The sequence below is a fragment of the Salmo trutta genome, chromosome 15, assembly GCF_901001165.1.
Source record: "Salmo trutta chromosome 15, fSalTru1.1, whole genome shotgun sequence".
Lineage (NCBI taxonomy): Eukaryota > Metazoa > Chordata > Actinopteri > Salmoniformes > Salmonidae > Salmo > Salmo trutta.
Genome location: NC_042971.1, coordinates 28914648 through 28966508, shown reverse-complemented (window position 1 = coordinate 28966508; position 51861 = coordinate 28914648). Strand labels below are relative to the sequence as shown.

Below are 51861 nucleotides of genomic sequence, written 5' to 3'. Positions count from 1 at the left end.
TGTACCTGCAGAACAATATATTTATTTAAGCATTGTAATACACGTTGGAGGCATGCATGATCATGCAATCCATACATACCAGGCCTGAAGGACAAAAGGAAATTAAAAAAGATACACATGCCAAGCATTTTAAATGACAGGATTATTCATCCTTCTGCAAGGTAAATAACTACTTTTTGTTAGGGGCCCATGTAGAGAACTTTCTCATGACGCCACACTCAATAACTTGGTTAATAGCGACATCTAGTGCTGCGCATTGATCTAAGAATTCTGTGGCTAGGCTTCACAAACGTTGCATGCCATTTTATTTATTGATGACTAACTGTAATGATGTGTGATCTCACCTTTATATGGTGGACTGAACAATGATCCTAGCTCAAAATAAGCCTCTATATAGGCTGTATTGAGTGTGCACAATAACCGTGAATAAAGCCAATAAACAAGGATCCGAAAAATGTCATTTATTCTCTCCTTAAAGGCCCAGTACAGTCAAAAACGTGATTTTCCAGTGTTTTATATAGATTGCCCTTTTAGTGTAAGAGCTGAAAATATCGCCTGACAATCCTGTTAAAAAGACACCATGAACAACAAAAGATCAGAGAACAAGATCTTCATTTTGAATATATCCAAGTGGAGACGCAGTTCTATGCAGATCAACACCTTTTTCCTTTTGAGATTGCCATTCATAATCAACTAACCCAGCACAGTTCCATTTAACTCAAAATAGTATTTTAGGGGATGAAACAACACTAGGCAAGAGAACACGGTCCAACTGACTCAGTTATTTTTAAACTAACCTTGCAAATAAGTGCGAGAGTCACATTGCGGTGCTATGGTGAGTAGGGGTTACTGTGGTGGAAGAGGGCTCGCAGTGTTGGCACGCAGGATGCCTCTGAGGACCTTGTAGCTGGCCAGGGGCTGGTTCTCTTTAGGTGGGTAGCATGGGCCACGGTCTGTGACATAGGAATAGGGGAAACGTAGGACCCACAGGCCATCGGGGGGCAGCACCAGCTCTGTCTGCTCGGGATGGAATACTGGACATGGAGGGGGGCCGGGTTGGACCTAAGAACAAAAAGAAGAGGGGCAGCGTTTTATAGTCAACATTAATCAAGCATTACACCTCTCATTAATCAACAAAGGGACTATTTGACAACACAAAACGCATCTCTACACAGCATATTGCTACACTAAGAACTCACAATGAGTTCAGTTGTAATTGTAATAACAGTTTAGCATAATAGCTTGTCTATCAAGATAGGTAAGTCAATTCCTCTCATGTTTTCCTGGTGACAAACACCAGTTGATAGGGAAATGTATGCCAGGCAAGTGTACCTGTGGGTTGAGTGTTATCTCCAGGGGGGCGTCAGGGACCACAATGTAGAGGCGCGCCAGCTGGGCGTAGTGGGTCTTTAGGCCACGCCCCTGGGCTGGAGAGGGAATGTACAGGGGCATGTCTGTGTTCAGGGCCCTGGTGGCCGGCTCTTTGGCCCCTCCAGGCCCCAGCACTTTCACCACTTTATCAGGTCCTGAGCTGAGGAAACGCCGGCCCCTACTGTCCTCATACTCAAAGCCCACGAAGGCCCGGGCCACGTCATCCCGCCTGCGTCCCCGGCCAAGGCCCCCTGCACTCCCCCGCTTCCCCGCCACGGTTTTGTTGGGGGCCGGCCAGGAGGAGGGTCCCCCATCCAAGGGCTCAGTTAAGCCCACCTCCTCTTCAGAGCGGGAGCGAATCACCACGTCCCAGGGCAGGAGGAAGGAGGAGCCAGGCAGGAAGCCTGGCTGCTCCAGGCCAGTGTGGGGGTTGTAGGTCTTAGCAGGGCCAAGCTTGACCAGCGACCAGCTGGAGAACTTGGGCAGCAGACCTTTGGAGCAGCCTGAGTGGAGCATGCCTGGAAGGTACTCCACAGTGGAGGCCTGGCGATCCACCAGGCTGGGCCTCTTCTCCTGGCCCTCACCGCCCCCTCCGTCTCCATAAGGCCCTAGGCTGTCAGTGGACTGACCCAGGCTGAGGGCCAGGCTGAGGCTGGTGCTCTCTCCGGGGGTGTGGGACACTGGGTGGGACGCTGGGATGCTCTCCTTTAGCCTCTCCCCCTCTGATGGCCCTGACCCAGGCTCTGACCCTGACGGTGGGACTGGAACTGGGGCAGCCACCTCAGTGGGTCTGGGTGCTTCTTCACAGGCCGGGGCTGGGTCTGGGGTGCTTGGCTGGAAAACAGGAAAGTCGATCCTCTCCAGCTTCCCGCAGCATTTCTCCTCAAACATCTACAAGGCAACAGAGTGAGACAAAGTGTAAACAAGACTGAAGTAAAAATTGAATAGATTTTTAAAAAGAGATCATGGGGTTATGCTGGTGTCCTCTGCAGAGATCTGTTAAAGTGGATACTAACTTGGTAGAAGTCGTAGTTGGCAGCTTGGATGTCAAAGGGGTCCTCACGGGGGGCTTGCTTCCGGCCACAGTTACACGAGCTAGTGGAACGCCCCCTGCTGTTGTGGTTGAGGATGGGCGGGTTGCGGTCCATCTCTGGCTTCTCATCTGCAGATGACAATGGCTTTTTATCAATTGATTTGCTCACCTCCTGCATCCTCTCTCGCCTCTTTTTGAAAAAGGTCAGTGTTAATCGAGGAGTGAACGTGGATGGAAATGTGCTTGCTTGAAATGAGACGGTCCTTCTCCACTCGTGAGTCATTAGGCAAATGACGTTTGCAAGGTGGAACCCAAAATAAATGTGTAACGTCATCAAAACAAATTAAGTTGTGCAAGATATTATATAGATAAAAAAAAACAATATGCTACTTATTGTTATGTGTGCATGTTTTTCTCCTGACAAAATAAAAGCTGATTCAAAGGGGGTGTGCAGATTTCAAAACCCTTCAGCGGTAAGATACATGACTATCCCCGATGAAAGGTGGATAGAGAGGACGACACTTCCGTTGACACACTCCTCGACCACCAATCAGTTTCCGTTACAGAGGACAGCCTTTTTTCCCCAAACGAGAAAACCTCATAGAAGACAGTTTGCCATAATAAACACCACAATTTAACATTGATATTCTGAGGTACACTGACCACCAACTCTGTTGATACCTGTTATGATACCTTTCATTTGTGTAATAAATAAGACATTTCTTTTTTTTGTTGAAATGATAGTAACAGTAGTATGTTCTGTACAGTGATTGAGGCTTTACCTGGCTGAGGCAGTAGGTGAAACTTGTGCACACAGTGTTGGTCTGTTAGACTGCGCTCTTCACACAACTGATGCCCATTACTCCAGAACTTGTAGCAGTCCTCGTGCAACTGCAAGGCGTAGCGCTGAAAAGCTACGCCGCGTGCATGCTGGCTGTAGACCCGAAGTGCTTGTGTCAGTTGGTTTTTGTGCACCGTGGTGGTATAGTTATGGGGAAGGTTAGACTGGTAGGCGCTATGTGCCAGTGGCAGGGCTTTCTGGCAGCGGTTCTCTGAGAACTTGGCATCTGCGTCCAAGAAACCTTCCAAAAACTTAAGCTGACTCTGCACTTTGACGGCCAGCTCTGCAGTTTCCTCCTCTGTGTTGGCTATCATGACCTGATGCAGCCTGTAGGCCACTTGTGCCCATTTGGAGTAGGTTGGCAGCTCAAAATGAGAAGGCTGCGGATTGCGACCAACGCTGTCGTCAAAGCCTTTCTTGGTCAACACCAGTTCGACATGCTGCCAAAGGAACTCCTTCAGACTACAGTCTACTAGTTGCCCCCCTGAGAGGCTGCTGCTTTCTACATTGAAGGATGGTTGTCTTGCAGAGTGACGCATTTGTTGATAGCGCCTGGGTCCAGGCACCGAGGTGCTGGTGTCATTTTCCCTCAGGGCACAGTTGGAGCGCAGCTGCCCCAGCACGGCTGCCACTGGGTCCTCCTCTGGCCCAGGCACCACGTAAACAAACGCTTGGTTAGCAGGGACAGTGAATAAGCAATTACTGCTCTGGTTGGTGAGGACCCGACTTTTCCGGAAAATGCGATATATCTGGTCTTCCAATGCATGCTGGAGGCGTCTCCTTGGCGAGTGTTTCTTGGGCTTATCAGCATTTCCCCCAGAAGGGTCTGAACCATTTCCACCATAGCTTCGCAGGGCTCCATTCATCTGGAATACGAATAGCAGGCGAGGGGGACAGGGGCGGCAGTTCACCTTCCATTCTTTGGATATGATGGAATCTTTGATTGCAGCACGTAGTAGTGGCAGAACTTTCTGGCGAAGTGCATCCAGAGCACGGAACAATCTGTCATAGGTGACATCAAAACAGCATGTTGGATGGACCAGTAGCAGGACATGGCACAACGAGAATAGGTAAAGCAATGCTAAGCAATGCTGTTTATCCGCTCCTTTCCAGAATTCGTGCGCCTCCGAGTGTCCGACGCCCGTACTCAAAGACTCGCACGCCCACAAAAGCTGTCGGTTATCACAAACAGAAGTAAGCACCAGATACAATACGCGGTTTTCTTGGCTGTAGTACGCCTGAATCAAACTTCCACTGTTATGATTGTCTGTCTCGTCCAGTCCAAATAGTGGATAGATGTGCTTGTCCGCGAGCGTGTTGATTAGAAACTCTTTCGGTGATCCGGGTAGCATTGCAGTCTTACCGAATATACCAAGTACACAGAGACCTTCATCTTTGTATAATGGATCCTCTATTACTTCTGATTCTAGAAGCGCTCCCACACTCACGGGCAACGCCATTTTTTCCAACCATATCACGGGGAAGATAAACGGCTGCGCACAAGTCCACTTTCCGTGAACACAAGTAAAATGTTCCGTGTAGAAACCTTATACTTCTGTGGTAGAAACAAGATACATTTGTGTCACTTTTTACCGTTCCAGCAACCAAAACAGGTACATTTTGTTTTGTTTTTATTTATTTGGTGTTTCCTAAACATGTCTAGGAAATCACAAATGAAATTGTATTCTTAGAAACACAAATGGTTAAAATACGTTTAAAAACAGTGTGTTCAAAATGTTAACATTTTTGGAAAATCAAAAGATAATACAATAAGCTTTTTGGAAAAAGTAACAAATAACGTGAAATAGCTCAAACATAGGGTCCCCAGTCAATGTGCAATTTCCAAACATAGACCCTCAGATACATTTAGAACAGTTAAAATTGACTTCCTCGTAGAAACGATTCAACTGAAACCACATTCAAACCAAGTGATGCTTCTCACTCATTCCAAGTAACATATCATCGATTGTTATCGCTCACTTAACATCCTCCTTGGTGTCACTGTTCCAAGAAGCATGCAGTTTTGAGGCAGTGTTGGGATTGACCAATCCTATGTTTGATACAGTGGGGCGGTCAGGCTTTTACAGAAACTGCTTGCCTTTAGAACTTTTATGTCCGTTTTAAAATTGTGGTCCAAGACAAGTGTTTCCTCTTTTCATCCTCAATCTACCTAGCACTTAGTAACTCATTAAGCAATGGAAAGCAGAAAGTGCTAGAGAATGTGCATTGGGCCAATAGTTACATCTATAGCTTGCATACCGTCCTCATACAACACTGGAACTTTTTATCATGGCAGCTGCCTTTCCGTTACATTTGAACTAGTCTCGATCGACATCTGTGTATACATCAACAAATGTCTCAGTTTTAATCAAAGCTTTCGTTGAGATTCTTTGCCTTTGGAGACAGTCCTCGTGGTAAGGCACTCTGAGGGGATAAAGAACAATATAAGTAGTGACAAAGGGGAGACACCTTTAAACCACACATGCAATAGCCACACAGGCTCTGTAAAGAGTGACCTACCTGGAACTTGCGTCGCAGGGCCTGAGTTATGATGGGGGTGAGGCCAGAGTGACCTACCTGGAACTTGCGTCGCAGGGCCTGAGTTATGATGGGGGTGAGGCCAGAGTGACCTACCTGGAACTTGCGTCGCAGGGCCTGAGTTATGATGGGGGTGAGGCCAGAGTGACCTTCCTGGAACTTGCGTCGCAGGGCCTGAGTTATGATGGGGGTGAGGCCAGTGTGACCTACCTGGAACTTGCGTCGCAGGGCCTGAGTTATGATGGGGGTGAGGCCAGAGTGACCTACCTGGAACTTGCGTCGCAGGGCCTGAGTTATGATGGGGGTGAGGCCAGTGTGACCTACCTGGAACTTGCGTCGCAGGGCCTGAGTTATGATGGGGGTGAGGCCAGTGCCTGTCTCCATATTCTCCTTATCAAACAGAGGAGTACCACCAGGACTCCTAAAGAGTAGAGAGAAACACTTATAGTCAGACTCAGCTCTCACTTGATGATAGTCCTTTGACTTCCTGTTTTCAGGTAACACAAGAACCCCAGAATAAAGCACTTGTGTTGAAATGCATTACCTATTGATTTGAACCCTTTTCAGCTGTGTACGCAGATTCATAGGGCTTTTGGTAGGTGTTCTAGAGTGGGAAATAACATTTGATAATCTCCACAATAACACAACATAAATCCAATTGAGAAAACACATGTTTTGAAAAACTGTCCTTCAATCCTGGTGTGCAGGGTTTTGTTCCAGGCCTGATAAACATTATTAAATTATTATCTTAACTGGCCTGAGAAAAAAGCCTGGACAACATGTGGTGGGTCCCCAGGACCATGATGGAGAACACTGTGATATCTCCTGGTCACAAAACAAATGGCAGCCGATTAAGAAATATGGGATAGGTTTACCTGCCAAAGCTAAGGCGTTTGAGAAGTTTAGGGGGCAGTTGGCAGTGGGATCGTTTCAGATGGACATTCTGCAGGTCTGCCACAGTGACCAGAGGGACATGCATCTTCTCTGGAGTCCTCTAAAATAAAAGACAGACCCATTTTTCAGACAATGGCCTTGTTGTACATTCTTATGCTGGAAATGCAAGAAAGAGTCAGGCACATTACTGCATGCTATGTGGGAGTGTCCTGTGGAGCCTCCATTTTGGACAGGTGGAAGCAGAAATGACTTTGAGTATGCATTGCTTACCTTTGACTTCACACTGCTGACAATAACCTTTCTCAGTTTAACAGCCTGTAAATCCCTGAGGGTCACGGCCACCAGTATGTCCTGCTTCTCCTTAGTGACAGAGGTCAGATCATAGGAGAGAATACATTTTACATTTGAGTAATTTAGGAGACACTCTTATATAGAACGACTTACGGTAGTGAGTGCCTACAGTACATTTTCGTACTCGTCCACCGTGGGAATTGAACCCAGAACCCTGGGGATGCAAGCACCATGGTCTACCAACTGAACCACACGGGACAGAAATCGATCTATGACCACCAAATAAAAAATAATGAAAGATGAGTTATTACATTCTTACCTGTTGAGTATTGGAAGCCACTCTTTTTTTAGGGATGTAGGGTTGCAGGAAAGTGGTGGATGGAGGAGGAAGAGGAGGTGGTGGTGGTGGTGTGAGAGCAGGGAGAGGGTCCACACTGGAGCCACAGCCTAATGGAAGAAGGGTAGGAGGAAACATTGGACAGACTGAACTACCAGCCACAGTCCCATTGCAGTGGCATCCAGTCGTACCACCCTGCTGAAACAAGATAGGCTTTGGTGACGTAGTACTGCATGTGGCTTTTTGTCACATGATCATACCATGAGGTATGTTCAGATGAGTGTCTCACCTGAAGAGTGTCTCACCTGAAGAGCAGAATGCAAGGCACCCATCTCACTCTGCATCTCAGCCATTTGATTCTTGAGGGTCTCTATTTGTTTGGCATACCCCCGCCAGACGGAAAATGTTTTCAAAAATCCAGCAAATGACTGCAATAGACAGATGGAAGTAGAAATTGGGTCAATGTAACTGACATAGAGCGAATCATATAGGCAAATGTTTGGGAATTAAATCTAACATAACATTTTCCCTCAACCAAAACAGCCCTGTTAGAAACATAGCCTTGCTGTAGAAATTTACCTGGCTCAGGCTGTTCCTCCAGATTTGGCATATCTTGCCAAATGCCAGCAGCAACACTCTGACACCCAGTAAAGGAACCCATTTCTTCACATTCTTTACAGTGGGGTCTTCTAGTTGCGCTGGACTGGTTTGGGTGATTGGGTCACCATTTCCAAGTCTAAAGAAAATCCACACAAAATGGTAAGGGTTGATAGGGCTGTCCACCCTCTTGTGCATGATCATTCAGCCAGCCATAGATTCATGTTGACATTGTAGATAACCAGTGTTTCCCCCAGGATTTTTTTCCAGCAGTGGTGGGGTAGCGGGGGTGCTTTGCTACTAGTGTAAGCACAATGACATGCTAGCTGTTCCCACAGACTTCCAGTCATTGAGTTAACAACTATCTATTTAAAAGCATGTGTCTGCAGGAATACATTATATATATACAGTACCAGTCAAACATTTGGACTCCTACTCATTCAAGGGTTTTTCTTTTTTTTAACTGTTTTCTACATTGTACAATAATAGTTTAGACATCAACTATGAAATAATACATATGGTATCATGTAGTAACCACCAAAAAAAAACATGTTACACATTCTTCGGAGTAGTCACCCTTTGCCTTGACAGCTTTGCACACTCTTAGCATTCTCTCAACCAGCGTCATGAGGTAGTTACCTGGAATGCATTTCAATTAATATGTGTGCCTTGTTAAAAGTTAAACACGAGCAATGGACATTAGACAGGTGGAAATCTGTCTTTTCATCTGATGAGTCCAAATTTAAGATTTTTGGTTCCAACCGCTGTGTCTTTGTGAGACACAGAGTAGGTAAACGGATGATCTCCGCGTGTGTGGTTCCCACCGTGACGCATAGAGGAGGTGGTGTGATGGTGCTTTACTGGTGACACTGTCTGTGATTTATTTTGAATTCAAAGCACGCAACCAGCATAGCTACTACAGCATTCTGCAGCTATACGCCATCCCATCTGGTTTGCGCTTAGTGTGATTATCATTTGTTTTTCAACAGGACAATGACCCAACCTACTTCCAAGCTGTGAAGGGCTATTTGACCAAGAAGGAGAGAGTGATGGAATGCTGCATCAGATGACCTGGCCTCCACAATCACCAGACCTCAATCCAATTGAGATGGTTTGGGATGAGTTGGACCGCAGAGTGAAGGAAAAGCAGCCAACAATTGCTCAGTAGATGAGGGAACTCCTTCAAGACTGTTGGAAAAGCATTCCAGGTGAAGCTGACTGAGAGAATGCCAAGAGTGTACAAAGCTGTCATCAAGGCAAAGGGTGGCTACTTTGAAGAATCTCAAATATATTGATTTGTTTAACACTTTTTTGGTAACTACATGATTCCATGTGTGTTATTTCATAGTTTTGATGTCTTCACTATTATTGTGCAATGTAGAAAATAGTAAAAATAAAGAAACTCTGGAATGAGTAGGTACAGTTGAAGTCAGAAGTTTACATACACCTTAGCCAACTACATTTAAACTCAGTTTTTCACAATTCCTGACATGTAATCCTAGTAAAAATTCCCTGTCTTAGGTCAGTCAGGATCACCACTTTATTTTAAGAATGTGAAATGTCAGAATAATAGTAGAGAGAATGATTTATTTCAGCTTTTATTTCATCACATTCCCAGTGGGTCAGAAGTGTACATACACTCAATAAGTATTTGGTAGCATTGCCTTTAAATTGTTTAACTTGGGCCAAACATTTTGGGTAGCTTTCCACAAGCTTTCCACAATAAGTTGGGTGAATTTTGGCCCATTCCTCCTGACAGAGCTGGTGTAACTGAGTCAGGTTTGTAGGCCTCCTTGCTCGCACACACTTTTTCAGTTCTGCCCACAAATTTTCTATAGGATTGAGATCAGGGCTTTGTGATGGCTACTCCAATACCTTGACTTTGTTGTCCTTAGGCCATTTTGCCACAACTTTGGAAGTATGCTTGGGGTCACTGTCTATTTGGAAGACCCATTTGCGACCAAGCTTTAACTTCCTGACTGATGTCTTGAGATGTTGATTCAATATATCCACATAATTTTCCTTCCTCATAATGCCAACTATTTCCTGAAGTGCACCAGTCCCTCCTGCAGCAAAGCACCCCCACAACATGATGCTGCCACCCCCGTGATTCACGGTTGGGATGGTGTTCTTCGGCTTGCAAGCATCCCCTTTTTCCTCCAAACATAACGGTGGTCATTATGGCCAAACAGTTCCATTTTTGTTTCATCAGACAAGACATTTCTCCAAAAAGTACGATCTTTGTCCCCATGTGCAGTTGCAAACCGTAGTCTGGATTTTTATGGCGGTTTTGGAGCAGTGGCTTCTTCCTTGCCGAGCGGCCTTTCAGGTTACGTCGATATAGGACTCGTTTTACTGTGTCGATATAGGACTTGTTTTACTGCACCAAAGTACGTTCATCTCTAGAAGACAGAACGCGTCTCCTTCCTGAGCGGTATGATGACTGTGTGGTCCCATGGTGTTTATACTTGCGTACTATTGTTTGCACAGATGAACGTTGTACTTTCAGGCGTTTGGAAATTGCTCCCAAGGATGAACCAGACTTGTGGAGGTCTTGGCTGATTTCTTTTGATTTTCCCATGATGTCAAGCAAAGAGGCACTGAGTTTGAAGGTAAGCCTTGAAATACAGCCACAGGTACACCTCCAATTGACTCAAATGATGTCAATTAGCCTATCAGAAGCTTCTAAAGCCATGACAATTTTCTGGAATTTTCCAAGCTGTTTAAAGGCACAGTCAACTTAGTGTATGTAAACTTCTGACCCACTGGAATTGTGATACAGTGAATTATAAGTGAAATAATCTGTCTGTAAACAATTGATGGAAAAATAACTTGTGTCATGCACAAAGTAGATGTTCTAACCGACTTGCCAAAACTATTGTTTGTTAACAAGAAATGTATTGAGTGGTTGAAAAACAAGTTTTAAATTACTCCAACCTAAGTGTATGTAAACTTCAACTGTATGTATGTATGTATGTATGTATGTATGTATGTATGTATGTATGTATGTATGTATGTATGTATGTATATATAAACATAATTTATGTATGAACTAAAATGTTGCAGTGATGACAGCCATAGATTGACTCACTGTGTCGTTACAGGTGTGATGATGGGCTCTTCTGTTTCCTGAAGCCTCTTACTCATAACAGCCCAGCGTCTGCTGCTAGCCCTCTTCTTTCTTCGTCGTAGGAAGGCTTTGCTTGGTCCCTAAAGGCACAGTGAAGAGAGTCAGATTCAGTTACATTTCAAAATATGTATGGGTTAGTGCACAAGTTACTTATTTATACTGAACATAAATATAAATGCAACATGTAAGTGTTGGTCCCATGTTTCATGAGCTGAAAAAACATGATCATTATGTAAGTTTTACTTCCGTCCCTCTCCTCGCCCCTACCTGAGCTTGAACCAGGGACCCTCTGCACACACCCTCGAAGCATCTTTACTCATCGCTCCATAAAAGCCGTGGCCCTTGCAGAACAAGGGAAACAACTACTTCAAGGTCTCAGAGCAAGTGACATCACCGACTTGAAACGCTATTAGTGCGCACCCCGCTAACTGGCTAACCATTTCACACCGGTTACACTTACATATGTGCACTTTGTGCTGGGGACAATAGAAGGCCACTCAAATGTGCAGTTTTGTCACAACACAATGCCACAGATGTCTAAAGTTTTGAAAGAGCGTGCAAATGGCATGCTGACTGCAGGAATGTCCACCAGAGCTGTTGCCAGAGAATTTAATGTTAATTTCTCTACCATAAGCCACCAACATCGTTTTAGAGAACTTGACAGTACGTCCAACCGGCCTCACAACTGCAGACCACGTGTGACCACCCAGCCGAGGACCTCCACATCCGACTTCTTCAGGACCAACGGTATCATCTGAAACCAGCCACCCGGACAGCTGATGAAACTGAGGAGTATTTATGTCTGTAATAAAGCCCTTTTGTGGGGGGAAAAACGAATTCTGATTGGCTGGGCCTGGCTCCCAAGTGGGTGGGCCTATGCCCTCCAGGCCTACCCATGGCTGTGCCCCTGCCCAGTCATGTGAAATCCATAGATTAGGGCCTAATGAATTAACTTAAATTGACAGATTTCCTTATATGAACTGTAACTCGGTAAAATCGTTAATTGTTGCATTTATATTTTGTTCAGTATATTTTACACACCAAAGTTAAATTCATACACACTTGTAATGTGAGTGCAACACACACACTTAATGTTTTGGCTGCCATGATATTTGGGCAAGATCCAATTTTACAAACTAACGTTAGCCAGCCATGTTTTCTTTAGGCAGCCTATAATCTAGGTCCAATAATTGAGTATCTTAATTGTAACCATAACTCACTAACCTAACTACAAACTGACTTGCCTAGTTAAATGAAAGGGTTAAACACATACATATACACACATATACATATAAACAGGCTAGCCGGTTAAACTCAACTCCACGATTTGCGATGCAGTTGATTGGCGACTAGTGTGGACAGACTATAGCTCCGACGTCACATACAATTCCGTTTTTATTAAAAACTACATGGTTCAGCACCCAAAGAATAGCCCGCAATTACACACAACATTGTTGATTTTATGTGACGTCGCGGTCCAGTGCGCCCACACTAGTCACAGCTCAACTCCATCGTAAATCGTGGAGTTTAGTCGGTTACAAGCAGGCTGGACTTACTGCTTTTTTTATACCTACATCTACAAACTGTTTTAAATAATCAATATAAGCTGTCAACACATTCTGCTTCATCAGCCAAACGAATGCATAGCTATACAAATTCATTGTTGCTGCCAGCAACGCTTTTGCAACACATCATGCTAGCTAGCTAACGTTATTCGTGGCGGTAGTTTAATCCAGATGTCTCTTATTTTTTGCCTATTCACGCAAGTTAACGTTAGTGAAATGTATAACTGACGTTACATACCCATGATCCAGCCATAAAGCCGTATTCAAACTAGAGAATACAAAATATATTTGTACAATCTTTGCTCATAAACAACAAGCAAAGATTTTCAAAATGTAGTAATAAATTCGCTTAAACAAATCAGGAAACGTTTTACAAACAGCTGGATGAAGACGTACGTGGATAGGCTACTGAATACGGGTGCGTTCGTAAATTCACTCCGATTTCAGAGCACTCTCGTCTGAGTGTGCCAGAGCGCAGAATTGAATAACTGATGAATTTACGAACGCTCAACACCCGTTGAATACGGCCGGTCAGCAAATAGGGTAATTAAATTGTTGCCAACAGCATGGTTACAGCCACCAACGCTCTGGATAACATGAAAACACCCTAACCAGCTCTGCTATGGCGAGTAAAACGGTCATAGTGAGATTTTTCTGAAATAGTAAAGATAGCCAGAGGGAATTTACGAACGCACCCAAACACAACCGAAGAAAGTAGATAGCATGTCCAATCACAGATTAGTATTGTACAGCCAACCGCAATGCCCGTTATTGTGTTACCGAGCAACAAAACCTAAACAAACCTTTCCTTCATATTAAGTGTGTTTTGCTCAGATATGTTTCAGAAATGTTGTAGCTAAGCGCCTTTGGTTAGTTACCTTGAGTGGAAAAAGTCATTTTGTCATTTTCATTTTAACCAGGTAAGATTTTGCCCTAACCCTAACCACCTGCAGGTTTTTACTAGCAACATCAGTTAGCCAAGCATGTGCTGTTAGCAGAAACCATACGATATCCTATGAAATTACTAGATGGGCTATGTCATAAACCCTCAAATTTCCAGAATGGGGTACAAATGGGAGTCATATTGCGATGGTCAGGAAAAATCCCAAAGTTGTCTTTTGGAATGCTTGGCAGTAGAGACATAATCCTGATTATACTTATACAGGAAAATAAAAGTAAGGTATGTGATACATCATAAATTGTCAACCTAAAATATTGTCATATAACTATAAATACAGTTTATAGGGCTTTATACCAATTTTATTTATAAATAGCATCTAAAATATATGTAAACATACCATAAATGTCTACACTTTTGTTTTCTTGGAAATCTGTGAGTTCATTGTCATGGGTTGCATGTTTAGTCACAATATTGTTTCGAACGTTCGTTTTGAAAAAATATGTATTGGAAAGCTGCGAGTGCTATTTTTTGATACAATATCAGTACTTGTTGCATATACAACTTGTCTCAAAGTCCTATCATCAACTGATTTCAGCCAGTGAATGGCTGTGTGGCTGCATTGTTTGATTGGAATGTTGGCATATTGGCAGTTCATTTGAAAAATGTATTGAATCATTAACCCCTCTGAAACTGTCTGGCTAGCTAGCTAGCTAACAAACATACAGTGCAGATCAATCATTCAAATTCATTATTTTACACAATATCTTATCACAGCACTAGTTGACCAACTCCCTGACCAAAATGGAAGACCTTCATCCTGTCAAAGATGGTTCATGGCCATTCTAGTATTCTAATTCCTAATTCATATATGGCAGAGACAAACATTAGGCTCAGTATTCTTTTTGTGCTAACTAGGGTTCTCTACGATTTCTGATGTTAGTTTGCAAACTCGACTAACTAGCTGCAGAAAACAAATATTTGTATTCTTCACAAGTTAGTATTTGAAGCATGAAGTGAACAAGCTAATGTTAGCTAACTAGCTAGTAACTATGTAGTCCAATGCAGGGTTTTCAAACACTGACTTTTTATTTTCAGGTTCTCAGGTGTCCTACAATGGCTGGAACAACCTTTTGTGAGGCGTCTGCGCTTTACAACATTCTCAACCAATACACTCGCCTGTCCAGACTGGCAGAGTTCAACTTTCTCTGTTTGATTGGTAAGAGCCAGGTAGGGGCAGACAGTCATATCAGTTCAACACGATTAAAACAAATCCATTGTGTTGATAAACGTTACTTATTTCTAAGATTCAGTCCAATATAATACACTCAAAGTTGCCTATTATGAAAAGTGGACAAATGGTTATCCTGTTTCCTCAGATGCCCGTGCTAAAGGACAGTACAATGCCAGCCATATCATTACTGCCAGAAATGCAAAATGGGTATGTGTGTCAAATCAGTTATTAACACATTACAACACTAGCTCATCCCACCTTAGGATGAAAATACTGTGCTTCAATTATTTTGCCATTTTGAAATACACTTTGCAATGTTTGGCAGTGTAATAAGTAAGATGTCATTGTTTTACTCTACAGGACTCTAAAGGCATACTCATTATGCCTGTAGGGGTGGAGGTGGAGAGTATGAGGTATACTGTGGTTTATGACAGCAGCACCAGTTCTTTACAAGGTTCAGGTGAGCTGAACATCACCAGCCTGGTCACTGACAATTTTTTATTTAACCTTTATTTAACTAGGAAAGTCAGTTAAAAACACATTCTTATTTACAATGAAGGCCTAACCTGGCCAAACCCTAACCCGGATGACGCTGGACCAATTGTGTGCCACCCTATGGGACTCCCAATCAAGGCCAGTTGTGATACAGCCTGGAATCGAACCAGGGTCTTTAGTGACGCCTCTAGCACTGAGATGCAGTGCCACTCGGGAGTCACATTATGAGGGATCAATTTTAATAAAATAATTTTACGAAAAATATGACTTTTTTTAATGTGTTTGATTAGTTTTAATTAAGCTCTGTGAGGCTAAAGTAAATTAACCTCAACTATTTTTGATTGAATCAAACCAGCTTGTCAATGATTGAATTAACCAGTCAATAATACATGATTCACGATATCCCATGAGGGAGATTTCTTTTAAAAAACATTTATTTAACTAGGCAAGTCAGTTAAGAACAAATTCTTATTTACAATGACGGCCTACCCTGGCCAAACCCTAACCACGCTGGGCCAATTGTGTGCTGCCCTATGGAACTCCCAATCAAGGCCAGTTGTGATACAGCCTGGAATCAAACCAGGGTCTGTAGTGACGCCTCTAGCACTGAGATGCAGTGCCTTAGACCGCTGCGCCACTCGGGAGCCTGAGATGGGTAAGAATGGTTTGTAGTTATTCTGTGTGTGTGTGTGTTTGTAGGTGAGGCTATTGAGTGCGCTGAGGCCCTGACAAAATCAAGCCGCTATCCTGTCCAGATTCTGAAAGGAGGCTATCAGAGGTTCTCAGCCTTTTATCCTTTCTTTAGGACACAGAAAATCCTTTACACCATAAAGGTAACGCCTCCATTGCGTCAAACCTTTGATAAATATTGTGAGAGCCTGTTGAGAAAAAGAATAACATACTCAGGTGATAAGAGTCTTTCAAAGTGCTGATTTACATAGATTGTGCTGCTGTCTTTCATTATTGTGACTTTGTAGGAATTGGAGAGCTTGAGGCCTTATCCAGTGGAGCTCTTGCCAGGTCAACTCTACTTGGGCAATTACAAGCAGGCCATCAATACCGATGTCCTAAAAGATCTGAAACTGAGCGCCCTTGTCAATGTCTCTGAAGACAGTTGTCACATGTGCGTGAGGACTCATATTTACATGTCAAAGGAGCAGGTACAATGGATGATTGTTCATAAAAAATTATTATGTTTGAATACAACTTTTTTCTTTTTGAAATTAGGTTTGAAAAAGGAAACCACACCATCCTTCACATCAATGTGTCAGATTCAGTGGAGGCTGATCTGTACTCCAGTTTTGAGAGGATTTGTGTTTTTATTGGTGAGCTGAATGTTTTTTGTTCCACTTTTTTAGATATTACTTGTTGTTACTATTTGTTTATTAATATTATGTTTATTATCGTGTTGCAAATGTTTCCCTTTTAGCCTCTCGTCTCAACACTGGATCTGCAGTTTTGATCTTTTCAAGTCATGGAATAAGCCGCTGTAGTGCTGCGGCCATGGCTTTTCTTTTGCACCACTTGAAATATACACTGGGGGCAAGTTATGTTTATATGTTTATGTTTATGTTTACAGTCTCCTTTGGAATGTGTAATAGAAATAGAAGCAGTTCAGGCTGTTCCAGGTCCTGTTTTTGGAATCTGAATGAAAATGAAAATACTGTGTACTTACTGTATAAGATTTTGTTGCTGAATTTGGTGAGCTGCTAATTTTTCTGTTATTCCTCCCACTCCATTATGATATCGATGGCACTTTTTTCACTGCAGGAGGCCTGGGATCATGTCCTGCAATGTAAAACCAACATGAGGCCAAACCGAGGGTTTGTACAACAGCTGTCCGACTGGGAGCTGCACACACTGGGTAGAAGAATAACTGATATTGCAGAGCCCCGCTATTGAGATGATGGATAATAGTTCATTTCAATTAGTCTAGAAGAGCCCTGTAATTCACTGGGACTATATTTACCCAATGCAAATAAAAAATACATGGATATTTTTGTCATGAAGTTTTCTACCTTCTTTATATGGGCCCTCTTGGGTGGTTGATAACATTTGTATGCACTGAGCACCAACTTCTTCTGACAAATATTTGAGTATGCTCATACACACACACACACACTCACATACACACACTTATGTGGTACTAAGAACCAGCATCGCTTGTCAGGCATTAGCTGGTGAGGCTTACTGATCACAATTTCATTGTAAGATATTCACTTTCCGTATGTATTGTAATACCATGCTTTCTGACGACTCAGAGATCATCTAAAAACACATACACATTGATACGTTTGTCCTGATGATATTCTGGAATGATAGGTCCTGAGAATTTTATATGAATGGTGAATGACAGAGGGACACCGTTTCTTCTTGCAAGTGTCAATTATTCAGGATTATGCAATCAATGTAATAAAAGAACGGGACAGTGGCACACCATGATCTTGCTCTAAAAATACATACACTATATATATACAAAAGTATGTGGACACCCCTTCAAATTAGTGGATTCGGCTATTTCAGCCACACCTGTTGCTGACAGGTGTATAAAATTGAGCACACAGCCATGCAATCTCCATAAACAAACAATGGCAGGAGAATGGCCACAGTGACTTTCAAAGTGGCACCGTCATAGGATGCCACCTTTCCAAAAAATCAGCGGTCCCGTTTTGTGAGCTTGTGTGGCCTACCACTTTGCTGCTGAGCCGATGTTGCTCCTATAAGTTTTCACTTCACTATAACAGCACTTACAGTTGACTGGGGCTGCTTTAGCAGGGCATAATTTTTTTTAGATGTTTATTATTTTCCAATAGAAAAAGAAGACAGAGAAACAAACATTGACATTCATTGTAGTGTTGAATGGGATGGCAAATGTATAGGACAAAACAAAACTTAACTCACATATACAAAAATAAAAATCCTATTAGGTGGTACATATTAAAAGAAAGCATATAGTCATTACATGCAGTGTAGTTAAACCAAAAATACATTTTGAGTGGAGCACAGCACAGAGTAGCAGCAGATCATCAACCCAGTTATGAAGGGGGAATAGACCATTTATCTAGTATCGGCTGCCATATTTTGTCCAATGTCATACTTGAGCAAAAGTAAAGACACCTTAATAGAAAATGTGAAAAGTGAAAGTCACCCAGTAAAATCCAACTTGAGAAAAAGTCTAAAAGTATTTGGTTTTAAATAGTGATGCACCGATATGACATTTTTGGCCGATACTGATATCCGATATTTTCCTTGCCAAAAAAAAACAATACCGATAACCGATATTTAAAATTTTAGCGGCCTTTTAAGCATTCTAGTACAGTTAAATAGTTAACACACACACATGGACGCAGTGGTCTAAGGCACTGCATCTCAGTGCAAGAGGTGTCACTACAGTCCTGAAGTTCAATTTCAATAGGCGAACAACAAGTGGCAACCTAGCTAATACTTACTAACAAGGATTCCGAAATCATTGCTAAGAATAATGAAAATGACAGCAGTTTCTACTAGTCATTGTTTTCAAGCTGGTTGTATTGGTGTATTGGTGCTAGCTAGGTACCAAGCTACCCCAGAAGTTACGGAATAACAAATTATGCTTTATTACCAACGCGGTATTGTAAACACATCGTTCGTGGCCGGTGTTTGCTTGTTTGCAGACTGTTTTGTACAGCTTTGACAGTGCTACTGTATCTTTTTTGACACGCAAAGACCCAAACGGCATTCCATAGTATGTATGTCGTAAAGCTAATAGCAGTGACACTATTACTGTGTAACTCCAGTAGGGCAACATCTGAAAAATAGCGCACTTGGTAGTGTGTACCAGACAACGGTTGATTGTCAGGGGCAATGAATTCCATTATCTTGGCTTTAATGGATTTTGCCTTTGAGTTGTCTTGCTGAAATGTTCTTACTCTTTCAAATGACTGCTCCACTTGTTGACAGCTTGACCCACACAGCAGACATTGTGGGCTAGGTTATGAATGCCGTGTTGCACGTGTTGTGTCCGTCTTTGTTTGGTAGAGCCTTATACGCTCTCTTCAACTTCCTGCTGGTGTGGCACTGCTGCACGGTGTTCGTCCAGGAGACTATCCTCATTAGCAACGGCTCCAGGTCAGTAATCAACCTCAGGATCTGTAACCAACCTTCAGGCCATTATCCACTTCATACTGTGTGTATTTGCATTCAGCTGAAGAGACTACACCACTGTGTGTGTGCCCTACACGTGGTCCAATGAAACAGCACACTAGTGTCTGTGTCAGCCTCATTACATGGAGGCATGTTGATGCTACTTTAACTCCCGAGCATATGCCGTCTCTTGTGTGACACACAAGGATGCTTTGTCTCCACAATAAATTGACTTCTATACGATACTATTTTGCTTTGTCGTCTGCCGTATACCTGCACTGTGTGATGTAAAAATCTCTCACAGTGTAAAAATCCTCCCAATTCAAATTTGTGAGTATTTTTACGCTTTAAGGATTTTTACCTCACACACTGCAGTCCTGAATTGATACTAACTTCTGTATTTGTACAATCCTGCATTGATAATACACTTAGATGTATAACTCATACATACTGGCCCTTATGGCTATTTATTCGCTTTGACTCGTTTGTTTGTTGTTTCAGGATCAAGGGTTGGTGGGTGTTTCATCACTATATGTTCTGCTTCCTGTCTATGTGTTCTGCTTCCTGTCTGGAGTGATGCTGTCTGGAGTGATGCTGACTTGACCTCATCCCGTCAGTAGGGGATGCCTGGTTGCTCTTCAAATAGTCAAAAAGAGAGAAGTCACACATTGTTGTGTGTCATCATGACTACTCACTGATCATGTGTTTAAGAGGAACATGACCAAAATGACAAACGCGTCCTCCTCCATCACTCCTCACTGACCTGATATCAAGGGCGTCATCAACACAGATTGCAGCTGTATACATAGTACATATTTACTGGAATAGCATAGTACATGTTTATTATATATGTATTACATATATGTAGTGATGTAAACAAACATTCCTCCACCTCAGAGAGTTTCCTGTTGTGGATGTGGCAAGGCCTGACCTTCCTTCTGCCCTTCCTGTTCTTTGTTCATGTGAGTATCGGACACATCTTCCCACTGGTGGTGCTCAGTGAACACCTTTTGTCTACAGTAAATGTGTCTTCTCGCTGGGCACCGACGTCAGTTCAACATCTAGTTTTGATTTTCAATTGGTTGAGTTGTCAACTAACGTGAATTCAACATGAAATCAACAAATCATTTCACAATGTAATTGGATTTACATAAAAAGTTGGGTGAAAAAAAGGCTAAATTCCCTTAGGTTGGTAACTTTTTTTGAAATCCAATCAGTTTTCCACATTGATTCAACGTCATCACATTGTTTTGAATTTTTTGGTTGAAATGACGTGGAAACAATGTTGGTTCACCCGGGGGGAGGGGGGGTCGCAAGTCCATCCTTTTCTCAGCAATTTAGGGTATTGAAAGTACCAAAGTTATTTCTGGATATTGATGTCACTGCACTTGTATGCCTTGCGCAAGAGGGAGGGCGACACCACTGTGTTCTATGTGTTTGTAGTTCTGGCAGCTCTACAATGGCCTAACACTGTTCAGGGTGGCCCAGCTCCCAGAGTGTAGAGAGTGACAGGTCAGTGCATTTCACAGATGCTCTTTTCATTTTACAGATAAAATCAATGAAACTTGACGACTTCCTTTATTGACAATGCCAATATTAATGTGTCAAGCTCCTTATGTGTCTCATGTATTTTGTTGCCAGCCAAATTGAAAGTAAACATTTGTTACTTTATTCCTAACTTGTCCTCCCCACCCTCCAGGTTTTCTTGTGTGGCTGCTCCTACCGCGTGTTTTTCATGGGAACTTCTCCACCACACTTGGTGTGGTCTACCATAAGTACATCCACAACCAAAACACGTCCAAGAGCCTATAAGACTGGAAGAGAAAGATAACTGGACATTGTTACGAACCCAACTATTTATTCTAAATAATATGTGCCAAAGGTGTTTTATACTAATGTACTTTTTGTCTATTTTATACAGTTGTCTTGTAAACCATGTACATTTTTCTGTTGCACCTTTTTATCAAACGTGTTTCGTTTCTTGTTTAATTTCTGAAACACATTGTTCTTTGTTCTTCTGAGAAATGCAGCTTGTCACTTTAAGCATCACCCAAGATTTAATGGTGTGTGAGATTACAAGAATGAGTCGGAGATATTACAGGCCATGCACTGACAATCACTAAACTGTGTGTACATATTCAGCTGTGTCAAGAGAGCTCTGCAATAAAAGCCACTAACTGAGTCTGTGCTTTGTTCATTTTGTCTAAACGTCTCATTATGAGACTGCAACGTGCATTACTACTGGTATGTTAGGGATATGTTGACAATATTACTTTCTACTTCTTGACTGATACTATTTTGTGGATGGATATTGTTCTTCATGATGATTTGATATGGTGGCTGATATCAAAATGAGCTCTAGGAGCTTTCAGGGACATGGTGGTATCACATTTAACTGATTCTATTATTTAAAGCATAGTGTACATAAACCACTGACACGTGAGAGGCGTGGCGCGTGGGCGCACAATAATGACGTAGAAGCAATTTGACTCCGATATTGTGCTGGATACAGTCAGGAGCAGTTTGAAGTAAGTAATACTTTTGTCAATACTTAAATTAGTATTGTATTGTACTGCAGTGTTATGCTATGTTCAAATATGGTTAAACGTTATAAATTTGACGTCGCCTTCCAAGCAGACAACACATAGCCAAGATATAACAAGATCCTTTAGGCTAAGTTTAGCTAACGTTAGCTGCTTTGAACAGATTACACAACTGTGCTCCACTCTTTTGTAAGGTTTTTGGGTTACCTAAATGGGGGAAGACAAAACCAGAATTAGTAAACTCAAACTTGTCAACTATCTTATTGATAAATTGAACATTATAGCAGCATGTCTCTTTTTTTTGCTTAACTGATCAATTTTTGGCAGTATAAATTGTATCTGCCACACTTAATGAAGTGCATGGAAGTATCCGCAGTCTTGCCGACTTTCCATTGTGTTTCCAACCAACCATAGATATTTGTGGAAGTGTAGGAACCAATGTATTTAATCAGTACAGTAGTGAAGTGTGCACCTATTAGTTGTAACTATTATTGAAATAATAATGAACTTTTTGAATAGTTATGTCAGTTTGCATTTGTTTTCATTGAATTGACCCCGGACAACAACAGACTGTACGCTATAATACGGTAAATGTGATTCATGCAACAGAAGTCATCTATGAAAACTGACAGAACTTAATGGAAGTACCAGGTTTATGAGACGAGCGTTCAGTTGTTTTATTTATCCATGGCATGCTGCATGTATGGACTGTAGTTCAAAAGAACAATGTGTACATTTTGCTCACGTTTGTCTTTATGGTAGAATGCTCTCGTGGTAAAATTGAGAATTTAGCCTCAGGCTTTCAATGCTTTTTAGGTGTATGTGACAGGATAAGTAAAGACATTTGAAAGACAAAACTACATGAGTCTGGAGCACAACATTCTGCCATTCATTTTGTCATACCCATGGAGAGAAATGCTGGCAAAATCCCAGTCGTCACTCATCTCTGCATGACAGAATCTCAGCTATGAAATGTTAATTTCACTAACTATGCTCCTGCTGAAATGTGCCCTACATAGCCCAGGTCAAGTCACCTGTTAAAGGCCCAGTGCAGTCAAAAACAGGATTTTTTTTTGTGTGTTTTATATACAGTACCAGTCAAACGTTTGGACACAGTTACTCATTCAAAGGTTTTTTATATTTACTATTTTCTACATTGTAGAATAATAGTGAAGACAAAAACTATTAAATAACACATATGTAATCATGTAGTAACCAAAAAAGTGTTAAACAAATCAAAATATATTTCAGATTCTTCAATGTAGCCACCCTTTGCCTTGATGACAGCTTTGCACACTCTTGGTATTCTCTCAACCAGCTGCATGAGGAATGCTGTTCCAACAGTCTTGAAGGAGTTCTCACATATACTGAGCACTTGTGTGTTACTTGTCCTTCAATCTGTGGTCCAACTCATCCCAAACCATCTCAATTGAGTTGAGGTCAGGTGATTGTGAAGGCCAGGTAATCTGATGCAGCACTCCATCACTCTCCTTGGTCAAAAAGCCCTTATACAGCCTGGAGGTGTGTTTTGGGTCATTGTCCCATTGAAGAACAAATGATAGTCCCATTAAGCGCAAACCAGATGGGATGGCATATCGCTGCAGAATGCTTTTGTAGCCATGCTGGTTAAGTGTGCCTTGAATTCTAAATAAATCACCAACAGTGTCACCAGCAAGCACCATCACACCTCCTCCATGCTTCACGGTGGGAACCACACATGCGGAGATCATCCGTCCACCTACTCTGTGTCTCAAAGACACGGCAGTTGGAACCAATAATCACAAATTTGGACTCATCAGACCAAAGGACATATTTCCACTAGTCTAATGTCCCTTGCTCGTGTTTCTTGGCCCAAGAAAGTCTCTTCTTATTATTGGTGTCCTTTTAGTAGTGGTTTCTTTGTAGCAATTTGACCATGAAGGCCTGATTCACAGTCTCTGAAAAGTTGATGTTGAGATGTGTCTGTTACTGGAACTCTGTGAAGCATTTATTTGGGCTGCAATTTCTGAGGCTGGTAACGCTAATGAACTTATCCTCTGCAGCAGAGGTAACTCTGTGTCTTCCTTTACTGTGGCGGTCCTCAAGAGAGCCAGTTTCATCATAGCGCGTGATGGTTTTTGCGACTGCACTTGAAGAAACTTTAAAAGTTCTTGAAATGTTCTGGATTGACTGACCTTCGTGTCATAAAGTAATGATGGACTGTCGTTTCTCTTTGCTTATTTGAGCTGTTCTTGCCATAATATGGGCTTGGTCTTTTACCAAATAGGGCTATCTTCTGTATACCACCCCTACCTTGTCACAACACAACTGATTGGCTCAAACACATTAAGAAGGAAATTCCACAAATTAACTTTTATGAAGGCACACCTGTTAATTGAAAAGCATTCCAGGTGGCTACTTCATGAAGCTGGTTGAGAGAATGCCAAGTGTGCAAAGCTGTCATCAAGGCAAAGAGGAATCTCAAATATATTTGAATTTGTTTAACACTGTTTTTGGTTACTACATGATTCCATATGTGTTATTTCATAGTTTTGATGTCTTCACTATTATTCTACAATCTAAAAATGAAGAAAAATCCTAGAATGAGCAGGTGTGAATTTTTCACTGGTACTGTGTATGTTATGTATGTATATATTTTCGTGAATTAAAAAAATGTAATTTCTTCAGGTCCTCTCTCTGCCCTGGCTGCAGCCGGTGTTGACCTGTCAGACAGCGAGTGGCCCCATGGAGGACATGGAGGTAGAGCGTGTAGCCCCGGAAGGCCCTGACGTGGCCCCTGTGGAGGAGGAACCCCTCTTCACTAACTTGGACATATTCCTTTTTTCTCTCATTGTTGGCCTACTCGTCTACTGGTTCCTTTCTCGCAAGAAGTCTGAGGAGACCATCCCAGAGTTCAAGAGGCTCACCCCTGTGTAAGAGAATTTTGGTGGAAAAACAATCATTTGATATTTTGATACGGCCCTTGCCTAGGTAGGCTCATTACATTCTCATTTGTAAAATCCCAAAGGTTTATCCTATTGGCACAGTGGTAGTAAGTTTGCCTACGGGCTGGGAGACACCATATTCGGGACCAGCAGAGGGGATGTTGCATTGTCGGTATCCCCTATATTGGTGTCAGAAGTGGGATAGTGCTGACGATCTTTAAAGATTGTTGTGTGCTTAGCTGTTCATTTATTTAATCAAGAATGATTCAACATTGGTGTGTATTTGCTCAGATTTCCCCCTCAGAACACTCCCGCTTTGTCATCCCCTGGTGACCAAAAGTCATTTGTATTTTCTTGCCCTGGAACTTGGAGCTGAGTGGGAAGCAGGGATTGGCAGTGTGCTTGTGCATGTGTTGCTTTAGACCACACTGTGGTTGGCCTGGGCAGGGGTTCAAGCATTTGAATGTGTTGACTTCATGTAGGCCTAACTGGGGGAATGTGCATGGTCACATTAGTTTACATTTGTTGTTTATTCAAAAGGATAGTAATTTGAAGTGGTTTGGGTGACTGTGTAGCTTATTTTAACATACCCTAGAGACTAGGCTGCATCGCCCAGGCCACATGCAGAAAGGTACTGTAGCAATTGTAGTGGTTCTAATTGTTTTCTCACCTATTATTCCTTGTAACTTTCTGGATTAGGTCTATACATGTGGTCATCTGTTGAATAGATGCTTGAAACATCTCACACCAATGTTACTGAGAACCTTGTTTCATTGTATCCACTTGGCTGCTGGCAGGAACTTGGCATGGGGCTTAATCAGTAACAGTTGCCTATGTTCCTTTGTTGGCGTCACTTGGATCAATTCCCCCCACAGGGAAAATGCCAGCTATGCCCCCCCCCCCCCCCCAAACAATGGAAGTGAAAGGTTTTAATTGCTGGAAATGTTAACCATAAACATGGCTCTCTCTTTCTGAATGGGAACAGTGTTAAGAGAAGGACCTCAAACATACTGGTAATTAATTACTGGACCTCGCTCTCTCCCTGGCTCCCCTCCGCACCACCAAACCTCATTGAAAGAAATATGCAGGAGGAGGAAATGGCCCACAACTGAAGCTATGAAAATTCCAGGAAGAGGTTTGGGGTGTGCAGGAAAAGAGAGAACTACCTTGGAGTTTCCTTGTGTTTGGCTGGCTCGCATTTCACTGTGATCCTTTTTTGTTGGAGAAGACTCCCGTCTTTGTGCACTCTTTTTGTATTTAGTCTTCTACACAGCCAATTTTGGACACTTCCCCAGCGCACCAGAAGACCCAGTGGATGCTTTTTCTCTTTGAATGCTCTCCGAGGTGGAAAGTTGAGGCCAAAGTCCTGCAGTATTCTCTGTTCAGCCTCTCTTCTGCGGAAGCCGTCCCTAATTTGCCTTTGAGGGAGCGTGAATGGAGCAGAGCCGTGTCACAAATGGCAACCTTTTATGATAGATTAGGTAACCATTGTGACACACTCCCTCGGCTCAGGGGTTTGAAATGTGCTTTATTCAGCTCTGCCTTGCCTCGTCTCTCTTTTTAAAAAGAAAAAAAAATACACATTTACGCTGTTAATAGTTGTCAGGGTGACTCGGTTAGTGTAGTCCCTACAGATTGTATAGGAAAAGAGGAGGGATGTAGTGAGTGGATGTGTATGTCAGTGTTGATGTGTGTGCGTGCGCAGGGGCATGTCCGTTTTTTAGTTGTTTTTTTTAACGTTTATGTGTATGTCGCCGGCTGCTCTGCTTGAAAGGCTATTAAGGGAAATGTCATGCTATATTGTTGTTGTCTTCCCAGCCTTGCTGCCAGATGTCTGTGTTGAGTGGTGGTGAGACCGGGTAACAGCAGCACATCCATCCGCGTCTCTGACTGCTGCTCTGAGCAGAACACAAGCCCTGGAGTTGCCTGGCCAACCAGTGAGAGGCTGCTGCGGCTGAATAACAGCCATGGCTGCCTGCGTGTTTTGATTCCACCACAGAGAGAGGGAGCGCGCTCGGGTGGGGTGTTCGTGGGGGGGGGGGGGGGGGCTGTATGTTCAGTGAGAGACTGAGAATCTCTCCCGCATAATGCACTTTGGAGAGGCCAGCGGATAGTCAGCCCTGATGGGCTTCTTCTTCACGTGCTTTTTCAGATTGTGTCCAATTGCGGATCAGACAAGTGTGTTGTGGGGTGCTGGAGAACACTGCCTGTAACCATGGGATGTGTGTTCTCTCTGCCCAAAGAGAGACAGGCAGCAGCAGCCAGGTCAGTCTCTCTCTCTCTGTTTCTCTCCGTCTCTTTCTGTTTCTCTCTCTTGGTCTCACTGTGTGTGCGTGTGTGTGTGAGACAGCTTGTTCTACTGTGCTCCATCCACTGCCTATCATGTTGATGCTCTTCAGGGAAATGTGTGTTACCGTTGGGAAAGGCAAATTATTGGATTTGATTTGATTTGCTTTTCAGCTTCCCAGCCTGCTTACCAGCGTTTTTAACCAGCAATGTTTAAACAAAAGGAAAGGAAAATGTTTAAAAGATAAGAATCAATGTTGCAGATTGTTATGATAGCCTGTCATCAAAAAGGCTGTAGTCTGAATTATGGCTGGGTGCAGTACATGTAGCCTAACAATTGATTTAAGATACTGTCACCACATGCGACGTTTGTCACTTCTTGACTTCCTCTTGATACCTCCTATGTTCTTTGCTAAGGAGCACACGTTTCATTGACAATTGACATGTTATTTTCATCGGTGAGTTTCGCATGCATTTACTGTGTTTGTTCAAGGTTTTTACTAATGATCAACTGAGCTATTTCTGTGCTGCGTTTCCATGACTTGTAAAGGGATTGGGTGTGACCCATACGCAAATCTCTCCCATGGGGGTCAGAAGGGGATGAGAATGCCAGAGTAAAGAACATTTTCTGCCTTCTCAAATGGTCTCTACTTTTCGAGGCAGTGTAATAGCCATTTAGTGGACTAATTAAGTTACCATGGTATGCTAATGTTTACCTTTAACATCTGCTTTGTGTCTTTTTCTCCAGAGTCACTCCGCAGCGAGAAACCAGCTTTATTGAAAAAATGAAGAAAACGGTCAGTAGCTTCATGCTAAATTCTGTGTAATAAGTAGAAACAAATGATTTTATACAAAATGATCTCTATTTATTTAGTAAATGGATATGTAGGCTATATGCCACTTAACTTGTTTGGGTGACTAGCTAAGGAACTTAAAAAAGTCGTCTATAATTTAGGATGATTACTGATGATGCGTCTGCCTCTCCAGAACAGGAACATGGTGGTTTTCTACGGCTCTCAGACGGGCACGGCGGAGGAGTTCTGCGGCCGACTGGCCAAAGACGCCCAGCGCTACGGAATGAGAGGCATGTCAGCTGACCCCGAGGAATATGACATGGTACGGGTCTTAATCCGGCAGATTTTATGTACATTGTCTCAGTCTTCTACTTACCACATGTAACCTCCAGCAGCTTTGTGGTGATGAATATATATATATATTTGTTTGGATATTTATTAAATGTATAGCATTAAGAGAGCTAATGACTGCATTGTTGTGTCCTGAGAGCTGTTTGGTGAATGAATCCCGTTTGCAATTAGTGTATTTTCAATGTCTTTTTCTTCCTTCCTCTCCTCAGTCGGAGCTGCCTCGTCTTGCGGAGATCGACAACTCCCTGGCTGTGTTCTGCATGGCCACCTATGGGGAGGGGGATCCCACAGACAACGCTCAGGACTTTTACGACTGGATGCAGGAGAACGGCGAGGACCTGAAAGGAGTCAACTTCGCGGTTGGTATTTTTCTCAGCGAGATAGGTCTGTTGTAGGTGCATCAAGGTGGTTGAGCGTCAACATTGGTGTGCAGCGCAGCACATTTAGCTTTGACAGGATCCACACAGAATGACTCATATTGCATCCCCATTCCCCATTGAAGGAGAGGTAGGGATTGAGATGTCCGTATGTGAGGCTTTCCCATGCGAAAGGCACTGGTGGAATGCACACTTTGCTACATTGCCCCACTTCCCTCCAAACTCACTCACCAAGTGGAAACATGTGGTCCTGCCAAACAAAGCTCCAGGCCTGGCCAACCTCAAGGCTGGAGCTGGAGAGCACTGGCAGTTTGTGGCTTGGAGACGTCGGGAGTCTCAATTTTGAAATGTTTTCTCATTGACATCACTACTGAACAATGTTAACCATGGCTTCCTCTGGGTCTCGCTGTGCGACTCTCCTGAGACAGCATTGTGATGTGGTTGTGGCTTTTTATCTGGGAAATCCATGTTTTCTTGTTCTCAACATTTGTAGTGCATTCAGCCATATAAAGCCACTGAAATTACAGATCTGATCCAAATGGTGTAATTGAGGAAATGTACAGCTTAAACATATGTAAGGTTATAGTGTATTACTGCATTTAGTGTCTTCAGAAAGTATTCACACCCCTTTTCCACATTTTGTTGTTATTAACATGGATTTAATTGTCATTTTTTTGGTTAACAATCTACACCTAGTACTCTGTATTTGGGAAAATAATTCTAATATTTATAAAAAATTCATGAAAAATAAAACAGTCATATGTTGATTAGATAAGTATTCAACCCCATGAGTCAATACATGTTAGAATAACATTTGGCAGCAATTACAGCTGTGAGTGTTTCTGGGTAAGTCTCTAAAAGCTTTGCACACCTGGATTGTGCAATATTTGCACATTATTCTTTAAAAATTGTTCAAGCTCTGTCATGTTGGTTGTTGATCATTGCCAGACAGCCTTTTTCAAGTCTTGCCATAGATTTAGAGAACGATTTTAAGTTAAAACTGTAACTAGGCCACTCGGGAACATTCAATGTCATCTTGGTAAGCAACTTCAGTGTATATTTGACCTTGTATTTTAGGTTATTGTCCTGCTGAAAGGTGAATTTGTCTCACAGTTTCTGTTGGAAAGCAGACAGAACTAGGTTTTCCTCTAGGATTTTGCCTGTGCTTAGCTCTATTGCATTTATTTTTATCATAAACTCCCCATTCCTTGCTGATGACAAGCATACCCATGACATGATGCAGCCACAACCATGCTTGAAAATATGAAGAGTGGTACTCAGGGATGTGTTGGATTTGCCCAAACATAACACTTTGTACTCAGGACATTTCTTAAGTTAATTTCTTTGCCACACTCAAGACATTTCAACTTTTCATTTTTCATGAATTTGTATTAAAAAAAATCTAAAAACACAATTTCACTGACATAATGTGGAATTCTGTGTAGGCCAGTAACAAAATAATCTCTAATTTAATCCATTTAAAATTCAGGCTGTAACACAACAAAATTATCAAGTCTAGGGGTGTGAATACTTTCTGAAGGCACTCAGGTTTGCATCATGATATAGGCCCTAGAAGTAGAGGAATCTTTACATTTTATGTGCAGGTCATTCATTTTTATCTACAGTGATAGCTGATAGCATCTGCCTTTGAACTCTGCAGGTGTTTGGCTTGGGGAATAAAACATATGAGCACTTCAATGCAATGGGAAAGTACACTGACAAGAGACTAGAAGAGCTGGGTGGTAAGAGGATCTATGACCTGGGAATGGGAGACGACGATGGCAAGTGAGTACTGAACTCAATACAGTGCAAACTTTGCCACAATGTCCATAAATGAATCTATATTCATAAATATGTATTTATTTCTCTTATTAAAATATCATGCGATGACTGACTGTTCTATGTATGTCTTACCCTCTTCCCCAGCCTTGAGGAAGACTTTGTATCATGGAAGGAGCAGTTCTGGCCTGCTGTGTGCGAGCACTTTGGGGTGGAGGCCACAGGAGATGACACCAGGTAATAGCTAGTTGGCTACCCCCTCGGGGTCTCCTGGTCAGACTAGTTGTCAACTAGAGATATTAAGTATGGAGATTCAGGAGCAGATGTACTTCCTGTATAGGGAAGGTATTTTATTTAAAAAATATATATTTTAAAGACACAAAGGGCTGGTTTCCCAGATACAGATTAAGCCTTGTCCAGGATTCAAAAACATTCTCAATTGAGATTCTCCATTGAATCCGCTTTTTAGTCCAGGACTAAGCTTAATCTGTGTCTGGGAAACCGACCCATAATGTTTTACTTTGTATTCCAATTCAATGCAGAACAAGGGTTATTTTCCATGGTAATATCAGCAGCTATGAATACTGGATGTATCAAATAATTGATACCCCCTGGCATTGTTTGCATGTTCTCAGAAAAAACACTAAAGCTTCATCTGCAAATAACAAACCTAAATGACCATCAACAAGTAAAATCATTTTTACATGTGCTTTAAGACCTTTCACTCACTATGGCATCTGACAATTTTTACCATGCATCATCACATTTGCATCACAGAGAGCAAACTCCACTACAAGCGTGCATGGCTGTCCATGTCGGCCCTTAGCTGCACTGACAAGGGTTATTTTTAGACTTCATGAGTGGTCGGGATGCAGAGCAGGAAGTAACCACCTGTCCGTTTCTTCCTCTCCTTTAGCATCCGGCAGTACGAGTTGGTGGTTCCAACTGACATCAACATGAATAAGGTGTACACTGGGGAGATGGGTCGCCTCAAGAGCTTTGAGACCCAGAAACCGTGAGTTGACAGCTTCACACACACATAGGAAGTGGTGTAGGCAGCTCAGCTATCAGGCGTAATGACAGAGATGTGTTGTCATCGCTAATGGAATGAATAGATTATGGTTGTTTTTCAGGGCAACAAAGGGATGACTGTTGTCATGACGCTGACCTGATTCTCACCTACTCCCCAATGTCAGAAGTCCAACAGCAAAGTCTGGGTGCTGTTAGGGTGCATCTCAATAGTCCAAAGGGGCCTCCTCTCCTCATCTCTTTTCCTTGATAGAACTAGACAGGTGTAAACTAAATCTCTGTGTAGGCCTCGGCCTTAGCGCTTTCACCTGTCTTCTCAGATCAGTAAAAAGAAAAGTTCTTAATATTGGAAATCTTCTCTCAAATGTATTGGGATGTCAGTTATTTATTGGAACTTTCGACAAACCCATTTTACAACATTAGCACCAATTGTCTGAAATGGCTTTGTGATAACTCCAGTATATCTGTCATTGCAGGCCTTTTGATGCTAAGAACCCCTACTTGGCCACGGTAGCGGTTAACCGCCAGCTGAACCAAGCCGGCGACCGTCATCTGATGCATCTAGAGCTGGACATCTCAGGCTCCAAAATCAGGTAGCTGCTCTGCTTTAATATGTAATATTAAAGGTCCTGTGCCTTAGAATATCATACACTTCTGCCTTCCAATGTCTACTGCAGTTCTTCTGTCTGCCAATAAGTGTTGAGTTGGATAATCATTTTTATAATTTTTTAAAAATATTTTTTCCCATTTTCACACACTGGCAACAAGCATGTAAATATGTTCTATATGTAATGACATTTGTGTGTTAGATAAAGACATTGGGAAGTCTTGTTCATCCACCTCCCCCTGTCTCTCTCCCCCCTGTAGATATGACTCTGGAGACCACGTTGCTGTTTACCCCGTTAATGACGTGTCAATAGTGAACAGAATAGGCCAGATCCTGGATGCCGACCTGGACACTGTTATCTCACTCAACAACCTCGACGGTCAGTTGTAAATCATGGCTCAGGGATATATGATTTCAGCTGCTTTGTGTCTGTGTATTTACATTGGAGCAGTGTTCCATTGGCTTTTTCCGTAATATTTGGTTGCAATGAAATGCAGGTGATGTAATCCTCATGGCTATTCACTCACTGTACAGTAATCTAGAGGTTGAGAAGATATTGCTGCACACATAGTCAACTAAATCGTATAGTCTACCGTTAACATCGAAAATGTATACCGTGGCCTCTAAATAAATGGAACTTGAACATTAAATGATGATGCTGATAAGATTGTTCCTCTGTGTCTTTTAGAGGAGTCCAATAAGAAGCACCCGTTCCCGTGTCCGACCACATACCGCACAGCTCTGACCCACTACCTGGACATCACCAACCCCCCTCGCACCAACGTACTGTTTGAGCTGGCCCAGTACGCCACCGACCCCAAGGACCAGGACACCCTGCGCAAGATGGCCTCCGCCTCCCCCGAGGGCAAGGTTGGCACCCCTGACGGACCTCGAACCTCTGACCCTTCACCGCTAGCTGACTGACTGACACTCCACTGCCCGCCCAGGAATGCATGCTGTCAATGCGTTTGAATGGCTGTAAATGATCCGTATCAGTGGAGAGTAAGTCTTAGTCTGTCTGTGTCTCTTTGCCAGGGTCTGTACCAGAGCTGGGTGCTGGATGCTCAGAGGAACATCCTGGCTGTGTTGGAGGACATGCCGTCCCTCCACCCTACCATAGACCACCTGTGTGAGCTGCTGCCCCGCCTACAGGCTCGCTACTACTCCATCGCCTCCTCTGGCAAGGTGAGACCCACTATTAGAATAGTAAAAATACTTTGTCCATCTTGTGAGAAACAGCAGCACCCCTGGATGGAGGGTATTTTAAGGGTTAAGGACATGTACCTGGGATCAGAGACCAGCAGACCTCCGGTTGCCAGTTCAGTTCCCACTTTTTGTTTCTTTTATTTAGTTTTTTATTTGTTTACTTTATAACTGTGTATTGTCTTGTCAGGTGTATCCCACCATGGTGAGCATCTGTGCGGTGGTGGTGGAGTTTCAGACCAGCACAGGGCGGACCTTCAAGGGTGTGGCCACCAACTGGCTGAAGAACAAGGTGGTGGTGACGGACAACGGCCACAAGGCCACTGTGCCCATGTACGTCCGCAAGTCCCAGTTCCGGCTTCCCTTCAAGGCCAGCAACCCGGTGGTGATGATCGGGCCCGGCACGGGCATCGCCCCCTTCATGGGCTTCCTCCAGGAGAGAGGCTGGATGAAGGAGCAGGGTACGGAGCAAGAAGGCCTGGTCCTCATCTGGCATCTAAGTCTGTGGTTTTTGCTGATAATTAAAACCGAACAGTGTTTGCCTAGTGCATAGATGGAGTTCACAGCAAGCAAGTCTGTATTACTCTACAATAAATTAGGTTCACCTGAGTTTGCCACAAGTATGTTTGTATTTTTTAGCATAAGGGAGGGAAAGTAAAAAGAGGGCGAGTGTGACACAGCTTCACATCCAGTATGTGTTGTATTTCGTTATCAGGGAAGGATGTCGGCGAGACGATACTGTACTTCGGCTGTCGCCGCAGAAACGAGGACTTCCTGTACCAGCAGGAACTGGAGGAGTTTGAGAAGGCGGGCGTGCTTACTCAGCTCAACGTGGCCTTCTCCAGAGATCAGGAGGGGAAGGTAACACATCACACCAAACATCTCTGTCAGCTCCTCACTATGTGAGAGTTTGTGTGTCTAGCTATACTACCAAGTTTGACATTTTATTAGTCGTATGTACAGGATACACATGGTATACAGCATCCAATGAAATGCTTACTTGTAGGTTCCTTCTCGACAATGTAACAACAATTTGAAATAATAAAACATGAGAATACGAACATAATGTCAATGGCTCAGTAGAGTAGAATAAACATTTTAGCATTAGTATAATACAGGAAGGCACAATTTATAGTTCAATATGTATGTGTTTTGGGAAAGGGGGGGATTGGGGGCAAGGGTTTCAATTGTGCAGTATTTAGCAATCATAATACGAGTCTGTTAGCAGCAGTTGTGATGTGTGTGTGTGTGGCATGAATGTGTGTGTTTTATCTGTATGTTCATGAGTGAGTGCATGTTTGCTAAGGTGTGGAGAGTTGGTGCAGGTGGTCAGTCCAGTTCAAGTATTCTGCAGTCTGATGGCTTGTAGATAGAAACTGTCTCTGAGCCTGTGGGTATCAGACCTCATGCTACGATACTGTCTGCCCGACGGTAAGGGAGTGAACAGCTCGTGCCTGAGGTATGTGGTGTCCTTGATGATGCTGCCGGTCTTCCTCAGGCATCGTTTAAAGTAGATGTCCTGGATGGATGGGAGCATGGTCCCAGTGACGTACTGGGCCGTCATTTTGAAATGTGTGATAAGATTCAATAAGCTTTAACACTCCCCTACGTATTTATTTGGACAATGAAGCTAAAACTTTTAATTTGTCTCTACACTCAAGCTTTTTTGGATTTGAGATCAAATGTTTGATGTGAGGTGACAGTACAGAATTTCACCTTTTATTTGAGGGTATTTTTATACATATCTGTTTTACCATTTAGAAATGAACGTCCCCCATTTCAAGGAGTCCTAAGTATTTGGACAAATTCCCTAATGTGTATTAAAGTAGTCAAAAGTTTAGTATTTGGACCCATATTCCTAGCATGCAATGACTACATCAAGCTTGTGACTCTACAAACTTGTTGGATGCATTTGGAGTTTGTTTTGGTTGTGTTTCAGATTATGTTGTGCCCAATAGAAATGAATGGTAAATAATGTATTGCCATTTTAGAGTCACTTTTATTGTAAATTTAAGAAGATAATATGTTTCTGAACACTTCTACATTCATGTGGATGCTACCATGATTATGGATAATCATGAATGAATCGTGAATAATGATGAGTGAGAAAGTTATAGGCATAGATATCATAGCCCCCCCCAAAATGCTAACCTCCACCTGTTATTGGTAATGGTGAGAGGTTTTGGGGGAATTACTTTTGTGCATCTAACTTTCTCTCTCATCATTATTCGCAAATAATTCATGATTATCTGTAATCATGGTATCTACACTGAACAAAAACAGAAACGCAACATGTAAAGTGTTGGTCCCATGTTTCATGAGCTGAAATAAAAAATCCCAGACATTTTCTGTACGCACAAAAAACGTGTTTGAACAAATTTGTTTACATCCCTGTAGTGAGAATTCTTCCTTTGCCAAGATGATCCATACACCTGACAGGTGTGGCATATCAAGAAGCTGATTAAACAGCATGATCATTACATAGGTGCACCTTGTGCTGGAGACAATAAAAGGCTACTTTAAAATTTGCCGTTTTCACACGACGCAATGCCACAGATGTCTCATGTTTTTAGGGAGCGCGCAATAGGCATGCTGACTACACGAATGTCCACCAGAGCTGTTGCCGGAGAGTTACATGTTAATTTCTCTACCATAAGCTGCCCTGTCATTTTAGAGAATATCGTAGTACGTCAAACCAGCCTCACAACCGCAGACCACATGTAACCACGCCAGCCCAGGACCTCCACATCCGGCTTCTTCACCTGCAGGATCATCTTCAGTGGGGTGGGGGGGAGTGCTGAGGATTATATCTGTCTGTATTAAAGCCCTTTGCGGGGAAAAACTCTGATTGGCTGGGCCTGGCTGCCAAGTGGGTGGGCCTATGCCCATGGCTGCACCCCTGCCCAGTCATGTGAAATCCATAGGTTAGGGCCTAATGAATTTATTTCAATTGACTGATTTCCTTATATGAACTGTAACTCAGTCAAATCTTTGAAATGGTTGCATTTTATATTTTTCAGTATACGTTCATTTCGAAGTGTTCAGAAACATATTATATTCTTATTTACAATAAAAGTGACTCCAAAATGGCACAATACATTAATTTCTATTGGGCACATCATAATCTGAAACGCAACCAAAACAAACTCCAAATGCATCCAACAAGTTTGTCGAGTCACAATCTTGATGTAGTCATTGCATGCTAGGAATATGGGACCAAATACTACACTTTTAACTACTTTTAATACACAAGTGAATTTGTCCAAATACTTATGACTCCTTGAAATGGGGGGACTAGATACATAAAGTGCTTTCATTTCTAACCGGTAAAACAGATATGCATGAAAAAGATGACATTCTCTACTGTCACATATGAAACATTTGATCTCAAATCCAAAAAAGCTTGAGTATAAAGCCAAATTAAAAGTTTTAGCTTCACTGTCCAAATAAATACGTAGGGGAGTGTATCTATGACTTTGATAAGGTCCAATATTTGATACTGCCAGTGCCTATAATTCGTATTGCCTTGAACCTGCAGACTTGAAGAGAATGTATTTTGTATCAGTTAAATTATTCAAATGAATTGTTTAGTCAGGCTAATTGTTATATTTTTCATGCTCAGGTGTATGTGCAGCATCTCCTGAAGAAGAACAAGGAACATCTGTGGAAGCTGATCCATACTGACAATGCTCACATCTACATTTGTGGGTAAGAACCATTTCAGACCACCTGCATATGTACACGCTTTTACAGGGTTTTCTGAAAGGGAACATCCGTCATCGTGTGCCCTCTGTAAATATGGCTGCCAATATTGTCCTTCCCTAGGGATGCTCGGAACATGGCGCGGGACGTGCAGAACACCTTCTATGACATCGCTGAAGAGGTCGGAGGCCTCACACACACACAGGCTGTGGCCTACATCAAGAAGCTGATGACCAAGGGCCGCTACTCTCTGGATGTGTGGAGCTAAAGAAGGTGCCGCTTACTTGCCAGGACACCCTCACAACCCCCTAGATGTTAACCTATTTCATTTGGGTGAGGGGTAATGGTAAACACCTTTTTAAACAGTTTTTGGAGGTAACACGTCAGCACCTAATCTTTAAATGGAAAGACGTATGTCTGAATGTTTGTTGTACTTATTGGTTTTGTTTGTAATCTTACTGAAAGCCTTTTGTGGGGACTCGTACTGAGAAGTAGTGCTGTTAATTTAGGATTGTTTGGGAATTGGCTCATACTCTAACTTGACCCCTAGCCCCAGGCCTTTCATGTAGATTTGGTCTACATTCTCCTTTAAGGTTACGGGGGAAAAAAACATCTCTATTTTGGAATAAATCAATAGATTTGTTTTATTAAGAGTGCAGGCAGACCTTCATTGTTTCCCATCAGATTAGAAAAGTTGGAGATAATATACAGTACCAGTCAAAAGTTTGAACACACCTCCTCATTCAAGGGTTTTTCTTTATTTTAAATATTTTCTACATTGTAGAATAATAGTGAAGACATCAAAACTATGAAATAACACATATGGAATCATGTAGTAACCAAAACAGTGTTTAAGAAGAATCTAAACAATTTTTATTTGTTTAACACTTTTTTTGTTTACTACATGATTCTATATGTGTTATATCATAGTTTTGATGTCTTCCCTATTATTCTACGATGTAAAAATAAAGAAAAACCCTGGAATGAGTAGGTGTGATCAAACTTTTGACTGTTACTGTCCATTAAATGTTCCACATTGTTTTTGTAAGTGAAACTAGGTGAAAACAGAGGTGATTATGAAATTAAATATTGCGTCAGGACGTGTGTCATGCTGTGAAGATCCCCACAAGTGTTCTTTTTCTTGTATATTAACTCATTTCAAATGTAAGGCATTGAAAGCATTCTATATTTTCCATCTGTAAATGTATTTACAAATTCAGATGCTCTAGGAAGGTTGTGTAAACTTGTAGCGTATTCATGTTGTACCATGTACTGTTAAATTTGTACATTTAAATTGCAGTAACTATTTAGTAATTGAGCCTTGTTCTTCATTGGTTCATTAAAGAATAGGTCTTAGATTAAGTGGTGGTAAACTGTAAAAGTGTCCAGGTGTTTTTTCTCTCACGCTCTCTGACTGTAAGGCTTAGTGCCAACTAGTTCTGTTTAGATGGACACTACCACAGCATATAGGCAATGCAATATGTGTTGGTTGTATGTGCACTTTCAGTACAACATGAAAACGTCTATTAACTGTCATTTATGTGTGTTCTGATATCACTAATTCTGGGATGTGTGCAGTATACACTGATTGTACAAAACATTAGAAACACCTTCCAAATATTGAGTTCCCCCCGCCCCCTTTTGCCTTCAGGACAGCCTCAATTTGTCGAGGCATGGACTCAAGGTGTAAAAAGCATTCCACACAGGGATGGTGGCCCATGTTGACTCCAATGCTTCCCACAGTTGTCAAGTTGTCTGGATGTCTTTTGGGTGGTGGATCATTCTTGATACAAATGGGGAAACTGTTGAGTGTGAGAAACCCAGCAACGTTGCAGTTCTTGACACAGTCAAACTGGTACACCTGGAACATACTACCATATCCCATGTAAAGGCACTTAAATATTTTGTCTTCCCCATTTACCCTCTAAATGGCACACAAACAATCCGTGACTCAATTGTAGCAAGACTTAAAAATCGTTCTTTAACGTGTCTCCTCCCCTTCATCTACACTGATTTTGAAGTGGATTTAACAAGTGACATCAATAAGGGATCATTGCTTTCACCTGGATTCACCAGGTCTGTCTATGTCATGGAAAGAGCAGACGTTCCTAATGTTTTGTACCCTCTAAGTATTTTATCAAGGTTTTATTTTTCTATGCTGATCGTTGGTCTAATACAAAATATTTACTTCAACTTGAGGATCTGCTGAACATTAACTATATGAAATGGAATGAAGTGGATGATATAAGGGTGATGTTCAGCAGTCCTTTTGGTGTTTCTTTTAATAGAGAAACCCCTAAACTATTGTAGTGATATGGCAGGGTTCATGTTCATTTGTGTGCCTTTGAACTTTTTCTCTTGCATTACTGATATCGAATGACGTGTTCCATCATGACCTGTTACGTGACTCTTACCACTTGATCCAGTTGTTTATGCAAAATAGCTATTTGTATATAAACAGTGTAACTTGCATTTGTAAAGAAATAATAATCATTGATTTGCTATACTTAGTCTTGGTTGTCATTTATGGCTTCTTTTTACTGTGCACATCAACCAATTTTTTTATACTTCAATCAATTTTTCTCCCCAATTTTCGTGATATTCAATTGGTAGTTAGTCTTGTCCCATCGCTGCAACTCCCCTATGGACTCGGGAGAGGCGAACGTCAAGAGCCATGCATCCTCCTAAGCTGCACTGCTTCTTGACACACTGCTTGCTTAACTCGGAAGCCGCACCAATGTGTTGGAGGAAACACCGTCCAGCTGGTGACCGAGGTCAGTGGGGCCAATTGTGCGCCGCCTCATGGGACTCCCGGTCACAACACAGCCTGAGATCAAACCCGGGTCTGTAGTGACGCCTCAAGCACTGCGATGCTTATACTGCTGTGCCACTCAGGAGGCCCAACTATCCAAATTTTCTAAAGATTACATCATAATCTGCCCTTGTAGCCCACACTCTTGATAACCTCAACCACTGCTCCCTGCTCCAGAATTTACAATAATGTTGAATGATGCATTACCAAACCAACTGCATGTAATGGATGTAATTTACTGGTGAGTGGATGCTATTTCATTTCATTGCTGTAAGTAATTAAGGAAGGACAAATGGAATACATCAGTGTAATATAAATTGCCTGATTTATCAAGGTTGTATAAATCAAGAGTACCAAGAGATTTGTCTACCGTATGTGTAGAACAACGTACAAGCCAAAAGGAGTGGTCTTACAATCAAAACTTTCTTGCATTGATTTGACCTTGAACATTCAGTGTCTGATTGACACTTCAAACCAAAATCATCAGTGAAGAAACGGTGTACCTTTTTAAGTACTGCCTCAAACCCCATGTCCAAGTATATTACATTTCAAAGTATAACAAATGAGAGAGCTCTGTCATTCAATACGTTTTCTATGTCATCAATCTGTCAATGAAGACACAGGTGCCCCTGGGTGAACCATCACAGACTCGGGCATGTTTGCTGTGAAACTCTGGGGGTCACTGACAGACACAGACTGGAGAGAATGTTGAGAATGTAGATGTAGATGTTGAGCCACTGGGCCCCAGTGACTGCTGGACTGAGAGGCAGATGTCTGCCAATGACTGTGTCCATGACCTTGACTGTGGCTGCAGCTGTGTTCATGTTCATGACTTTACCCAAATCTATGCTTGAGGGCATATCCATGGTTGTGAACATAATAACCTGAGAACTAAACAGGGCTCCCCTGTGTATAGTAGGAGTGGGCCCTGCCTTCAAATGTCTTTGGTGTGGTATCGGTAGCCTGTAGGTTGGAGGAAACTGGAGCGTAGGCTTGGACTGGGTAGAAATGATTCTGCAACCAAAGAGAATGTGGAGAGATTACAGAGAGCTTATCTAACTAAACAGTAATTCTCTATCTAATCATGGGGACCACTAGGTGCCTATTGTACAGTATTCAATTACAGCTGAGGATCATCTATTGAAACTGCTCCTCATTACACTGTAGTACACCATGTACTCTGGCTTGCACCCAGCAATCATGTTAATTTAATGACCTCTCGTCTTATAGGATAAATTATGCGTCTAGTGCTTTCTCAGTACTCAGGGTGGGTGGACCGTCTTCCTTCTCTATTGATGCAGGGTCATACAGGACATCAATGTTCAGGGGTGCAACTTTCACTGGTGATGGGGGGACATGTCCACCTTCTGAAATTGCATTTTTGTCCCCTCCAGTTTTATCATTGAATTGTGATACAAAACAAGGCAACAGTGTGCTTTAGGTCCATGAGGACACCCCCGAGTGGTTTGGTAGGCTGTTTGGAGTGTTTATCCCACTGGATAAAAAAATATATACATGGCCCCCCCACTGCTAAAACCACTGCCAATGTTCCTCAGCAGTCTGAAAGGCATCTTCTTGTTCTGCACTGATGCCCCAGCATCGGCCCTTTCTGTCTGTTTCACCAGAGCAAGATAAGAATGTGTGATGCAAGATTTTCCTAAACAAACATCCCATAATGTTTAGCATGAGCACTCAACATACATTTCAAGCATATACAACACAAACATATTACAACTTAACTACACTACTAAGCACACTTAAAGCTGTGACATACTGCAGTGTATCATGGTTATTTTCAACCACAATAAGGTTGGAGTAAGGATATAGATCCCCCCTGCGATGATGGGGATGCAGAGGAAGACAGTGTTTGGGACCAAAAGTGTTACGATGACCAGAAACAGCCAGGGCTAACATGGGTACACTGACCCCAAAAAGAAAGCCCTCAACCATAAGTGAGTTCGCGGTGGCCATACCCATAAGGGAGAGAGATACAGGAACTAACCCCTCCACTTGATTCTGGGCAGATGCACCAAACAGTAGAAGCCCCAGGAGGGTGTACAACACCCCTGTGCTGATAAGAGAGCAGCTGAAACATGAGGAGGAACCAAACAGTGTCCACACTCTTCTCAATCCCACCAGAGGAGCACCAGAACCCCAATGCTGAAGAGTAGCTGGGTCACTGTCTTGTGGTGGAAGGAGTATGAGATGAGCTTGTGTACCGCAAAGGAAGAGGAGAGGATTAAAACTGAAATTAACGGGTTGACAGCATTGGCGAAAATCTGATATCAACTTTGGAGGGGACAATTACATGAAATTTTCTCAAGAGCAATTCCTGAGGGGGACACCAAAAGTAGTGCTGTAACACATAGCCTACATTGTAATATGGTAAATGTATATTGAGGAACCAAAGAAATAAGGTGTTTGCCGTACTCCTAACTACCGGTACCCAAAACTACACAACTAATCACAACAGCAATTCCATTGCCTTTAACAAATCTTAGTTCAGTCACCAGTTTAAGTTGAGAGTGGGGGTATCCGTGGCATTTTCCAATTATGTTCCTATTTTACAAGTCAAAAAAATGTAGAACCTTTCATAATGTTGCCAAACAAACACTCAACAAACTTACCTGAGACTCCCTCTCTCTGCCAGTCTGTCCCTGCATATCTGTCCCCAACTCTGCTGTCTGTGTGCCATCTGTTGCCTGCTCTGCCTAATGACATGATTGTGAAACATTTCCATTAGAATTTCATTTCTTTCTTATGAACATTTTATCAACTAGTCTTTGAGATATTAGGCTACTAGGGTTCTTACTTTGCGTTTTGGTGTACTGAAAAATACTCTGATGTCCGTCTTTTATTTTTCTGCCATTTTTCTACCTGGCTGGCTACACGGTTATTTACAGTAGGAGATGGGCTTCTATCATCTTATCTTCTATCATTCTATATGGGCTTCAATCTAAAAGGTAGCTAGCAAATGTGAAACGGATTAAAATGACAAGAGTTGACAGCTGTATGAGTTCACCATTTACACAACACATGCTGCAACCTTTTGTAATTTTAATAGTTTGTTTCATATTGGCTGGCTTCCAACAATAGCTGAATTTGCAAAGCTAGCGAGCACCAATTCCGTTTCAGTGGTGTTTGCTATAATCTTTGCTACCCGGGTTAAATAAAGGTGAAATAAAATAAATAAATAAAAGTTCACTTGCGACAATTTAGCTTTTGCAACGAGACCATTAAATATATTTAAGACAATGGTAGAAGAGAGTGTAGTTCTGTTCAATTTGGATTTCAGTTTATCGCTAACCTTATCACAGGGACTTTGAAGTACTAACTTACATCTGCATGCTGATCTTGGAATAAATTGACGATAGCAAAGATTCCATCTTTGACGACGCCACATAAATGGAATAGGTACTAGTTACCTTAATAGTTAATATTTGCGCGCTAGCTCTGCAAATTCAGCTAATGTGTGTGTGAACCCTGCCAACATAGAACAAAACATTCCATCTTTGACGACGTCACATAAATGGAATAGGTACTAGCTACCTTAATAGTTAATATTTGCGCGCTAGCTCTGCAAATTCAGCTAGTGTGTGTGTGAACCCTGCCAACATAAAACAAAACATGGCGCGATTGACTGGATTAACCTCACGTCAGTTACGTGCATTGAGTGCCTTTCAGACAGTAGATACGAACCCTCTGTTACCTTGCCAACTAAGGAACTGGCAGTGGATCAAACCATTGTGAGGCAAAGGGTGGGGGGTCGCAATCTTTTGAAACTTAGAAACGCGCTATTAAGTGTCTATAATCAGCACAATTGCTTTCATTGCGTATTACTAATGTTATTTAAATTACATAGTTATGTTTACAGTGATATATTGGGGGGGACAAATCATATTTTTCCCAGGATGGGGGGGTCGTGTCTCCCCCGTCCCCCCTGGGATTTCTGCCCCTGGGTACACGGAAAAGGTGCGAATTAAAAGGGAGGGTCGACATCTGCTTGAGATCAGTTTCATGAAGAAGGTGAGGGCGCTCAATACTAACTGGTATCAAAAGTATTTCTGGTTAATAGGGAGCCTTTCATCAAGTCGCCCGTATTGCCTGCATACAGCCTATACACCCTGTCATCCGATCAGGGTAAACTAATTGGTAACATGTATTTATAGTCCATTTGTGTCAGGAGGAAATGTGATCAAATTTAGTATATATAATCAAAATTGGGATGGCTAGGCTGCCTATACGTTTTTAATACAAAATGATTAACTGGAATTATTCAATCAACATAATAGTGATGACAGATGTGAGTTCATTTTTTGTAAGGCCAACAGTTGCATAGGCCTGCATGATGCAAACATGCATAAAGCAAGCTCAGCCCTGTGAGTTATATTGTCTATCAGTTCTTGTCTATGTGTCTGGGTAGAGGAAATCCCCCTCCTAATCTAGTCTAAATATAATTTAAATGAAAAAATATAAGGTAGCTGCAGTTTGACAGGGTTTGCATCCCCCCAGGCCAGGTGTTTTTGTTTCAGGATTTAAAAAAAAAAACCTTTTGATCTGATTAGGAAAAACTGGTCCCATCATAGCCCATATAAAACCTTTTTACAAGTGATTAATCACTGTCATAGGAAAAACTCCAGGCCTCAGGGGGTAAACATTGCCTCACCTCTCTGGAACCTATTGCGCCACCAGTCTACTTGCAGTTGTCAGTTATTGTCAGGTATGTGGATGATCAGGGCTTTATTCAGGAACGTTTCTTGGGATACTTTGATGTGTGAAGTGGGTGAGATGTGCAGTCTGTTTGACTTTATGAATTTTGAGATGTCTGAGTTTAACTTCATAGAGAAACTCTTTGTCCAAACCTACAATGGCACAGCTGTAATGGAATGTATCTGCTATTTGTATTTACAGCTAAGTCCCCTCCTGTTCCCTGATTTAAGAGGTTATGACTACTCCACTCCACTACCACTGTCAACTTTCTCCTGACATGATCTGAAGCCACGTCTCATGTGCCCGCTCGTCCACTGGCACATTGAATGTTTCCCCTCCAAGCACTGAGTATCCCTATCAATTTTCTCTCATTACTGTATGTAGAGTCAATCACATACGCAATCACATTATTAAACATCAATGATTTTACTCCTTGCTTGGACTAACTCATTCTTAGCTCTTTTGTCTAACTGTGTAGTGTGTTACTGTTTTGTCTTCCCAGTCAAACCCTGTCCTGCACTGGTAAAGCCTCTGAACACCTCAACTCATACCCTCAATCACTGCTGTGATCTTTTCCAACTCTGTGTAAGTAGCCCTCTTATTCCCCATAATATTGTACTATAAATGTCTTTATTAAATGCTTTAGGTTAAAATAATTCGTTTTTGACACTTTGTCGTCTCCGTGTGTTCCGCGCCTATACCACTGGTCTCCCATCCTCCTCAGTTTCTCAGTCAACAGCCTCCACTGATACATAGACTTACCGGTCAAAAGTTTTAGAACACCTACTCATTCAAGGGCTTTTCTTTATTCTTACAATTTTCTACATTGTGGAATAATAGTGAAGACATCAAAACTATGATGTCACGGTTGTCGTCGGTGAAGGAGGACCAAAACGCAGCAGGTATGTGTATGCTCATCTTGAGATTTATTAACTTCCAAAAATGAACGTACAAAATAACAAAACAAAAGAACGAACGAACGAACGAACGAACGAACGAACGAACGACTACAAACAGTCTGGCCAAGCAAAGCTCAACACAGAACAATCACCCACAAATACCAAACACAAACACACCCTACTATATGGGAATCTCAATCAAAGGCAGATAGACAACACCTGCCTTCAACTGAGAGTCCCAACCCCAATTAACCAAACATAGACATACACTCACTAGACTCCACATAGAAATACCTAAACATAAACCATAACCCGGAATTACTAAATCAAACACCCTTTTAACAAAACACACCACCCTGAACCACATAAAACAAATACCCTCTGCCACGTCCTGACCAAACTACAAAACAATTAACCTTATACTGGCCAGGACGTGACATATGAAGTAAAACGTATGGAATCATGTAGTAACCAAAAAAGTGTTAAACAAATCAAAATGTATTTTATATTTGACATTCTTCAAAAAGCCACCCTTTGCCTTGATGACAGCTTTGCACACTCTTGACAATCTCTCAACCAGCTTCATAAAGTTGTCACCTGGAATGCATTTCAATTAACAGGTGTGCCTTCATAAAAGTTAATTTGTGGAATTTCTTTCCTTCTTAATGCATTTGGGCCAATCAGTTGTGTTGTGACAAGGTAGGGGGGTATACAGAAGATAGCCCTATTTGGTAAAAGACCAAGTCCATATTATGGCATGAACAGCTCAAATAAGCTAAGAGAAATGACAGTCCATTGTTACTTTAAGACATGAAGGTCAGTCAATATGGAACATTTTAAGATCTTTAAAAGTTTCTTCAAGTGCAGTCGCAAGAAACATCAAGCACTATGATGAAACTGCCTCTCATGAGGACCGCCACAGGAAAGGAAGACACAGAGTTACCTCTGCTGCAGAGGATAAGTTCATTAGAGTTACCAGCCTCAGAAATTGCAGCCCAAATAAATGCTTTACAGAGTTCAAGTAACAGACACACCTCAACATCAACTGTTAAAAGGAGACTGTGAATTAGGCCTTCATGGTTGAATTGCTGCAAAGAAACCACTACTAAAGGACACCAATAAGAAGAAGAGACTTTCTTGGGGCAAGAAACACGAGCAATGGACATTAGACTGGTGGAAACTTGTCCTTTGTTCTGATGAGTCCAAATTGAAGATTTTTTTGTTCCAACCGCAGTGTCTTTGTGAGACGCAGTGTGGGTGAACGGATGATCTCCGCATGTGTCTTTCCCACCGTAAAGCATGGAGGAGGAGGTGTTATGGTGTGGGAGTGATTTGCTGGTGATGCTGTCTTTGATTTATTGAGAATTCAAGGCACACTTAACCAGCATGGCTACCACAGCATTCTGCAGCGATACGCCATTCCATCTGGCTTGGGCTTAGTGGGACGATCATTTGTTTTTCACCAAGACAATGACCCAACACCTCCATGGTGTGTATGGGCTATTTTACCAAGAAGAAGAGTGATGGAGTGTTGTATCAGATGACCTGGCCTCCACAATCCCCCGACCTCAACCAAATTGATATGGTTTGGGATGAGTCAGACTGCAAAGTGAAGGAAAAGCAGCCAGCAAGTGCTCAGCATATGTGGGAATTCCTTCAAGACTGTTGTAAAAGCATTCCAGGTGAAGCTGGTTGAGAGAATACCAAGAGTGTGCAAAGCTGTCATCAAAGCAAAGGGTGGCTATTTGAAGAATTTCAAATATAAAATGTATTTACATTTGTTTAACACTTTTTTTGGGGTTACTACATTATTCGATATGTGTTATTTCATATTGATGTCTTCACTATTATTCTACAATGTAGAAAATAGTAAAAATAAAGAACCACTCTTGAATGAGTAGCTGTTCTAAAACTTTTAACCGGTAGTGTATATACAGGGTGTGTGTGAATGTGTCAGGATGTGTTTTTGTCAATCAAATTGATGGAAATGTTTCCCTCAGAAAGCAAGATGGATCGTATTGATGTGAGAATCAAAAGAGCTTTAAGACACCGCCCTTATGTTGTAACTATCAAATATGTATTTATTTTGTCCTTTTTTTGTTATATTATCACATTTTCAATTGAGTGTTGTGTTGACAGTTGAAACCAGTGAGGGTGAACACCCCTGATTCCGTGTTGTGGCCAACCGGCAAGGTGCACAGGAGGCCAAAGCCTGTAAGTCATATCCGACCTGAAACAATAACACATACACATTAGTTATGCATTCTGTATGTACAAACTGCAGTTATCAGAATGAAAGCAAATGCAGAAATCCCTATCTAACCACATTGAATGCTGTCTTGACAGTCTACTTCAGTGCAGACCCCTCAGATCCACAAAAGGCCTGTAAGTCACATTCAAATTCAACCACATAACAGTACTTATATTATTTATTGATACACAATTCAAGGCCAAAATGAGCAAAGCAGTGTTGAATTCATTCTTTACTGTTTACAGCCAATCATTGTGAGCTGTGGGCAGGACCAGGCATCTGGGGATGGATGGAGCATCAATCCAGAGCCTCTCAGCCAGGTCACCTCTGCTGTTCCCATAGAGACACAACAGATAGATCAATCTGTTGATTCATATGGCCATTTTGGTTGGCTTGGTTGCATTGACAATCATCCATTCGAGATGCTAAAGTATCCTTTACTATGGAAGGTCCTTGAGAGTCAATGCCAGTGTATACTATGGCTGCCATGAGTACATGCCTTTCTGTCTCCTCAGTCTGGAAGGGTGACTTGTCTGATAGAGAGAAAATATGATGAGGTGAACTCATCCTCCAATTCTGAATGGACTATGACCAGCTAGCTCTCTGACACACAGCTCGATGATGGCAATGATGCCTCTTCTGAGGACAGTCCAGAGCCTCCAAAGGAACCACAAGGACCACTGAAGGACCATCGACTGATAGGCATCTTTTGAATTTGTGTGTCACATCTCAATGGTTTGACCCCATGTCTGTAGAGATTATTGTGGCCAAGCCAAACATCCTCCTCCCTGCCTCTGTGAGTTCACTGAATAAGGTGTCACGCCAGATGGAGGTGGTCCCCAAGATCCGGCCCTGCAGGCAGCAGCTGGACAAGAAGACACAGTGGACCAACACCAACGAGGAGAACCTGAGGAGGATCAAAGAAAACCTGACCTCAATAGAACTCATCCTGGAGGAAGGCCTGGAGACGCTCAATGACGGTCAGGACATCAACCAAGAGAGGCAGAAGAAGAATGAGGGATGCTGTAGAGGATGGATTGCGAAGTGGATGGGGAGGAGGAAGGAGAGACTGAGGGATGAAGACGTGGCTAGGGAGGTCAAGAGGATGGGCGAGGAGGTGAGGGCACTGATCCAAGTGATGAAGAGAAACTGCAGCAAAGATGATCTTAAGGCAGTAGACCTGGACAGTTGGCTGAATGACTTAGACGTTGAAAGTGGCATTCAAGAAATGCACTGGAGAGATGGCCGAAAATATAGACAGCATGGCAGAAATGCCGACCAGTATAGCCGACAACAGGCTCCTCAAGTCTGAAAAAATAACAATGTCCAGAGCGTTGTAAGTTACTCCTACTTATTGAGTGTAGTCATGTATGTGTAATGTGTATAGTTTAGTTATAAAGTATATCTACAGATTGTTTTTAACATAGCACTTTCCTGATATTTGACTTGTTTCTGGTCCTACAGAGCCCAGGGAAGGTCTCTGGTCCTGGCTGAAGCCCTACGGGCCCTGCCCTCTGCTGTGGCCCCTCCCTCCCCAGAGAATGTCCCGAGGCCTCTGACTCCTCTCAGCCCTGTCATTATTGCTCTACCCACTACAGAGAAGTTCCCATACCGCCGTAGCTCTCGGCTGGCCCCCATAACCAACCTGAGTGAGACCGGCCCCACAGGTGAGAGGAAATACAAGAAGGGTATATTGGCCATAAGTCCTTCTATAGTATAGTATAGCTCTAGATATAGTAGGTCAAGAGAAGAGAAAACCCATAAGCTTACATTACTTTATCTACTTGTCCAAAATATTCAGGAAGGGAAGGTCAATAAGAAAAACAAGGGCAAGGCCAAAAAAGTAGTGAAGCAAGAGAAGGCCAGTAAGATGCAACAGATGGGAAATGTTGGAGGAAGTAAGGAGGAGGACAAGAAAGAGGAAAAGAAGAGTCTGGGGAAGAGGTGAGGAAATAGAGGAGGGAGAAGTGGAACATAACCAGGGAATACTAGACTAGAGAATTAGAGAAATAGAATGAGGTAGCAGAGAAAGAGCAGCTATCTGATGTGTAAGTGCAAACTTAAGCAATAAGGCACGAGGAGGTGTGGTATATGGCCAATATATCATGGCTAAGGGCTGTTCTTATGCACAACGCAACAAGGAGTACCTGGATACAGCCCTTAGCCGTGGAATATTGGCCAAGCCCCCGAGGTGCCTTATTGCTATTAGTTACTGGTTACCAATGTAATTAGAGCAGTAAAAATACATGTTTTGTCATTCCCGTGGTATACGGTCTGTTATAAACTGGGTGGTTTAAGCTATGAATGCCGAAAGGCTGTCAGCCAATCAGCATTCATGGATCGAACCACCCAGTTTATAATACTATTTATTCTCCTGTGGTTTTTGATTGACAGGTTTCTACAGTGGCTGCTGCCCAAACTGAGATGTTCAAAGAAATAATGGCCAAATATTACTATTACCACTTCCACACACACACAGATTTAGAGTATTTGTTACTCCTACAACACACAAACTTAATTTCAGAGACAGGAACTATGATTAGCAAAATACAAAATGTTCTCATTCTTATATTTTGAGACATGCAGAATTCTTTAAAAAAAAAAATATATATATATATATATTGGTCCCCATACAGCCTATGATAATGAGTTGGATTTACATGCTTAGGCTTGGAAATATATCCAGGAGAAGCAGGGTCAACACCTCTACTCATGTCATAAGTGCCATGACATCTTTAGTAACCACAGAGAGATAAGACCTCTGTCTCCACAGTCTCATCCAAAGAACAGCACCAACCTTAGGGCAGTGTCACTGGTATCCTTGGGGCAATGTGAAGAGGTGAGGGCCCCTTACTGGTCTCCATGCAATATCTGGTCTCCCACACAGAGATGGAAACCTACACCTGTTTAGACCCTGGAGGATATGGCTTCAGATGAAAGACAGCAGAGAGATGCAGAACGTAGAAGCTTGAAACACTGATATGCAAGTTCTTTATATTTACAATGGTGTTTACAGGATCCGTATTAAGAGTCACCAGAACATCTTGGTTTTGTTTTCAGCCGGAGATCAGGATGATGAGGAGGAGTTAGTGGTAGGCTGGCAGGAGAAGCTGTTCAGTCAGAGCTGGTGTAACTGAGTCAAGTTTGTAGGCTACCTTGCTCGCACACACTTTTTCAGTTCTGCCCACACATTTTTTTATAGGATTGAGGTCAGGGCTTTGTGATGGCCACTCCAATACCTTGACTTTGTTGTCCTTAGGCCATTTTGCCACAACTTTGGAAGTATGCTTGGGGTCATTATCCATTTGGAAGACCCATTTGCAACCAAGCTTTAACCTGTTGGGGATAGGGGGCAGTATTTGCACGGCCGGATAAAAAACGTACCCGATTGAATCTGGTTACTACTCCTGCCCAGTAACTAGAATATGCATATAATTGTTTGATTTGGATAGAAAACACCCTAAAGTTTCTAAAACTGTTTGAATGGTGTCTGTGAGTATAACAGAACTCATTTGGCAGGCCAAAACCTGAGAAGATTCCAAACAGGAAGTGCTCTCTCTGACTATTTCTTGGCCTTCTTGATCATCTCTATCCAAAACAGGGGATCTCTGGCATAACATGACATTTTCTAACGCTCCCATAGGCTCTCAGAAGGAGCCAGAACGTTGAATGGTGACTTTGCAGGCCATGGCTGAAAAACATTAGCGCATTTGGATAGTGGTCGATCTGAGAACAATGAGACTGGGGCGCGTGCACGAGCCGACACCATGTTTTTATTTTTTCGTCTTTGAACGAAAACAGGGTTTCCCGGTTGGAATATTATCGCTTTTTACGAGAAAAATCGCATAAAAATTGATTTTAAACAGCGTTTGACATGCTTCGAAGTACGGTAATGGAATATTTAGAATTTTTTTGTCACGAAACGCGCCGGGCGCATCACCCTTCTTTACCCTTCGGATAGTGTCTTGAACGCACAAACAAAACGCCGCTATTTGTTTATAACTATGGATTATTTGGAACCAAACCAACATTTGTTATTGAAGTAGAAGTCCTGGGAGTGCATTCTGACAAAGAACAGCAAAGGTAATCCAATTTTTCTAATAGTAAATCTGAGTTTGGTGAGTACCACACTTGGTGGGTGTCAAAATAGCTAGCCCGCGATGGCCGGGCTATCTACTCAGAATATTGCAAAATGTGCTTTCACCGAAAAGCTATTTTAAAATCGGACACCGCGATTGCATAAAGGAG

The 51861-nt window shown here is 42.2% G+C and overlaps 4 protein-coding genes across 11 annotated transcripts; 2 read left to right on the top strand and 2 right to left on the bottom strand.

Annotated features, from left to right (window-relative positions):
- Positions 1 to 446: 446 nt before the first annotated feature.
- Positions 447 to 4773, bottom strand: LOC115148747 (protein SMG8-like). Its single transcript, XM_029690936.1, has 4 exons — positions 3187 to 4773; positions 2388 to 2533; positions 1333 to 2262; positions 447 to 1062 (listed from the first exon to the last, which is right to left on the bottom strand). Exons 1-4 carry the CDS (start codon positions 4703 to 4705, stop codon positions 847 to 849), a joined length of 2811 nt encoding a protein of 936 aa, XP_029546796.1. The 5' UTR covers positions 4706 to 4773; the 3' UTR covers positions 447 to 846.
- Positions 4774 to 4859: 86 nt separating this feature from the next.
- On the bottom strand, positions 4860 to 12963 carry LOC115148749 (proline-rich protein 11). Of its 5 annotated transcripts, none has more exons than XM_029690939.1 (10): positions 12836 to 12963; positions 10994 to 11112; positions 7885 to 8041; positions 7595 to 7733; positions 7288 to 7415; positions 6948 to 7037; positions 6659 to 6777; positions 6328 to 6387; positions 5766 to 6204; positions 4860 to 5669 (listed from the first exon to the last, which is right to left on the bottom strand). In XM_029690939.1, exons 1-10 carry the CDS (start codon positions 12848 to 12850, stop codon positions 5610 to 5612), a joined length of 1326 nt encoding a protein of 441 aa, XP_029546799.1. In that variant the 5' UTR covers positions 12851 to 12963; the 3' UTR covers positions 4860 to 5609. The 5 variants fall into 5 exon arrangements, with proteins under 5 accessions (XP_029546799.1, XP_029546797.1, XP_029546798.1 ...); XM_029690937.1 differs by having other exon boundaries at positions 7288 to 7503; positions 7611 to 7733; XM_029690938.1 differs by having other exon boundaries at positions 7288 to 7500; positions 7611 to 7733.
- On the top strand, positions 11086 to 17229 carry styxl1 (serine/threonine/tyrosine interacting-like 1). 2 transcript variants are annotated; one of them, XM_029690943.1, is made up of 9 exons: positions 11086 to 11165; positions 14594 to 14714; positions 14875 to 14936; positions 15090 to 15189; positions 15924 to 16057; positions 16202 to 16347; positions 16452 to 16549; positions 16654 to 16766; positions 16995 to 17229. In XM_029690943.1, exons 2-9 carry the CDS (start codon positions 14612 to 14614, stop codon positions 17124 to 17126), a joined length of 888 nt encoding a protein of 295 aa, XP_029546803.1. In that variant the 5' UTR covers positions 11086 to 11165; positions 14594 to 14611; the 3' UTR covers positions 17127 to 17229. The 2 variants fall into 2 exon arrangements, with proteins under 2 accessions (XP_029546803.1, XP_029546802.1); XM_029690942.1 differs by lacking the exon at positions 11086 to 11165 and adding an exon at positions 13374 to 13517.
- Positions 17230 to 21794: 4565 nt separating this feature from the next.
- Positions 21795 to 37626, top strand: pora (P450 (cytochrome) oxidoreductase a). Of its 3 annotated transcripts, none has more exons than XM_029690933.1 (16): positions 21795 to 21874; positions 24557 to 24801; positions 27848 to 27896; positions 28087 to 28215; positions 28454 to 28603; positions 30282 to 30406; positions 30548 to 30637; positions 31317 to 31415; positions 31906 to 32022; positions 32297 to 32415; positions 32725 to 32906; positions 33072 to 33221; positions 33430 to 33700; positions 33955 to 34100; positions 36862 to 36947; positions 37065 to 37626. In XM_029690933.1, exons 2-16 carry the CDS (start codon positions 24614 to 24616, stop codon positions 37207 to 37209), a joined length of 2046 nt encoding a protein of 681 aa, XP_029546793.1. In that variant the 5' UTR covers positions 21795 to 21874; positions 24557 to 24613; the 3' UTR covers positions 37210 to 37626. The 3 variants fall into 3 exon arrangements, with proteins under 3 accessions (XP_029546793.1, XP_029546795.1, XP_029546794.1); XM_029690935.1 differs by lacking the exon at positions 21795 to 21874 and adding an exon at positions 26966 to 27078 and having other exon boundaries at positions 24675 to 24801; XM_029690934.1 differs by lacking the exons at positions 21795 to 21874; positions 24557 to 24801 and adding an exon at positions 26860 to 27078.
- The last annotated feature ends 14235 nt before the right edge of the window (positions 37627 to 51861 follow it).

What these genes read in the sequence shown, in the direction of transcription:
- pora (XM_029690933.1), top strand. Translation starts at nt 24,614, where the DNA reads ATGGAGGACATGGAGGTAGAGCGTGTAGCCCCGGAAGGCCCTGACGTG. An exon ending in TTCAAGAGGCTCACCCCTGT is followed by an intron (nt 24,802 to 27,847) that starts GTAAGAGAATTT and finishes CTTTTTCTCCAG; the next exon opens with AGTCACTCCGCAGCGAGAAA. An exon ending in AGCTTTGAGACCCAGAAACC is followed by an intron (nt 31,416 to 31,905) that starts GTGAGTTGACAG and finishes CTGTCATTGCAG; the next exon opens with GCCTTTTGATGCTAAGAACC.
- LOC115148749 (XM_029690937.1), bottom strand. An exon ending in CCTTGCATTCTGCTCTTCAG is followed by an intron (nt 7,504 to 7,610) that starts GTGAGACACTCT and finishes ATCTTGTTTCAG; the next exon opens with CAGGGTGGTACGACTGGATG. An exon ending in AAAAGGGTTCAAATCAATAG is followed by an intron (nt 6,205 to 6,327) that starts GTAATGCATTTC and finishes TCTACTCTTTAG; the next exon opens with GAGTCCTGGTGGTACTCCTC.
- LOC115148747 (XM_029690936.1), bottom strand. Translation starts at nt 4,705, where the DNA reads ATGGCGTTGCCCGTGAGTGTGGGAGCGCTTCTAGAATCAGAAGTAATA. An exon ending in TCACCTACTGCCTCAGCCAG is followed by an intron (nt 2,534 to 3,186) that starts GTAAAGCCTCAA and finishes TGTCATCTGCAG; the next exon opens with ATGAGAAGCCAGAGATGGAC. An exon ending in AGATAACACTCAACCCACAG is followed by an intron (nt 1,063 to 1,332) that starts GTACACTTGCCT and finishes TTTTGTTCTTAG; the next exon opens with GTCCAACCCGGCCCCCCTCC.
- styxl1 (XM_029690943.1), top strand. Translation starts at nt 14,612, where the DNA reads ATGGCTGGAACAACCTTTTGTGAGGCGTCTGCGCTTTACAACATTCTC. An exon ending in CAACTTTCTCTGTTTGATTG is followed by an intron (nt 14,715 to 14,874) that starts GTAAGAGCCAGG and finishes CTGTTTCCTCAG; the next exon opens with ATGCCCGTGCTAAAGGACAG. An exon ending in ACTTGAAATATACACTGGGG is followed by an intron (nt 16,767 to 16,994) that starts GCAAGTTATGTT and finishes TTTTCACTGCAG; the next exon opens with GAGGCCTGGGATCATGTCCT.